At 42.4% G+C, this 72089-nt stretch overlaps 1 long non-coding RNA gene across 1 annotated transcript; it reads right to left on the bottom strand.

The window, feature by feature from the left end:
- Positions 1 to 41763: 41763 nt before the first annotated feature.
- LOC141567142 (uncharacterized) lies at positions 41764 to 54238 on the bottom strand. Its single transcript, XR_012489540.2, has 5 exons — positions 53995 to 54238; positions 53753 to 53822; positions 51645 to 51810; positions 48183 to 50521; positions 41764 to 45596 (listed from the first exon to the last, which is right to left on the bottom strand). It is a non-coding gene; the product is annotated as an uncharacterized LOC141567142 (long non-coding RNA).
- Positions 54239 to 72089: the final 17851 nt, after the last annotated feature.

Here is a 72089-nt window from a genome sequence, read left to right as displayed (position 1 = left end):
AATCTAGAGTTAATTCCAGGATCTCAATGGCTGGGCTAGAAAATTTCTATGTGATAAAATTCACACAGCCCACATATGATCGCACACTAAAGCGCCACATAGCTGAATTTCTTATGTGTGTACGTGCACATGTTCCTTTACTGATGACATAGATGGAATTTTGCAATAGAAGGGGGATTACTGACCCATTTAGTGGTTAAATAGAAATCACTTAAACAGGTGTTTGGGAAAGAAAAAATATGCCATGCCCCCAAAAAGCTGAAATAAGGGCCTTTCCCATAATGTTTGGTATTGGACTGAGTTTACAACACCCATCATGACCAGTTGTGTATCATGCCTGTCATGGCAACTGTAGAGATTGGTGAATAGCTCTGTTACCATAGGAACATGACCGTATTTATTACACAGCTTGGTAGATATCGTGTAAGCATTTTATATACATTATCTCATTTCTCATTTAATAACCTATGAGGTCCATATTTTATTCTCATCGCATAGATTGAGAAATTAAAGCTCAGAGAAGCCTCATAAACAGGGTTCAAATACGAGTGCTGCTTTTTATCTCCTACCCTGGGGCTCATATTTCAACTGACATGTATAATAAACCTCTAAAGTCAGAAATTTAGAATTTTGCCATGAGCATAATGTATTTATTTGTTGATTCCAAGATAGGCATTATGTTTTCCCAACATTGCGATAAAGGTCATCTGCAAAATCTTCTAACCAGCTCCAAACTGTGGTTTTCTGAGTTGTTCTCCTTTTATTTCTCCTACTTGGGCTTAATATGGGTGTTTTTCTGTTGCAGAGAAATAAGCAAATGTGTTTTATCTCAAAATAAAAGGACAGAAGCAACTAGCTTAGAGGTTCCACAAAAAAGGGTGATTAGTTACGGAGCTAACTGGAAATCTGCTCTAGTCATGAGCATGATGGAGTTGTGAAAGTAACTTATGGGCATAGAATAATATCTCAAAAGTCCAAGGTAACATGAAAAAAATCACAATACTATCAGTAAGAAATAGTTTTTATAATGTCTAAAATTTTGTAACTACTTATGTCTACTTTTTAGTTCCCTTATACCGGATTTGGCTATATTTGTTATGTCATAATCATACTTTTTGCAATAAATTTTTCAGAAAAAGACAGAACCATGCGAAGTATGCCCTGGAAAATAGGTACATGATACCGTGTTTCCCCAAAAATAAGACCAGGTCTTATATTAATTTTTGTGCCAAAAGACACATTAGGGCTTATGTTCAGGGGATGTCATCCTGAAAAATCATGCTAGGGCTTATTTTCCAGTTAGGTCTTGTTTTCAGGAAACGGGGTACGTTGTGAATGTTTTATTTTTACTAATTCATGAAATGTGGCAAAGCCACCAACGAGAGGCAAGGGGACTCAAAGGCATGGATTATCCATTTCATCCTCCAAGGGCACTGTTTTGTTTTTTTCTTTAAATTTTATTTTAGTATTTGTTTCAGGTGTACAAAACAAGATGATGATTAGACATTTACACCCCTCACAAAGTGATAACCCTACCAAGTCTACTACCCCTCTGACACTGTATGTGGCTATTACAATACCATTGACTCTATTCCCTATTCTGTAGTTTACATCCGTGAATATGTGTGTGTGTGTATGTATGTATGTATGTATGTATGTATGTATGTATGTATGTGTGTATGTGTATATATAGGCTTGGTGCAAAAGCAATTGTCCTTCTTTGTCTCTCATTATAGTCTTCATTTTAAAGTCTATTTTGTCTGATACAAGTATTGCTACCCCAGATTTTTTCTCATATCCATTTGTGTGAAATATCTTTTCCATCCCTTTACCATTAGTCTATGTGTGTCTTTCTATCCGAGGTGGGTCTCTTGTAGACAGTATATGCATGGGTGTTGTTTTGTTATCCACTCAGCTACTCTGTCTTTTGATTGGAGCATTTAATCCATTTACATTTAAAGTGATTATTGATAGATACATGGTTATTGCTATTTTATTATACATATTTTTTGTCTTCATTTGTTTGTTTGTTTGTTTGTTTTCTCCTTTCTTCTGCTTGAAGTCTTTTTAACATTTCTTGTAATACTGGCTTGGTGGTAATGAATTCCTTTAGCTTTTTCTTGTCTGGGAAGCTCTTTATCTCTCCTTCAATTTTAAATGATAGCCTCGCTAGGTAGACTAGTCTTGGTTGTAGATCAGGGGTGTCCAAATTTTTTCAACGTTTTTCACCAAGGGCCACATGCAGTAAAATACACAAACAGCTGCGCCACTCACTCGAGGTAAAGTACGTATTGCCTCACCTGGTTTAAGTAAACTAAATATATTTTTAAGTAAACTAAATACATTTTTGGAATTTGCTGCGGGCCAATTAAAAATGGATTGCGGGCTGTAGATGGCCCGCGGGCCGCAGTTTGGACACCCCTGTTGTAGACCCTTGTTTTTCATGACTTTGCGTATTTCCGGCCAAACCCTTCTGGTCTGAAAAGTTTCTGTTGAGGAATCAGTTAGTAGTCCTATGGAAGCTCCCTGTGACTAACTAGTTGTCTTTCTCTTGCTGCTTTTAGGATTCTCTTTGTCTTTAACCTTTGTATTATAATTATGATGTGTCTTGGTGTGGACCTATTTGGGTTCATCTTGTTTGGGACTCTCTGTGCTTCCTGGGCTTGTATGTCCGTTTCCTTCACCAGGTTAGGGAAGACTTCAGTCATTATTTCTTCAAATAGGTTGTTGATCCCTTCCCCCTCCCCTTCTCCCTCCAGTACTCCTATGATATGAATGTTGTCATGCTTGATATTGTCACACAGGTCCCTTAAACTATCTTCATTTTTTTCATTCTGTTTTCTTTTTGTGTTCTGATTGGGTGTTTTCTGCTGCCTTGTCTTGTAAATCATTGATTCAATCCTCTTCTTCACTTAATCTGCTGTCGATTCCTTCTAGTGTATTTTTCATTTCAGTTATTGTATTCTTTATTTCTGTCTGGTTGTTTGTTTGTTTGTTTGTTTTTTCATGGTTTCCATGTTCTTCTTGATGCTTGCTATCTCTTTGTTGAAATTCTCACTCAGTTCCTTAGGCATTCTTATAATTACTCTTTTCAACTCTGTCTCTGGTAGGTTAGTATCCTCCATTTCATTTAGTTCTATTCCTGGAGGTTTCTCCAGTTCCTTTATTTTTGACATGTTTCTATGTTTTCTCATTCTGGCTGCCACTCTGTGTTTGCTTCTGTGTGTTAAGTAGATCTCCTACGTCTCTCAGGCTTTGCTGGGTAGATTTATGTAATATGTGTCATGTGTCCAGTGGCACAGTCTTCCTATCTCCTCTGCGCATGTTCCAGGAGTGTCCCATGAGTGTGTTGTGTGCATTCTCCTGCTGTAGTTGCGCCTTGATTGCTTTTGGCACATCAGTGGGTGGTATTGACTCCCAGGCTGACTGTGAGGACTGGCTATGCCCACAGTATCTGAGCTGCTGTGGGGGGGACTGACCCCTCAGAGTAGGCTTTGCCCCCCATGAGCAGTTGTACCTGTTGCAATCCCCATTTGGGTGTGCTACTTGTGGGCTAACCAGGTAGTGCTCTGGTGTGGTCTGAAGCTGGCTTCTGAGTGTGTTGTTTCTGGTGTCTCTTGAGAGGAGCTCCCATGCAGGCCAATTTCAGCTTTGCCTGTGACTGGCTCGGGGCTACCTGGTAGGACCTACACAGCTATATGTAGTTGACTGCTGCCTGTGCTGGACCTGGAGGCATGGGCTTGCTGTGAATTAAAGCTGGCTGCCACAAGTAGTGGGCCTGAGACAGATGCCATGGGAAGACCTCTTCCTGGCACAGGACCCCTGGGCTGGGGAGCCTGGTGTGGGACTGGGACCCCCCCCCTCTTCAGGGGGGACCTCTGCCAGATTTCTCTCCTGGCATTCAATCATTATCTGTAGGTTGCGGGTCAGCCTGTTTCACATCTCTGCCCCTCCTCCAAGTCTCAATGTGGCCTCTTCTTTATATCTTTAGTTATAGGGGTTCTGTTCAGCTGGTCTTCCGATGCATCTTGAGGTTGATTGTTGTATAATTTATTTGTAATTTTGGTGTGATCCTGGGATGCAGTAGGCTTAGTGTTTACCTAATCTGCCATCTTTGGCCTCCCTTACAGGAAAGGTTTTTGTTCACATTGGTAAGTAAAACATGGGCTATGGGGAAGATGGCATACTTTCCCAGAGTATGGACATTCTGATGGCCTTTTCCTACCAGTTGTTTGCAATGCAAAGCCTGCCTTTTAGGAGTGAGACGGTAGGGAGTGCTGAAGTAAGACGGATATGAGTTGGAGTCCTGGTTCTGCTTTGGGTAACATTAAATCTCAGTTTCCTCATCTGTAAAATGGGAAAGGATTCTTTTGAGAAGAATATCATGAGCACCCAATAAATGCTGCTTCTACTGCCGTTACCGCCACTGTTCCCAGTCATGCCAGGGTCTTACTGTGGTGATTCCCAGGCACAGGGTTCTAATCACAGGCTCCTTCCTTCACTCCTACACTGACATGATCGTTTCTGCATGCTCTCATTGTCCCCCACTTCCACCTTCTCCAAGGTAGTGTATTCTGCAAACCACTGCCTGATTAGATGTAAATATTATATTTGTGAACTCTAAGCAAGTTATTTCATTTCTCTATTTTAAGTTATAAACAGAAACCCATGCTCTGAGTCAATGGTTCCCAACTCAGGGTGAATTTGACCACGGGAGATATTTGGTAATGTCTGGAAACATTTTTGGAGTGGGGGTGCTACCAGCATCTAGTGACAGGCCAGGAAAGCTTCTGAACACCCTATAATGTACCAGAGTCTTCCTACCCGACAGAGGATCATCTGGCCCAAACTATCAGCAGTGCTGAGGTTAGAGAGCCTCCTCTAAGTGGATACGGGTGCCGCTATATACACAGGAAACCACCAAATACTAACATGAGCGTGTGGACTTTACCCAGTGCCTCAGGAGTCATCTCATCTGCTCTTATCACCATGGAAAATTCTCTCCTTATTTTTTTTTAAAGTCTGGACATAAATTATCAGCTATTTAGTAGTCTATTTAAACTTCTGCATATAATGAGCAATTCGTATCAAACAAGTGTAAACACTCATTCATTAAGGTAGATGGCCAGGCCAGTTGATCTCTCAGCACCCTCTCAGGTCTGATACCGACAATTTCATATTCAAAATCGTCACATGTGCTCCACTGCCTACAAATGAAGTCCCCCTTTCTCAGCATGGCCTTCAAGGCCTTCCAGAGCCCGTGCCCTGCTTGGCCTGTCTCTTCTCCACCTCGCTGTTTACATACCGGTCATCTTTTACGTCTCTCCTCCCCCGTTTCCTTTAACAGCTGCACTTGCCCCACGTATCACATGGAAGTGGTTCCTGGGATCAGTCTGAGACCATTTGCTGTGACTCATCTCTGATATCACATCCCAGTCTATTCCTCATCAGTTTGAGTGACTCGCTGGAGTCCTGCAGTGCAGGGCCTCCTAACACCACTTCCGCATTCAATGGGAGAGAAGCCACGATTGATTAGTGATGTCTGTCAAGGGTGTTAGATCAGGAGGTGCCAGCCAGTGTGCCTGGGTCTGCCCTCCCTGGTGTCACTTCATTTCCAGGCTTCATGGTGGAGGTGGCCTCCACATGCGTCTAAAGTGTGGAATCTGGCCATGCTCATCTGTGTCCTGTAGACCAACTAGGCCACCACATAGTCCCCCAGATGACCTGATGGCAAAAGGCAACCAACTTGTCATCTTATCAGGAATACTTTAGCTACAGGGGAAAGAAGTCTATCACACAAGGAGGGTAAACATATCAGTGAATCGCAGATAGTCACGGCATCTGGGAAGAGAAATTTATCAGGAACACAGGAAATTACACTCTGTGTTTGATCTCACCTCTATTTTTCTCTGAGTGTCTTTTCTCTTCTAGATGGGCTTTCATTCCTCCATCTCCTTTCTGCTTGTCTGTACTGAAAAACTGTTACTTAGTTTATCATAACCAAGAACAAACATGACAGATACATGGTTCCTCAAATGAAACACCATTATTTTAAAAGCTAAGCCTGGACTCACAAACACCACTCAATCCCAAATTCAAATTGGCCCAAATTAATACAAATTAATCGGTGATTACCAGAGACAGACTGTGGAGAAATATGGTCTCTGAATGTCCATTCCTTTGGGTAAAAGTAGCTATGCAAATCTCAGTAATGGCAAGTAACCTGCATAGATGTCCCCAAAAGCATTTACTTCATATACATTGTCACATATGCGTATGAAGTATGCATACGATCCAGCAAATTAAGAATTGTCCCCACCCACTCCGTAAGGATGCTGGCACTGACTTGATGACGATGCCATTGTAAGAACAGACGCTGATTCCAGAGCCTCATCTTCGTCACAGCCCTCAGGGAACCCAGAAACCCGTTCTTACTACACAGAGAACAAGTCAAATGGTTTTGCATTAGAGATGGCCAGATTCAAAAATATAGTATTAAAACAAAACAAAAGAATGATAATAGCAGCCAACATTGTTGAAAGCTTGCTTGCTATGTGTGGGCGTGTACTAATTATTTGATGTATTTAATCCTCTTATCACCCGTAGGAGACAGGGACCATTACTGCCTCAGATGACAAGGACCATTACTGCCTCAGATGCAAACAGATGCAACAAGTCTGACCATTACTGCCTCAGATGCAAACAGATGCAACAAGTAAGTAACAAGTCACTTACTCAAAACAGCAGAACTGTTTCGTTGTTGATTTAAACTCAGGGTTTAAACCCAAGGGAAATGATTTCAGAGCCCTGTGCTTTTTCATAGCCAAAGGTTTGACTGTAGGTATGTCTAGGGAGAGAAAGAAAAAAAAGTGATGGAATTATTGTTAAATTGGATATGTCTACTTTACTAAAATACATGTACATAGGTGTGTTTATGTATATTATAGTCTGAAAATATTAAATGGAAGCTTCCAGAAACAAACAATTCCTAAGTTTGAAATCGCGTGCCATTCTGAGCAGCGTGATGAAAAATTGTGCCCCCATGATCTGTCCCCATCCAGGGACGTGACTCATCCCTCTGTCCAGCACCTCCACACCATATATACTCCCCACTAGGTAGTCACTTAGCAGCCGTCTTGCGTGTCAGACTGACTGTCGCAGTGCTTGTGCTCAAGTCGCCCTGATTTTGCTTTAAAACGGTACCAAAGCATAAAAGTAGTGATGCTGGCACTTCAGATATGCCACAGAGAAGCCATAAAGTGCTTCCCTTAAGTGGAAAGCTATGTGTGTATAGGAAAACACATGGCGTACATTTAGGGTTCAGTACTATTCGTGGTTTCAGGCATTCACCGGGGTTTGGGAACGTATCTCCTGCGAATAAGGGGGGACTGCTGCAAGAGAGAAAAAGTATATTTAATCTTCCAGAAGTTCAAAATGAAAAAGCATGCTAGTGGTGTGGGTTTTTTCCCTTTTCCTTTGCATGGAAAACAGCCTGCTGGTTCCTCTCCTCTTGTCAGAGACCGATAAGGCCTGCACAATCTTGTAGTCAAAACATCTCACTAGAAAGCTTCTTGGGCGGCAAAGCCGATCTTGGAGTGTGTTTAGTTTCCTGGCTGCCTTATTTGTTTACAACAATGCTCTTAAAATTGTCTCCACCATCTGTGTGAGGTCTAGTTCCTTGAATGAGAATGAGATATTAAAATGCCATCCAGATGTCTGGATGCATACCCGCTTTAACATGTTATGCAAATTGTCACAAGGCACTTTTTCCCCTTCTTAAACACACAAAAAAATATTTTTAGTGGGAGTGAAGGAAAGCAAATCCATGGAGGCAAAAGGAAATTTTTAAAAAGGGAAAGGAAACAAGATGCATCCGATGTGCGTTGTGCTTATCTTTTCAAAATCCTGGCTTATGAAATCATGACTTGAAAATGTTTTTGTCTATCATTTTGCAAAAAAAAGATGGATGCCAACAGAAAGAGTAAAATTCATCTTGAAAAGGAAAAATATGCATTCAGGATGTACTGCTTTTTATAACACAAGTCACATTAGAAACATGAGTGGAAAAGCGGAGTACATCCCTTGTTTCAACATCCCAATTGACAGCTGGACCTAAAAGTGTGTCTCGGTTCTCTAGTACATAAAGGACATGAAAAACTTTATTTAATGCTACATTTTTATTATCTTAAAACTCTAAGCAATAGCACATTAAAAATGGCCCTGTGCTTGAGTTTGCGCATTGACTTTGGGGTATGGATGTTGCAAGATTCTTTAAAATGTCACAAGAAGTTCCATTAAAAATATGGCACATTGATATGTAATAAATATCCACCTTAGATTTCAGAAATAGATACACATGGGAAAGGTAAAGTTATCTGCTTCGTTCTGTAATTCACCTGCACCAAGCCTGGTATTTCTCCTATTCACCGTGTTCCTTTGATAAATTCTGAATGTGTTTTCTTGGGCAGGGGTAAACTTTTCTGTTCTCATATGTAGAAGTTGAAATTTGAAGGTATTGTTTCTCCCCATAAAGAAACAAGAATAACAGCATCACTTTATAAAACACATTTTTGCCACCTCAAATGATGGTCCTGAATCAGCATTTAAATTGCAACAAGTTACTTATGATGAACTTCAGCATGGCCCAGAGGTAACTAGTTCATTGTCACCATGGAAAACTTTGACGTACACTAGGCTGTTTAAAACACAATTTGCAAAGCAAGACAAAACTCAACTGAAATCTTTTTTAGGGTCATATTATGTCTGAGCTTGCCTTCAACGCTAGAGGCTTTTCCTTCTTCTCAATGAGTATTGGTTCAAGAAACAGACCACCAATACCTACAAAAAGCCAGCTGAAGTGGTTAAATGCCTCCCAAATCGTCGCATCAAATGTTTGCAGTAGAGATATGGCATGGTCAAGCGAAAAAACTTAAAAGACACCCCTGGTGAGAGCGTGGACGATGGATTGGAAGTAGGCGAGCAAAGAGGAGAAGAGGGTGAGAGTCTGGAAACCCAAGTGGAATTGTTCACTAATGTGCATGAATCAGCTGAGCTTCCCGCCTTCTTCGCTCCCCTACAGTTAGGCTGTAACAAGGCGCGCAGAGGAAATGAAGGAACTACCCAGTAGATGCAGAGCGGCAAACACGAGCTGGAAGGATGAGGTGACCCACGCATCCTTTCCACCCACATGCTTTGGAATGAACTGTCCGTGTTCCACCCGCCACACGGCATTGCCTGGATCTGGGGCTGTCCCCATCCCTCCTGCCCTCCTCAGAAACAGATGGCCATAGCCAACTGCCATCAAATGTCCCAAAGTTCTCTCTGGTAGTCATAAACACGATGATGTGAGATGACAGAATTCAACACAAACTTATCCCCTTTCCTTGCAAACTGACTCAAACCCTAGTAAGTACCTCTGTGGTCAGAATTCTAAGGATGAACAGATGGAGCCCTCACCACCACTGAACCTACTAGAGAACAAGGAACTGTGTATACAATCCCTAACTGAATCACCCCAAAGTAATTGTGACTATTGACCTTCTACCGACGACAATCTTCAAGAAAGAGGCACAATATTTTACCTGACGGAAGCCTGTATTTTACATCAAATGCGTTTTGATGAATTTGGCAGAAGGCTGATACCACGCAGCCACTGTTACGTTCTATGTACAGTTTGGACTTCATGTTGTTAAGATCCAGTGATCTCAACGTCACCTAAAACTGTGGGAGCCCTATCACGTGCTCCAGTCCCAATGTCAAGTGACATCACCTTGCAGAAAACAAAGATTCTGCTTTGCAGCCATGAACCACTGGAAAAGCAAACTCATTCCCCAAGAACGCCAATTCACAAAGCCTAGTGCAACGCCTTGTTTTTCTGTGTATCGCTTCACATGGCTGTGCATTTGGCAAAGGTTCATTGCCACTCATTGTTGCACGGCTGTCATCACGCAGCACAGATCCGGGCGATACCACACATATGGTCAAACTCTCTCCTCAGTCACTCTGTCTGTAATCCATCCTCCAAAGCGCAATTGCAGATTCCAAAGCCAGAATTGTGCAATTCCACAGCTCAGAAGTGTTCACTGACGCCCATCATCTAGAGAAAAAGTCAAAACCTTATTCATAATATTTAAAAAGTTTTCATTATTGGGGCCAAACCTCAGTGAGCACTTTCCTCTTTGTACTTTTCCAACTTCTCTCAAAGCTGAAAGTTCATCCCCTCTGGTGGCTAATCCTGTCACAGCTCATTGCTGTACTTTTCCTCCTTTCGGGACCGTCTCTATCTGTGGGCGGGTCTCCAAATCCTCCCAATTCCTCAAGAACACGAAGGCAGTGGTGCCCGGTGGCTATCACCCAGGCCCTTGCAAAATATTTCTTCCACAAAGCTCTCAGCTTCTGCTGCTTAATGACACTGCTCATTCTTAACTCAACTGACGTACATCTAAACACAAAAATGCATGGACCATGCATGCACAGTTTATGACGTTTTGTAAATTGGACCCATAGCACATAGTTCACAGAAGCACGATGTCACCAGCACTTCAGAGGGTCCCTTCTGTCCCGTCCAGTCACTTCTCAGGGCTAAGTCTTTCCTGACTTCTAATGGGACAGATACATTATTCGTCTGTATTTTGCATAAATACAATCATGCACTATACCAGGGGTGCCAAAGAAATGTATACACATTCTAAGAGATCTTTTCTATGCACAAGCAGTAGTTCACCACCATCAGAAGTGTCTGGATGCTGATGGTAACCACTTTGAGCACCTCTTGTAATTGCAGAAGTCAAACATGACTTGTATTCATCTTTTGTTATCAGTATATACTGAGCATTACAATTAATACAGTTTTTTTAAAAAAGAAAGGAAAAAATGTGTATGCATTTTTTTTGGCACCCTCTGTATACGCTTTTGTGCCTGGCTTCTTCTATTCAACAGTATGTTGATGAGATTCAGTGTGTTGCTATGCATATCTGTAATTTATTACTTCTCGTGGCTGCATATACTCTACCATGCAACTATGAGATTGGTTTGTAACTCTTTCTGCTGGTGATGGACAGTTGGGTAGTTTCCAGGCTTTGACTCTCAGCTTAGTGCTGCTCTGAATATTTTAATTACTATGTGAACTTATGTATTTAGTTTATGTACGAGCATATATGTGCATTTCTTTTGGATCTGTAGCTTTTTTTCAAACTGCCTCATTGCCGCTATCAAGCTGTAAGCATCTTTTGAGCAATGCCTTTCCTTGGTTTCTTTCCCAGCATCTTGCCCAGTACTCATGCAATGAACATGCGTAATTATAAGATGAATTATAAGTAGAAAATCCATTGGAAAACGCCACGTTATATAAAATGAAAAATCAGGCAAGAATCCATTTCCTACCATTTTATTAGTTATTATTAGTATGACTACTGTAAGTAATCCAGGTCATCGTGGTGTGAATAGAGTCCAGAGGTTTCCCAGGTTGGCGCTGGTCCTCCATGCTGACCTTGGCGAAGGGCAGGCATCTTGTCTTAACTGCTGTCATCTTCAAATCCAGGCAGCAGGGTTAAGGCAATAAAAGCTGCAGAGAACAGACATATGTTAAGCAACAAGTATGTTCAAAGAGTCATAATTAAGGTAATATAGGGTTATCCTAAATACAAAAGTCTATGTAATTTTCTAAAATGAGCCAATCTCCCAGCCAATGACGCTGATTCTGGTTCCCGGGAGACGAATAAAGTCAGTGTATGCCTCTCTCTAAAACGGAGATTTGTGTATCCCCACATAACTCAAGAGACCCAGGAGAGATACTGTAAATTTTTCCACTCGCGAAGGGAAAACGGGCAATGAATTTTGCTAGTTTTAACACGATTCACACATGCTCTAAAAACATTCAAGGGCAGCCAGCCCTTATTTATTGGAAGGTCCTCTTCACACCAGACCCAAACCCCATCCCAAGTCCTAAATTTATGCCTAGACCTGTGACCATTCAGTATTTCTGCCGTGGCCAAAGGAGTTGAGAGGTGTGGGGGTGCAAGGTAAGTGCATCGCAGGCCATGCCCAGGTCTCAGTTGCTTCTGTGACACAGCAAGTCAACCCACAGATGTGCCTGGTGCCCTGACAGACACTGCAGCCACGTTTAATGGCCTCGAGCACTCTGGCCACCTCACTCTCCCTTACTTAATTCTTTCATAAAGTGACACGACAGACCTTAATTTTCCCTTACCTGCCGCTGCTGCTGGGGGCCAATCTCGTTACACTGGAATTTTCAGTAACTGAACCAGTGCTCTGGTTTCTCAGTCAAGACATTTGATTTAATAAACCAAAAAGGATCTGTCAAAATGTATATTGATGGTTTGGCTTTTGATAATTTTGTAAAGCATGTGTTTAACTCATACTGTACAGACATTCCAGAAAATGCATAAATAACTTACACACTTACAAACGAGTATAAAGACTTAGAACCACATAACCATTTTTGAGGGCAAAAAGGCTGATGACCTTTTGCATTTCTCCCAGCAATCCTGTCTACGTTTTCACAAAAAGTTCTGTGTTCGTTATGTTTACTTACCTTCCCAGACAATATATCTGGTTCCCCCATCTTCCATAAGACTTTCAAAAGGCCTTCACTTATCGTTAGATATCTCGCTGAACACTCTGCCTAGATGCTTCTACATATTTTATCCACATAATAAATAAAAATTTAAATATCATGCAGAAGCATTAAAGGCAAAAAAGACAAAAGGCAGCACATTTTCAATTATGGATTAAGAAAAAAAATTATGAATGATCTAAAGCTGAGCTTGCTACTTCATTACCCACAATGATGAAGAAAAGTTCGACATTCCCAGCGAAGCAATTGGGAATTAAGAAGGAAGTTTGTCCAAATGGCCGTGCTTGTGGGTGAAACGGATCTAAAGCTTTTCTGAGAAGTAGCTCAGTCTCATAGATACCGTTTCTTAGCTCAACTTTAAGTGTGTGTGCATGAGTGTGCTTGTGTGCATATGTGTGGGGGTGTGCATGTGTGTGGGTGTGTGTATATGTGTGGGTGCGTATGTGTGTGTATGGCTGTGTGTGCACGTATGCATGTGCTCGTGTGTGTGGCTATGTGTGCATGTGTGTACATATGCATGTGCTCATGTGTGCACATGTGTGCCTGTGGCAGTGTGTGCATGTATGCATTGCTCATGTGTATGCGTATGCACATGTATTATATGTGCGTGTGTGTGTGTGTGTGTGTGTGCGCGCGCGTGCGCTGAGGACATAAAGATACCCAGTTGGCGTCTTTGGGTCCACAGGAAGTTGTTACCTTTTCTGTCCCCTACAGAGTCTTACTCCCAGGTCTAGGGACAGTTTGGACATGGGTCAAGTTACAATGACTTTTTCCTTCTCCTGCGAAGAGATGGGATGACAAACTGTCAGTTTGGTGCCTGGAACATGGTGCAGTGCCAATCATAATAGTCTCAGGCACCACGTGTGCTTGTTCTGAGAGGGAAGGAGACACGATTTCCTATGAAGTCCTCATACACGTCTGCCCGGAAAAGCGTGTGTGTGCGCTGCTTCACCTGTACAGAGTGCGTGCTCCGCGCCAGACGGTGCTCTAGATGTGCTGCATGCTTCCCTCGTAGCGACAGCTCTCCTGTCATGTCTCTTCATCTTTTTCATGCCGGCTGCTTGGTGGCAGTCCCCAGGTATAATGTGACAATTCTCACTGGTGTGTCGCAGCAAACCTCCAAGTTTGTGCCCTGGGCTGGAGCTGGGCGAGAGCCTTGTGGCTTTGTTCTGACACAAGGAAACAGACCTAGCAGTTCGCAGTTGACATCCAGGGGCACGTGTTGGCCAGCAGAGGGACGGTCTTGCGTAAATCCTTCCCTCCTCCATCCTCGGCGGGTAACTCTGGGGGACACCACAGCGGCCCACAGACGCAGGGCTGACCCCAGGCGCATGTGGTGACATCTTGGAAACATGGCTTTGAATCAGCTTTACTTCTTCACTGCTTTACTTTCCCTGAACCCCCACTTCTGTGATCACTTCCCAGAACATACCTCCTGCACCCAATCCCTTATCTTTGGCTCAGTGTTTGAGGAAAACCCAGGCTATACAAATCCTAATAGACATCAAACAACCTAATATGGAAGGCACTGTGCTAACCCATTTTAAGAGGAAGATACTGACACACAGAGAGGTTAAGTAACCTGCCCAAGGTCACACAGTAAGTAGCAAAACCTGGACGTGAACCCCAGTTGGTTCAGCCCCGAGTCTTGAGTCCTTACCACTGCACTCTTTGGCCTTCCTCTTCAGCTCCATCAGCACCGCATGGAAAAATGAAAGATAATCAAAGGAGAGAGGGCCATGCTACGTGTAGGAAGCGCATAGGACAGGATGCTGAGAGAACCAAGCAAATAGGTGCCAGCACGCACAGAGTGGCCGCACTCACCTGCACAGCTTTCCTTCTCTAGGTGAAGCCCTTACACTCAATAGGCATTTCAATTTCCTTCTGCTTGTGTGCTGATGAGTTTATTAAAAGTCACAGCATCATTAGGTCTGATAAAATTATCAGCAAGGATTCTCTGCTTTACACCTGTCTCCATTCTCATGCCCCGGGATACGAGCCGGTCCCGCTGAGGGAGGAGGTGTTCCTGGAGGTGACATCCCGGAAACCCAGCCCCACTGCTTGGGGCCTACGGCACATTCTCACCCAGGGGCTTGGAGAACAGCACGGGATGTCTTACAAATAAATTACAAATTGAGTTTTTAAAAGCTTGACACGGAAAGCAGAATAGCTACCATTTATTGAACACTTACTGTATACATGTATCTGAGAACCTGGGAAGCATGAGATAAACTTATTTTTAATGAGATGTTAATTGCGTTTTCGAGTAAAATACGCTGCATGTTTTTCTGTATATCTTCTTCAGGACAGCATCTCTAACTTCAAAGCCACAAATCCAGTTACAAATAATCCCCAAAATGCCATCAGTGTTGTTCAGAAAGTCAGAGACCATAAGGAACATATGGCGCTTATTTTACAGCTGGTAGCTGTTGTGGGGGTTCAGTGTGTGATGACCCCAAATTCGGTGCTTTGCCGAGCTGCCTCCTAGTGACTGAGTGCAGCTTAACAGTGTCTGCAGTCTCAGTTCCACCTTACTGTATTGTCTGGGAGCGCCTAGCATAATGCCCTTGGGGACTAGAACTCTTTCAAGCAAATAACATGTTGAAAAGAAATTTTCTTTCTGCGGTCACCGGACTGTTTTTCTAAAGTAGTTAAAACCTATAAGCCTTTGTTACAAAGTTGGATGATACAAAACGATTAAATTTAGCAGTTTAAATCTAGACACCAATGCCCTCTGAAGTGTTTGAGGGTGTCACTAGCTTTTATCTTTGTGTTAAAAGGGTTAGTGAGACTTTTTGCTTTTCCCAGGGAGCTCTAACCATGGGCTGCCAGTCCGGGCTTCATGCCATCGTGCCCTGATGTACAGCCCTGAGCACAGTGGGGACTGTCCCTAGGTAGCCTCCTAATGAGGAGGGATGCAGGTCATCTCTCCAGGTGCCTTGGGGACCTGCACCCACGCACATGGTGCGAGACTCCTGGCTGGAAGCGCTGGTTTCCTGCAGGTCTGCAGTGTCAGGACCGCCCACCCCCAGCTCTCATTGCGTGGGGTGCTCCAGACTCGGTCTGATCCCTGAGAGCGGTAACCCGATCTCCCTTCTTTCCCAGGGACTCTCCCAGCAGATGAAGCTCAAGCTCCCAGAGGGCTGCCTGGGCCCCTGTCCCCACCCCCATGTCCCACATGGATGAACCTGTCTCACCTTCTTCCTTTCCAAAAGACTGTTCATAAAACTAAGCCTGTGCCAGGGTTGTTGCAAGGAATGAATGAGATATTTCATACATGGCGCTTCCAGTACTTTTTGGAAAATAGCAAGAATCTATACATTTTGGGTCTTTCATTAGATCATTTCTGGCTAGGATGCAGGATCTCTAGGTCAAAGTAACACTTTAGTTTATACACAGCTGATCTAGGTGTTTCTCTTTTTGGCTCCAACACTCAATTTTTGCCTCTCTTTAAATGCTCTGCTCAGGTCAGACCAGCTCCTGAAAAAACAAAACAAAATCTTTGTTCTCTGTGCTTTAGAGTGAATGGATTTTCCAGTTTATCTCCTTTACTTCCTTCATTCAGGTTTTCATTTTTACCTGCTGACCTGTCCATCTGTCTCACAATATTAATCTCTTCCTCCCACTTAAACTCTTAATTCATAATTCCCGGCTCCTGTCCCATTCATTTACTCATTCGTTCAGGGAATATCATCCAGTGTTGCCAGATGCAAGATCTGGAAATACCAGGATAAATAAGACAGAAACAGCCCCTCAGGTTCGAATTATCTGCAATACCATCTCCCTAAAGCTCATGTGGGGATCGATGCACATTCTTTCTGAAACCTCAGACGTCGCATGGACTTCAAGGCGGTTATCAAAGTTCCATGATGACCTGCACATTCACGGGTCACACATCTCCATTGATTTGTACAATGTGCTTTTCTTATTCTGCTCCCCAAACACAGTGACCTTTCTGGTAGGGAGATTAAGCACACAAAGGTGCCGACCAATCCTGTAAAGTCTCTAGTGTGGAGAGTAGGAAATGCCTACTTTCCCTTAAACACATATTCAGTAAAATAAAACAGAGTTACAAAAGTCAGGTTCTTGCTCCATTCAGGCGGCTATAACAGAACATGACAGACTGGGCGGACTATAAACAATAGAATTTATTTCTCACAGTTCTGGAGGCTGGAAGTCCAAGATCAAGGCGCCGACGGATTCAGCATCTGTGAGAGTCTTCTTCCTGGTTCACAGATGGCTGATTGCTCAATGGCCTCCCATGAGGAGGGCTGAGGGCGCTCCCTGGGGCCTCTTTCTCAGGGCACTGATCCCCTCCATGGGGGCTCCACCCTCATGACCTCATCACCTCCCAGAGGCCCCACCTCTTACCCTCATCACCTTGGGGGTCAGGATTTCAATGTATGAACTAGGGGGACGTAAACACCCAGTCTACCGTGGTCACTCGTTTGGTGTGTTTTTTGAGCACCTACTGCTTCTCCCTACTATTCTTCATACTATTCTGACAAAGTGGCTGGATCTCAATAGTTTTCATCCTAGTATAACTACTACTAAGAAAGAAATTATAAAGAAGAGAAGAAAAATGAAAACTCCATGATGTTTTATAGCCTCTTCCACACACATTTTCTCGCCCTAGCCTGACCTCAACCAAATTCATAATCAGCATTAAGGGTTTAAGACCAGGGACCAGGTGACCTTATAATACTGCCCCGCTCATTCTGGCCTGCAGTCACTGGCTTGTCTGGAGTCAATCTACATTCTGAGCACTGTTACCCCTGATTCTTTTTGCAAAGCTTTAGACTAGAGTTAATGCTGAGCAATTAGAGTGTTTCACAACGCACAAAATTACAGTTGTAAATGCATTCAGCATATTATTTAGTGATTGAAATACATCTTTGAAGATTAGGTAATAATTTTTCTTTGGAATGCATATAACGAAGACACATTTAAAACCAAGAGTCATGAATTCACGGATTTGCCTTAAATCATCTACTTTTTAAATATCGGAAGCACAGTAAAATACTGAGTTATCCAAGGAATTTGTAGGTTAGAAAAGAAATGAGTGTGCATTTTCATTCCGAGGAAAGCATTTACCATTACCTTAGATGCTACCTAGATTAACAAGCAATGAATCTACATCTTCTAGTCCTGCATTGATTCAACGTTTTCTAACGATGTGAACAGTACCTTCAAAATGTAATTGATCTTCCCTTTGAAGAAAATAAATTACAAAAAGGTAAAAACATGTTCAGTAATGCTAATGACTCTCTCAAGTGTTTAACAGAAAACAACAACTTTAGTCTGAGGTTTCAGGACAAGACCAGTTAACCATCAGAAAATCATCTACTAAATTCAAGTAAAAACAACAAAACAGTTCTTTGACCTAAAGAATTAAGCAATTGAGATTCAAGATTCGACATTGAAATTAAGCACTCAGCATTCAAGTAGAAATCAACTTTGTCATAAAAATATATTTAATGTTGTTTTTCTATAATCATCACAAAGAAAACAAAAACTCAGGTCTGCTAACTTAGGGAAATTCTACATGTGTTCATATTATTAAATTTATATATCATATTGCCTCAAATTTCCTGGACAAATTAGAATTCATAGTATAAATTTCAGGCAATATGAAATCAAAGTTATTCTTCCATCTTTACTGAGATATAATAGACTTGTAACGTTGTGCAAGTTTATGGTGGACTAAGTAGTGATTGGAGATAGCATATTTCGCTGGACAATTACCGTAATAAGGTTAGTTGGCATATCTGTCACCTCACGTAGTTACAATGTTTTTCTTCAGGAATGTGGGGACTTTCAAGTTCTCCTCTTCTAGCAACTTCCGACGGAACAATACAGTCTTGTAACTGCAGTCACAATGCTATGCGCTACCTCCTCAGAATGTATTCACCTTATAACGGGAAGTTTGTATCTTTGATCAACATCACCCCATCCCCCAACCCGACAACCACCAATCTGCTCTGTGTCTCTATAAGTTTGGTGTTTTTAGATTTAACATATAAAAGAGATCACACATTAATCGCCTTTCTCTGTCTGACTTTCTTAACTTAGCGTGATACCCTCAAGGACCACCTATGTTGTCACAGATGGAAGGACGCCATTCTTCTTCATGGCTGAATAATATTTCTGAGTGTGTGTGTGCTTGTATGGGTGTTTGTGTGGGTGTTAGTGTGTGTGTGAGAGAATGTGTGAGTGTGTGTTAGTGTGTGTGTGTGTTAGTATGTGTGGGGGGGTGTTTGTGTGTGAGAGATTGTGTGAGTGTGTGTTAGTGTGTGTGTTAGTATATGTGTGTGTGAGTGTGTTAGTATGTGTGAGTGTGTGTGAGTGTGTGTGTGTGTGTGTTACATTTTCCTCTGTCCATGAGCACATTGTTATTTCCGTGTCCTGGATACTGTCAACGATACTACAATGACCATGGGCTGTGGATTTTCTTCGAGATAGTGATTTTTCTCTCCTTCAGATAAACACTCAGAAGTGAGATTGCTGGGTCATAAGGTAACTCTATTTTTAATTGTTTGAGGCACCTCCATACTGTTTTCCATAGTGGCTGCACCAGTGTGCAATCCCGACAGTGCATGAGGGTTCCATTTTCTCCACATCTTCGCCAGCACTTGTTGTCTCTTGTCTAACACATGGGCAGAAGGAACAGCACACCAACGCCACACCTGTGTGGGAAGAGGGCTGGAATGTTTGCTCTGTGGCACCTCTGTCACCGCCTATGAAAAGCGTGGCCTACCTGTGACCAGCCACATCCCAGCCAACCCGCACACACATGAGGAACAATAAATGAGGACAGTAGTTTGAAGCCACTGGGATCTGGAAATTTGTTACACAGAAAGAAGGAGATGACACAATGGGAGACTAAAGAGAAAATGTATCTTTACTTCCCTGAAACTTGTTAGCCACTTTCCTACTCCCTGTGGTAGATAGATTTATGTTCCTGACCACTGATTTATTCAATTATGTCATTAAGCACCTAGGAAGTGCTAATCTCCAAATTCCATCTCATTTAATTGAGTAATAAAACAATTTAGCACATATGAAGAAATGCCTTTTCCCTCAGAAGGGCATCCACCTGTGTTATAACAACCTGTGGAAACCCTAGTTTTTTATATTAATTTTTGGTCCAAATTATATCTTCCCTGGACGTGTATTAGTCAATAATTTGATTCGGACTTCTAGCCTCATACATTCTTTGTGTTTTCCTTTGTTAATTGGTTATGACTCCTGATCTCATCTAAAAGAGCTAACTGGCTGCAATTAATCAACTTTACATTATTTATTTTCTAATAATTTTAAGAGTTGAATTACTAGACATGTTGAGTGTCAATGTCTAGAACACAGGTCCAGTAGAATTGTCCCTCAGTTGTTTCAAATGCCATCAACTTTCTCAAAGATACTGAACTAAAGTCCTTCCAGAAACTTGAATCTGGTCACCCTCCGCCATCAGCATTCTCTATTTCATCTGTTCTTCACCACCTGTTACTCCATCTGTGTCGATGGCTGTGGTTATAATTTATAAACATTTCCTACATTACATCTTACTCCCAGTCTGCTTCTTCCAGTGACAACTCCTTTGAAGTCTGTCCCTTACTAACGACTTTTCCCTCGTGTGTTGTCACCAAGATAGTCTCCATTTTAGGAAACCAAAGAATAAATTAGTTTCACAGCCATTTCTGTTTCTTTTTCAATAGTCCAGAAACCAGAATTCCTCATGAAATTAAAAAAAAAGAAATACTAGGAAAAAAACAATTGATACAGAAGCCACAAGTCTATGGTACCTTGTCATAAATAATGAAAAACTATTAATTAGATATATTTATTAGACAAAAAAAAATCCAAATCACATCACACAGTAAGCTATTTTAAAAAGCTAAATGCCTCACATCTATTCATTTCTGATGCTGCTTCTCAGAAACACATGCTTTTAATCATCTTAATTCTCATGTTCATCACTGATTTTCTGCATTATATATTTATACCATTTTTTCTTCATTTATCTAGTTGAGTCAGGACTGACTTTTTCTCTGTTGTGAAGATGATTAGTTAGTTCACTGATCCTAGCAAGTCCTCATGCCTCTCAGCTCCTGAGTGTGATGGTTCTGCCAGTGTGCTTGGGCTGCCATCTGAAGGACCACAGCCTGGGGCTTAAACCACAGACAAGTGCTCATAGCTCAGGAGGCTAGACGTCCAATGTCAAGGTGCCTTCAAAGTTGGTGTTCTCTGAGGCCGCCTCTGTCCTTGACGAGGCGGCCCCTTCTGCCTGTGGCTTCAGTCTTCTGACTGTCCACGTGTGTCCTAATCCCCTCTTCTTACAAGGACACCAGTCATGTTGGATGAGTCCCACCCTAGTGATGTCATCGCATACTAATTACCTCCTTAAAGGACCTGTCTCCAAATGCAGTCATATTCTGGGATCCTAGGGGTTATCTGCCCATGTCATTATCGTGTGAATATTATTTATCACAGAACCAAGTGGTGTCTAGGCTGGTGGAGAGCACAAAGTTATGTTATCAAGTTGGGCAGCTCACAGGAGAGGTTTGCAAGTGTGAAATCCCACTGTAACTTTATTTGTAATTTTCTAGCAATTGCATGAAATGATAAAATATTTTGGTGTCTCGCACTTGGACCATTACTTTCTGTCAGTAGATATTCCAAATTCGTAATCATAGCATAGGTTAAACAGAAACCACTTTCTTCTTGAAAACAGCTTCACAGAGACCCCAGACTTTCTATTTTAATTTGATCTGACTGCTTTCTAAATACGTTGTACAACTCTCATTCGAAGATCTCGTCTTGCTGAATGTCTATGTTAAGTACAATGTTCGTTGTCACATCTTCCTTTGCCTTCCACTGCTTTTTTGTTTCCCTGGAATACATCCTCAGGATTTTCTTCCTGATGAGTATTCAAAACTTTTATTATTGGAAATTTGGCAAGAATGTATCCAATTTTGAGACTTTTAAAACACTCGCCTTGTTCGGTCTTTAGTTGGCTTTTTCAATTTAAGGTCAACTTCTCCCCCAAGTTCTTATATTTTTTCTCAATTTTTTAAAATATTCTTCACTCTGTTGTCACAATTTTTCCTTTGAATTAAACTCTGTATCTCTTAACTTTGCACGTCTCTCTTTGTTTTTCTTGTTTGCTCTTGAGTTATATTATAGGGAATTCTGTTCATTTAATCTTTCAGTATTTCTACTGATCTTTTTAATTTGACAATTTATATTATACATTTCCCCAGTATGCCTTCTTTTTGTTGTTGTTGCTAATTTTTACATACGTCATGTATGTTTACAAAATTTTATTAAACTTCTTGTCTGTGTCATTAAATTCCACTCTCATATTCTCAGGTATAACGTTGACTGTCAGGTTTTAACTCCTCCTGTTGTCATTTGCTATAATTTGGAGACGGACTTAAATCATATGCTCAGTCAACTGTATTGAGCTTGAGCTCCAAGGGCTTTTAGGAAGACAGCCTTAACAACATCAGGCTCATAATAGGCTATTTCATGGAAGACCTACATGCAATTGATTGGAGCAGATTAACTGTCTATTTGGGAAAAGTAAAAATATTCATATTATGTAATTAACCATTTAAATTTAAACTAAGGGGGACTTTATACAAGTTTCACAATATTTTTATAGTGATTGTACGCATATTAGCTATTTATTGCTGAGTAACAAATTACTCATAACTTAGTGGCTTAAAGTCACAACAATCTTTTGTAAACTCTCACAAGGAAAATGAGCCAGGAGTGTGAGAGTGGTTTAGCTGGGCGTTTCTGGCTCAGACTATGGCAGGAAGTCCAGTCCCATATGTAAGAGCTGCAATCCCGCGACACCATAACTGGGGCGGAAGCAGCTGCTCTCAGGTGACTCGCTGACATGGCTGGTGGCAGGAGGCCTCAGTTTCTCCTCACACGGAGACCACACAGGGCTGCTCAAGTTACCTCAGAGCATGACAGCTGTCTTTTCCTAGTGCAAATGACCCAACAGAGAGCCGAGAGGAGCCACGCTTTCCATGCTCTGCCCTTGGAAGTTACATAGCGTCATTTTTACCTCATTCCATTCATTAGTGATAAGTGAGAAAGTCCAACATGCATTCAGGGGAAGGGGAATTAGTCTCCAACATTAGAAGGGAAGCATATCCACAGATTTATGGACATATTTTTTAAGTACCACAGAAGGACTATAAAGGATTCTTCCTCTCCTGCTAACTTCCATCCTACCCTTCCCTCCATGACTTCCCCACCCCCACATCAACACACACACACACACACACACACACACACAGACATATTTCCCATTTTTCTTTAGTATTCAGGAAGAAAGCTTAGGTTGCATATAAAAATATAATACAGTTTACTGGTTCCACAAAGCATTTAAATAATATTAAGCTTTTTGTCAAATTAAAGAAACAAAATGGATTCAAGCTCTCTAGAATTCATTATTGGGCAGTGGTAAAATATCATCAAAGGTCAGGGTTTGTTGTAAAAGTTACAGCATACTTTGACTCAAATCCAGTTTCTCTAAATGTAGCATCTACCAACAAGAGATAGATATATACCGGTGTTAACATATGGCAAGTATTGTCCTGACCCCTGATTCTAGAACTAAATGACGTGTGACTCTAACAAAAAGAGACCAATTTCCATAAGCTTTATGTGAGGAGCAGTTTCTTTAAAGTCTCACCATCTGCTGCTAGATAAAACTTTTGTGCCTGCAAAATGGTATTTTTACTCCCCACCCTGTACTCCTTCAAATGCTGTAATGAACAAGAAGAATTATTGAAAATGAGAAGAACTATTTTCATACATATTTCAAAGCGCTTGTTAATGGGAGTAGAGTACCAATTTCATTTTCGAAAGCATGCTTCAACTTTCAACATTCTGGATAATTTTTACTGATTATGAATTATTGCACCATATGAAAAATGCCTTTGATGCTTTATGATGGTGAAAAGAAGATCATGCTTCTATGTTTTAATGATTAGTTATGGGCTTGAAAAAAAATCTCTGCATGTTTTAGTATAATAATTTGGGCACAAATCTAGTTCGCTTCTATTAGTTAAGAGTGCACTGGTCCTCAATTCATTTTGATGACTAGAAAGTATATATGGAAACACATGCAAGAAGAGGAGCTTAGCCCAGTGCCTAGGGTTAGAGGAAACTCACCTGGGTTGGGACATGTCTAGTGTGTGGCAGCTGTGTAACCGTTACTGAATGTCTTTTGTATTTATTCGTATCATGTTCCAGTGATTTCATACTGTTCTCTCTGACAACCTTACATCGTCATTTTAATAGCCTTTACTGATTTATATTACACTCAAGTAATTAAGGAAGTCTCACTTATGATGATTTGCTCAGGCAACAGTTGGCCTCTGCCTTATACCATCTTCCCTATAAATTTTTGCATGAGCTGTGCATGCAAACCAACTCTTGCGGCTAATAAGCAGCCTGACCATGTCTGTGGCATTCAGCATTAAGCGTCATTTTTCTCTGGGGCCTGCAGTCCAGTGGGGTTACCTCTGCCCCCATGGAGTCAATGGGGGGCTTCCCCACCCCCTTGAGAGCCAACATTTTAAATCTTCAGTCCAGCAGCAGTTGGACAAACCCATTCGATTCTCTATTTATTTTTTAAGAGTTTATTTTATTTTTAATAAAAACTTTATATATTTAAGATACACGTGTGATGATTTGATGTACAACTACTACGGTCCAGCTACGTAACACGTGTCCCCACGTAGTCACCTTTATGGTGTTTGTGATGACAGCACCGGAAGTCTGCTCACCTAGCAAATTCCCAGGATCCAGTGCAGCGTCCTGTGAACTACAGTCACCAGGCCGGACACTGGACCCCTAAACTTACTCAGGCCAGATAACTACGGCTTTGGGCTCTTTGACCAGCTTCACCCTCCTTATTGGCAACCGCCGTTCTGCTCTCCAGTTGCTTTTTTAGATTGCACATACAAGTGAGATCATGCAGGGTTTTTGCCTGCGTCTGCCTATTTCACTTAGCATAATGTCCTCCATGTTTATCCATGTTGTAGCCAATGGCACGATCTCTCACTGTTAAATGTTGAATAATAGTCCATTATTTATGCATAATATAAATTTATATATATACTCATATATCAGTATATATAATGGATAGATGATAGATAGATAGATATCACAATTTACTTATCCATTCATGTGTCAATGGACATTTAGGTGTTTCTATCCTGAATAATGCTGCAGTGAATGTGGGAACACAGACATCTCTTCAAGGTACTAACCTAACTTCTTTTAGGTAGGTACTCAGAAGAGGGAGTGCTGTGTCATATGGTAGTTCTATTTTTAAATTCTTGAAGAACTTCCATACTATTTTTCATAATGGCTGTACCAATTTGCATTCCCACCAACAATGTACAAGGGTTCTCTTTTCTCCACATCCTTGCATCTGAGACCCCATTTTAAGGAGACTTTACAAACTTTCAGGAGAAGACTTTCCAAGAGAATGGCAGAAATAAACTTGTTGAAACCCCATTGCACAAGCATGTGTCAAGCCTTTGCTTGTATCACATGTCACACCTAACATCCCACTGGCCAAAGCATGCGACTTGCCAAACCCAAAGTTAAGAGGCAAAAAGTAGACTCACTCCATGGAGGCAGGTAGAGGGGAAATAAATAATTTTGAATACTAATCAAATCTACCACACTGTAATCTAAAATTGTTTTTAAAAAAACCTACACAATAGGCACTACAATAAACCATCTTCAATGGCGTAATTATAGTTTGGACAGCATTTCAAAACAATTCTGGCATAATACTGATTCTTGGGGCTTAGTGTTACTTATCTATGAACCACCTGAAAAAGTTTACATGGAAGGTATCACTGTGCTATCAGTAAGTTAGGACACTGAGTGTCCTATAAAATTGTTTCCTTCATGTAGTAGACAAATACAGACGAAGCCTACATCTTTTAGGCAAGTCAGTTTTCTTGGAGTTGTCATGAAAGCTAATTTTCATGCTAATCAATAGATTCCCCACAAAGAGAATGAACTGGCAGCCTAGCCAACCATGGAGTGCATGTCTGCGGACTCAATTACCCTGTTCTGAAAGCAGGCAGGTCTCAGAGTGAGTCCATTCAGCTGCACCACAGGCAACGAGCTCTGCATAAGAAATTAGAGGTTTTCTGCAGCCACAAGACTTGTGCTACCAGGCCGTGAATTAAACCAGGGAAGTGACTGTTTTCTAGATACTTCATTGGAAAATTGATCACTTTTGCAGGATCCAACAGAGGAAAATATATATATATATATATATATATATATATATATATATATATATATATATATATATATATATATAATGTTTCCCCGAAGTAAGGCCTAGCCGGACCATCAGCTCTAATGCGTCTTTTGGAGCAAAAATTAATATAAGACCCAATCTTATTTTAATATAATATAAGACCAGGTGTATAATATAATATAATATAATATAATATAATATAGGATAGGATAATATAATTATGATATGATATGATATGATATGATATGATATGATATGATATGATATGATATGATATGATATGATATGATATAATATAATATAATAATACCAGGTCTTATATTAATTTTTGCTCCAAAAGACACATTAGAGCTGATGGTCCAGCTAGTTCTTATTTCGGGGGAAACACGGTATATATATATATATAATGCACTCTTTTTATATGAACTCCTCTCGCAAAGAAAAAAGGATCAGATGGGAAGGGAGAAGAAACACATGGCAAGCATTTGGCGGGAAAGCGTCACATTTTTGACTGAGGAAGAAGAATCAAAGTTGACGTTACTTGCAGCTGGTGGGGCTGAGAGACCAGCAGTGTTTCTTGGTCCCTCCCAAGCAATCCTGGGCCATCGCCCTCCATGGTGCCTCATAGCTCCTGGGACACATCTCTATTAGTGTTTTTCTCTGTCATTAGTTCATCGCCTCTGGAAATAAGACACATTTCATTAAGCTCAGTATCCCTGGAACGTAAAAAATAATAATAATAAATTGCAATTTTCTTGGAGGACCCGGTTTCATTAACTGAACTATAGTATTATCTCATTTTGAGATATTTTTGAAAATGCGATTGTATGTAATGAAATAATTATGAAAATATTTTCAAAATTGCTCATGTTTTATAGCTTACATTGATTTTCATACCATTATCACAGTAGGGGAGAATTCTCTGGCACTAGAAAAAGCCAGATAATACAATAAATAGCAATTTCTTTCTAGTTTATGTTAGTTTCATTATTCATAATGATTGCTTTGTTACTATTCTCAATTATAATGGATGTTAAAATGAATTTAATAGCTATCACAGCACCAAATATACTCCCCAGCTATTTAACAAGTATCCAAATTTATAGTTTTTATTATAGTTTGTTTTCCTGTTTCTATACAAATATGTAGCTATGTGACTTTATGCTTCTCATGGAGAGTTTAATACTTCCTCAGGCATGAGGGAAAGTCAGTGCTAAGTGAAATAGGCTATTTTTCATATGTCCAGAAAAAGGGTGGACAGGAACATAGCAGATACAACCGAGAAGTTTCAGTCATCACTAGTGTTTTCTCTCACAGAGACTCATGCAACATGTTGATCAAATGGCAAGTCATTTGCATCAGTAAGAACAGTAGCTTTGGCTACCAGAAATGATACTGAAGACGTAAACAAGAAAAGTGTACAGCTGAATAAATACTTGGTAGTAATATTCAAACTACATTTTTTAAAAAGCTGAAATGAAAAAAATGGTTGGCTAGAATTAGAAACAAGGGAATCAGAAAGCCCTGAGAGAAGATATAACTTGGCAGACATTGAATTTTGAGTGGTGTTCGTCAGGAGCATGTTATAATTTGGAAATTATTTATTTAATTAGATTGAACATTACTTCACCAATTATTTTAAGAACTATATTGTTGCTCAAAATGAAATAAATAAGAGTTTCTTGTAACAGCTACACCATCTTTTGCTGTATGCCCAGCATTCGTCACTGGAACCACTGATGTGTAAACAAAAGCATATCCTGGGTGTTGGGAGTGGATCGGTGATAAACGTCCTAGAACTCCCACAGAGCTTCTGGGGTCCTGGCTGGGCATACACTACAACAATGTGCTGCTGACTCTTTACATCAGAATTGATCCCATAACCTTGAGCTTAGGTTTGCCCATCGTCAAAGATAACAACTAACTAATCTGCCAGCCTTAGAGATAATGGATGGCCCTCTAGCAACAGAAAGTTATTTTCATAGAAGTAACTTCCCAAGATGATTCTTTCAAATAATTTCATAGACCACTTTAGCCTCTTTCCTAAGGCTAATTTTCTGGTAGATATCCTGAAAGAATGTCTTCAAATCTCAAAGTTTCTGTTTAAGAAAATCAATAATAATAGCACTTGCCATTTTGTGTGCATTCCTCTATATCCTCATGAAACAAAACACTATTCAAGAAAATGTGGGTAAATGTTAATGTTGGCATAAAGAAAACCAAGATGAAAGGGAGGGTAATGTGTGTCAAAAGCATGTTTATAAATAGTTCCTGTACATGGATGGTCAGACCTTCCCACACACTGTTTGGATTGTTGTTGTTGTTGTTGAATGCTTATTGTCTTCACCAGGAGAACCACCAGGCTTGAGATGAAAATGTAAAGATGGTAGAAAAAAAATTATGATCATAAAGAGATGCCCACAAGATAGGATGGTCAATGCCAAGCCTCAGATTAATTGGTCCTTCACGTCTTAAAATGTGGCCATAAAAATGAAGGTTCTCAGCTGGCCTATTAAAAGGAAGGGTTCACGGAGCATGAACCCTCATGACAACTCACTGATGGAAATTCACCCAATGACTCACCTTTCATATATTCCCACCAGTCTTGTTGGACATTCAGAGCTCAAACTCTCAAGACAATTGGATGGCTTTGCCTTCTCATTTCTCATAAAACATTTTTTCACAAAAGTTACTTTCAAAATTCTCCTACTCCCCAAAAATATTTCATTGATTCTCTTTTTAAATATGTATTTATGCTGTCTTCAACCATGTTATACTCTCTGGTAATTGAACATACAGAGCACTAAAGACTTTATGAAAATGTGTCTTTGAACTAGGGTAGGAGCTTTCATTTTGTAAGAGTTATCAGAGGAAAGTACAAAATATGATCAAAAAGTATGGTGAATGTTTAAAGTTTAAAAATTTATTGCAATAAAAGACATACTGCCATTAATCCTCTCAAAATACCCCCGCTCACTTTGAACACACTTATCCCATCGTTCTTGCCACTTTCTGAAGCAGTTCTGGAAGTCGTCTTTCGTGAGTGTCTTTAGTTGTGCTGTCGTGGCTGCATTGATGTCCTGAATCATTTTGACTTTGGGGAAGAGCCAGAAGTCACATGGTGCCAGATCGGGTGAAGAAGATGGATGAGGACACACCATAATGTTTTTATTTGACAAAAATTTCTGTACCAGATGCGATGTGTGACATGGAACGTTATCAGGATGGAGGATGAAGTAAAGACACTCATGAAAGAGGACTTCCAGAACTGCTTCAGAAAGTGGCCAGAACGATGGGATAAGTGTGTTCGAAATGAGGGGGAGTATTTTGAGGGGGATTAATGGCAATGTGTCTTTTACTATAATAATGTTTTTTTATTTAAACATTCACTGTATTTTTCAATCACACTTCAGATATTTCCAAATGCACAGTAAAAAGCCTGGTGACTGAGAGGCGATGGACACTCTGAATTGTTGGTGCAGCACCGGCATTTCAGCTGAGCAGCAGACATGCCAGGCCCAAGGCCGTGTCTTATTCTGTGTGACACACCGATGCACTCCCACTCCCGCCTGCTGCTCACGTACAACATGTGCCTGAGTCCAGCATGGAATCCAGATGTGGGTCACAGAATTAAAACACGGCAGAAAAATTGTGTCATCAGCAAATAATTTTTGCATATCTTTTCCCTTTTTGCTTCCCTATCTGCTAGATACAATTAGGCAAGCAAATCATCACCCTAAAATACTAGCCGAAGATGTCTCGGGGTGGCCACAGTTCTCTGTAAATATTCCCTTTGTTCCCCAAAGTTTCATCTTGTTTACTTCTCACAACAGGAGCTGTGTTTCCCAAATATGTGCTGTCTGCATTTCTCAGGCCCTTCCAGGAGATGGGGGCATATAATGCAGTGGGGTGCTGTAACTGCATCATTCCAAATCACCCCTTCTTGTCGTATCAAAACTTACCCTGTTCCCTGAAAATAAGACCTAGCCAGAAAATCATCTCTTATGTGTCTTTTGGGGCAAAAAATAATATAAGACCCGGTATTATATTATATTATATTATATTATATTATATTATATTATATTATATTATATTATATTATATTATATTAATGACTGGGTCTTATATTATAGTAAAATAAGACTGGGTCTTATATTAATATTTGCTCCAAAAGACGCATTAGAGCTGATTTCCGGCTAGGTCTTATTTTGGGGGAAACACGGTATCAGAGCCCTCGGGGCCACTGCTGGTCATTCCTCGTGGACCCCGGTCCACACCTGGTACAGATCTGCCTGCTGGGCTCCTCTTGGTTCCATCACGGTCGGAAGCAGGCACTTAGAGTCTGCAGCACATGGACCTCAGGAAAGCTCAGGGTGTGAAGCATACCCCTTCTAAGCTGTGCTCACGGTACTTCAGCCTGCACCCTGACTAAGGCAGCCCCTTGTAGTGTGATGAGGTCTGTGCAGAGAGTTCCCCAGAGTGTGAAGGGAGAGGCAAGGCCAACCCTCTCTGCCGCCTGTGTCCCCTCAACCCAAGGGCACCTCCGCTGGCACCTTGGGCTCTGGACCTCCAAGCAAGATGTCTGGGAAGGGAAAGTGGGGTGCTTCTCTTGGCAGATTTTGTCTCTCCCCCTTTTAGTTCAGCTGTGAGGGCAGAGAAAAGTGGAAGCGGGAAATGGTACAATAGAAAGAGAGGATAAATTGGAAGCTGTGATATGATCTAATACAATTCAACATATTAATCTTACCTATTTTTGTTTGGGGAAAGTGTTACGCACTTTCACCTGCATTTAGCTTTTCTTTCATTCTTATTCTCCATGTCGTCTGGTCCTAATTTCTAAGAAACACTCATACAGCTTCCAGAATATGCAAATACATAGGGGCTCCTTAAAGGTTAGGACACAAAAAGCATTTGGGGGCAGGTTCTTCAAAATACTTCTTGTGCCTGCAACTCCTTCCTCCTTCCATCATTCAATACATCGAGGTTGTCTCCTGAGAATCTGCATTTTTAAAATTTCCTGATGATTCTGATACAACTTATGTTGGAATCACAAGTTGAGAACCACTATACCAAGCGTCCAGAAGAGTCAGACAAGGGAAAGGTTAAATACATGAAGACAGGTCTCCAGATATTTGTAACATCCCAGTGAAAGTCAGTCTTCACAATAGCTGTAGAGTATTCTCAGGTACGCAGAAACCCCTTGTAAAAGCAAACATTGTGGGTAAGGAACAGGCAGTCGTAACTACGTGAGGCAACCACTGAGCAGTCACGTGATAGTGTTGATTTGTGGAGCTGGAGAAAACCTAGGAGAATGTCTTCAACGAGTAATGCATCCAGAAACCAATGACACTTGGGAGGTTTCTCTTCAGGAAAAGATTTAAAAACATGAAGGAAAATTACTCAGACCACTCAGGGTCTTGGAAGTGACCTGTGCAAGTAAGAGTCCCTGCAGCTTAATCTTCAGCTGCTTACCTGTCAATCCCCTTGAGATTTCAGTCATGTTCTCTGAGGGGCAGTACAGAAGTCACAGCGCTGAGATGGGGCCACGCTCCCCGGCCCTGAGCTGCAGAGGGAGGGCCGAGAACACCCGCTGCACCTCCCCACTCTCTGTACCATGTCCTCACGTGTTAACATAGTCAATATTGACTTTTTATCCGTGGTTTCTTTTTCAACTTCCACGCAGGGAGTGATGTGGGTTCCTGCAGGGCTTCCTTTGAAGGGGATAGGAAACTCTTCATAGTAGCCATCTCTGACTGCTGAATAGAGAAAAGCAATTGGCTTTTACAAATCCATAGGTAAGAAACAGCTTTTGGCCTATTTTGAAGGGTTTGTTGTTGTTGCTATCTGCAGGGTCAAGCATCCATTTTATGCAACACCATCACGACTGGTTCTCTGCATTTTAATTCATAGCCCCTAAAATTTTATTTAAATTGTGTGAGTTTAAATGTGCTAATTTAAGAGTTTAGTGAAGATGGTTTAATGGTTTCTAGGATAGTTTAAGGTCCCTTATAATATATTGTTTCTAGGCATAGTAATATAGAAATGCTATAAAGCCTTCCATATTCATCTGAGTGTTTTGGAGGATCAAATATTCTAGATGATAAACACCGAGTCATGCTGAAAATTAGGTGCATTTTAGAATCAGCTTTTTAACATGCAATTATTTATTTTACTATTTATGGATAATACTGTTCAACAAACTAACATCGAAGTGGTGTGTGTCAAGAATTGATCCAATGCATTCATTACTCATGGACGGATGGAGGGAAAATAAGCATTATCAGAAAAAAAATATGCATTGCCTTTTTTATAAATCAACTCATTTACTTTTATAACACCTTTTAGGAATGAAAACTCTCCCAGAATAAAAGCCAAATCCATTATAAGAAATGTAATTTATGGAAAACTGTATCTTTAAAAGCCTTCTCAGGACTTCAATGTGCAGGGGTATAGATACGTTTGATTTGGGAAAGTCATTTTGAAATAATAACATAATCTTGATCAAATACAAATTACGGGTTTAAATGATCAAAATTAGAGAGACTAGGGGGCGGTCCCCAGAAAAGGTAATCCCCACCACTCACTTGTGTGGTTCAGCCTCAGTCACTCTACCCCCTCAGACCTGTCACCCTGAGTTCCAAGGGAACTATCAAATCTTCTACTTTAAAGGTTTCTAGAGACATGTCAGATGGAGGACTAGCTTTTTTAAGTTTAAGGACACTTCATTCAAATTAATGAGAAATGGGCAAATGATAGGAACAGATAATTCACAGAAAGGGAAACACAAATAGTCAATAAATACATGAAATCAATTTGAACCTCATGATTAAAGTAATGCAAATTTTAAAATGTTATAGCACTTTTTTCAATTTTTTTAATGTGGTAAAATACACATAACATAAAATTTACCATCTTGGCCGCTTTAAGTGTACAGCTCAGTGGCATTAAGTACGTTTATATTGTTGGGCAACCGTCACAACCACCATCTCCAGAGCTCCTTTCATGTTGCAAAAGAAATTCTGTCCCCGTTAAACACTGACTCCCTGTTCACCCTCCCCCACCCCTGGCGACCGTCTCTCTACTTTCTCTCTCTGAGTTAGACTACTCCAGTATCTCATAAGTTGTTTTTCTTTATGTAAGTGACATTTCACTGAGCATAATATCCCCATAGTCCATCCATGTTGCAGCAAGTGTCAGAATGTCCCTCTATTTATGGCTGAATAATATTCCATTTTATGTACGTACCCCACCTTGCTATCTATTCACCTGTACCTAGACTTGGTTTGCTTTCACATTTTAGCTGAGATGAACGTGGTGTACAAATATCCCTTCAAGACTCTGCTTTCAGTGGTTTTTTTTTGGTATATACCCAGAAGTGGGATTGCTGGGTCATGTGGTAGTTCTATTTTTAATGTTTTGAGGAAATGTCATACTGTTTCCCACAGTGGCTGTACCAATTTACATTCCTACCAACAGTGCAGAAGCATGTTTAATCATCTGTAATTAAAACATTCCAATTTTCCACTTCTCATATTCTGTGTGTGTGTGTGTGTGTTGTGCACACACGTTACCTAAAAGTGTGAGAAGCAGCTACACATCCTTCAAATGGAGGAGACCGACCTCATTATCAATAGCATATTCTAATTTTGGATTTGAACAGGAAACAAGAAAGCTTCACATATAAAGTTCAGAATTAAAGGTTATGATTTGTTTACACACCTGGACTGTGCTCCACTTTAAGAGCAATAGGAAATTGCAGACACAGGTATAGGTCAGAAGGGAGACAGGGATGCTTCAAGGCCGTTGGTCTTCCTCAAATCCATTGTCTGCGCCATGGGAGTCCCTCTGGTCTGAATCGGCATAATCACCAAGCTCCAGGACTTCATAGCTAGTTAGGAACCAAGCATTCAGGACAGACACTTCGGTCACCTGTTCGAAACAGAACTTTACATAAGCTTCTCGCAGTAACTGATTTGATCTTTGAGTCGCCCACTGCTCAGCGTGACGTGGCACACGCAGTCCCCTTCACACCATCAATGAGCTTTTATGCACTTGACCTTGGTGGGGAGCAATGTGGGAATTTACAATTCTCTTCTAAAACTTTACAAACTCTTACTAGAATGTTAGTGTCTAGAAGTCTCAATTATTTCAGGTCACAATAGACAATGTAAACCCCTCTAAGTTCAGAAGCTGTAGGACAACTGAACTGAACATTGAGTAGTGTGTTGATTTACTGAGTTGAAAGTGTGCTAAAATCATTGAGTCTTTGGCAGCCTGTAGTTAAGCTGGGGGTGTAGTGGAAAAGTTATTATTCGGACCAGCCACCTAAGGGACCACAAGCCAGACAATTCTTCCTGAGGAGCCTCAGAGTTTCTGTCATGACTTCACCTTCTCAGAAGGAATTCCTTATAAATTAGTAACTGGGCTTCAGCCCATGTGGCTTCACCAGCCTGGGCCACAGCTGATGGGACCAAAATGGGCACATGACCCCATGGCAGCTGTCCACAGACGGGTGGGCTATCAGCCAAGCAGGGACTGACTGGAAAACCCTCCCAAGAGGAATACCACATAGGCTGGCTGGTGACAATAGACTTGGTAAGATCTTCCCTCCAGAGCAGCTGGAGCTGAGGGGCAAGCAGAAAGATTCATGACACACGTGAATGTCATGAGTTACTGGAAGTCAACAGTGTAGCAGCTACTATGACATAGAAAGCAGGACAGAGACAATTCTCTGGCAGCACACAAAGATGCCCAGGGTAAAGCAGAGTGTCACAGGGCTTGCGTAGCTGTAATGGGGAGACCGGAGTGCCCAACTCGGGGGACAAATGTAAGGAGGTGATGAGTCCCCAGAGGTGCTGGCAGAGACCGCTCTGAACCACAAGAAAGCACTGTGTCCCATGAAAGCTGACTCCTTGGCCCTGGAGGCTCATTCCCAGATCCTCCACCTCATCGTGTGTTCTCACAGGACCCCTCCGTGTGGCAGGAGGAGAGCAAGAATTCTTCTTCACCCCCAACCATAAGAAGGCGCCTGAAGAATCGTTAACATTACTGTTTTGACGAATTTCAGCCAGTTCGTAGTAATCGTAGAAATCCAGGCACTTAGACTAATAAGGACAACAGGCCAAAGTTATGATCAGAATTTAACGAGTACTGTTCTCTGACTCCCCTCCCAGTTTCCACCTGTCCCTCATTTTGAAGGTGGGGGTTGCACGTAGAGGAGCCTGTGATGAAGAGAAGAGAGGGCTTGATGATGGGAAGGGTGGTAGGTAGGGAACGGGCCTGCAGCCCTTTTTCAACTATTCAATAATCATACATTATTTTTATGGATACAGTTGGAAATTGGCCTTTATTCATGCTAGTGTTTATATCCAGAAAGAAGAATGTGTATACTAATTTCTTCACTGCTACTCCATTCTAGGTGGAAATAGTTGGACCCCCAACCAGCCCAACTCACTAGCCATGGAGTCAGGTCTTCAAGATGTTTGGTTATAGATTTTCCTAACACAGAGCTTCTAACTCCTTAAATCAAAGACTATAAAGTGGTGACCTACTGGGTGGAACCAGTCCAAGAAATGTGTTTGGTTTTGTCTGCACAATGCTAGGAGTCATATTAAAATAAAATGAATTGGTTTCCAATTAAGAAAATTTTACCAAAAAATGGAATTCCATATTACCCTGAAAATTAAGATCATCCAGCAGTACTGGGCCCACATCTTACTATTTATAAGTGGCTAAGAATGGAGTATAGCTGTGCCTCAGGATAGGGCATGGCGTCCCGCGCCTGACAATTCACATGGCCCCTAACACCAGGCTGGACCTCCAGAGATTATTTGGCATTACACGTGTGCAACTTTTAATCTTAGAACTAAGAGGAAAATAAAACTTTTGTAGCTTTGACTCTGTCAAATGTGGGAAAATCAGACTGAGAAGGCTCTGAATTTACAAAAACAGAAGATAGTGTATCCTGGTGAAATAGAAGCTATTTGTTTGAGATTTACATGCCAACCAGCTTGCTCTTTATGGCACCAGAACACATTCCAGGCCACGTACCTGCTTGATCTTTAGGCATTTGGATTTTCAACTCCGGCCCTAGAGAAGAATGCTTCCCTGTTGAACAGAAGCTGCCTTTCCCAAAAGTCCTTTACTAAGTGGCCATTAGCTGGTCAAAGTGGTGCTGACGGTTTGGGAGGAAACAAAAGAGTTTACTCTGGCACTCATCCACAAAGAGCGAGTAACCCCTTTGGGAAGATCAAACAAAAACATAAAAACAAAATATGTTCTGAGGTTAGTATTGATGTGAATAGATCCCAATAGCTACCATTTATGAGCAAGCATTACACAGGAAGGTCATTTAGGTACATTGGACTCCATTCTGAATTCCATTCTTGCAAAGTTGGCATTGTTACCCTCATTGTAAAAATGAAGAACCTAGGGTCAGGAAGGTTAAATGAAGTGTGAAATTACAGAAATATTATTTAATATTGGGAGGTGGAATTTGAACAAGGCCCGTTTGGATTAAAATCCTGTCCTATATCCAACATGCCTTGTTTTCTATACTGAAAATGTGTTTTTCTGGCAAAAACTTATCCGCTGATATTTATATCTTTGGATACCAGAAGAATTTTTGGCCTCTCATCAAAACAGAATGTATTAGGAGACGAGATGAAATGCGAAATTGTTTTGAGACCTCCTAGTTCCCACTGCTAGGAAAATCATTTTGCACAATGCAAATATTTTAACTGGCTAACTCTCAAGTTTTTCCAGATTAAATGATTTGCTTTCCCTCCATAGCAGACTCATTATTTACCTTGGTATTGTTTGTGCATGGCAAGTCTCCTAATTTCCTTTGTGATGTATAGTATTTAAATAATTGGTCTTCTAAATGAAAGCACAATTATAACAAGAAAATTTTCCTTCCATAAAACACACACACACACGAAATGATTAAATTCTCTCTTAAGCTTCCATTACAGTAGTATTCAAGAAAATCTTCATGCCATTTTTAGGTTTGATATTATCTCACTGTTTGATTTCATAACCTCTCCTTTCCTTAAAAACGGTCTTAATTCAGTTACTTTGGAGATTCTATTTCAAATTTGCAGGACATCATTTGCAGCAACTAGACATACCCTGAACCAAACTAATAGATATTAATAGACATTCTTCACTATTAAGAGACGTAAGCCGAGTTTATTTTACCACAATCGGGGGTATTATTTAGTGAATGGTTATCAGAGGTGTATGTGACACATTCTATGTTGCAGATATTTTCCTCACTTGGCAGAAGAGGGACTTAATGATTTGAGTAATTTGGCCAAATGTTTTAACCAAGAAGCGATGTCCTCTGGATTCACACTCATGCATGACTTCCTAAGTCTAACCTACTTGAGGACGCTGCCTCCTCCCCCAACGACTAAGCAGTGAGAGTGGGACGCAAAGGAGTGAACCGTCCACCTCATCACTGGGTGCATAGCTGGAAGAGCACCCCAGTTATGTACCCGCTTGCCCCCCACGTCTAGGGATGATCAGGGGACGTGGGTAGGCTCAAGAGTCCACAAAATGACTCCAGCTGAAAATATGAATCAGAGCTAATACCATCTTAATACACACTTTTATGAAATTCCTCTTGATGCCAGAATCCATCACGTCCTGGTTAACGGGGACCCACACTCTTCTTGAATGAGGAGGTCAGGCCCTGATAGGGCAAATGTGGTTAGAAATCCAGCTTTTCCTCCATTGATTAAACCGTGAGCCAGAGCCAGTCTCATGGGGGCTGAGCCTGTGTAGCCGCCCAGGCCCAGACCTAGGAGGGTCCCACACTTCCTTCAATGCTGCATTGTCGTTGTCTTGAAATTATTAATAATTTTTAACCAAGGGTTCCAGGTTTTTATTTTGCACTGTGCCCCACAAATCATGTAGCCTCTCCTGCATGAGCCCTGGGGTGGCGTTGAATGTACCCAGAGGAGGTGCTGCCTTTTTCTTTTTTGTACAAAGGTGAAGGTGGACAAACAGGAATGTGGTTCTAGACGTAGAAGACAAAAAACAAGGAGCACCTGATAGGAGCAAAAAGCAAACAGTCAAAAGAGAGGATCCGCTTGTAAAAAGCAATCACTGACAGATGTGTTTTCCACGCGCAGGCCACTTACAGAATGCCTGGGCCCTGCCGAGGTCACTGAAACGCATGTGACTTTGGGTCCTTAAGTGAGCCACGCTAATTTGCACAGTCTTTCCCCACTCCCACTGCATCACTAAATGACTGCTCAAAATGTCCAGTTTCTTGACCTCAGAGGACCTAGGGCTAAGTGGGAAATGTAGCTTCTTACCAACTATAACTTGTCAATTGATTGTGGAGCAAAATGGACAGGGTCTTTAAACTGCAGTACTATACCTGTACAAGGATAAAGTGAGACATATTAAGATTTTAAGAGTTTATTTGAGCAAAATGCTATGTGAATTGGGCAGGATCTAATCTATCAGATAGAAAAGAGCTCTGAGGAGCTGCTCAAATAAAGTCTGGAAGCTCAGAACACAAACGCTGCAGAGCTGGGGTCCAAGAGGGACTTCCCACGCTTCCATAGGCAGCAGGGCAGCAAGCTCCAGGCGCCCCGCGGGCACCGACGCACAGCTGTTCATTGTTCCTAGGCCACCGGGGGCTTCTTAGGTTCTCTCTTCTAACAACAGAACTGGGAACAGATAAACTGAGACATATTCAATTTTTTCAGAGTTTGTGTGAGCAAATGTTGATTCAGAGTGGACAGCATACAGTCCAACAGACAGGATTAAGGAGAAGGCCCAGTGAGAGGCTGTAATGCCAGCGCCCCACAGAGCAGTTTCCAGCTCTCGGCCTCGTGTGGAAAGGTGCTGGCTCGGGTAGTAGATGGCCGTCAGCTGTGACTAGTTGGCCATCAGCTGTTACCAGTTAGCCATTGGCCACTAATATAACTGCCGTGGCTACGCTAGCAAGCACGGATTGCAGCTAGCAAGTGGGGTTAGCAAGTGTGGATGGTGGATTGCAGATCGTGTGAATCCTACTTCCTGCATCTCGCCCGGCCGGCCGCCAGTGAGACTGGGGTACAGGAAGACCCCTCGTTGGGATACTAGCAGATGTTTGCTTTTGTATCTCGACCAGCCGCCATCGAGAATACAGTAAGTGGTATGACTCCCCTATCTATGGCTCTGTTGGTGTTCCTTTTTGGCCTCACCATATCCTGCCTTCTGGTGTGGGGAGCGGGACCAGAGACCCTGGATAACGGAGACTTTCAGAGGCAGAGGGAGGGAGGACAGCGAGCGCACACGCATAACAGCAGGTTGGTTGTGGCCAGGCCCCCTTCCTGCGGGCGGCAGAGGCCTATCCCGCAGGCGACCTGACCAGTGCCGACCAGGTCATTCCCGACGGGCAGGTTTAAGCTCCATCTCTGGGACAGCTGGATCTATAATTAAGTTAAAACTCTGGTTGGGGACACGGAGCTCAGCCTAAGTGACTCCATGCTGGGCCTGTTGACTTTTTTTTAGCATACTTGACAATCAAATTTTCCATTCAAAACAGGAAACATTTCAAGATACTTAGAATTTTGTATATATATATTTTTTAACGTGAAGTTTAGGTTGCTGAGGTCTCCAAACTTTCCTCCAAAGAAATGTGGCACTTACAACAGTCCTGGCTTTTCATATCACCGAGGGAGATATGAAGCCTCGCAGAAAACTGTTTCCTGACAAAATTACAGTGAGCCTGTGTATTTCAGCAAAGTCAGCTAAACTTTCTGGAAGACAGCCCTCAATATATGATCGCGAAACCTGGATGGCGGGGAGATAACCAATCAGGCTGCTCGGTGACCCTTAGCTCACCCCTATCAATTGCATTAGCATTGAACTTGTCACTTTAAATTAGAAAGGTGACAAAAGTTTAAGAAGGTTACAACAGATTTAATCCTCCACACAAAAGAAAACTATCACTGAATTATATAAGACGTTATCTCCCTCGCCGTCCAGTTTTAGTGATCATATATCGAGGACTGTCTTGCAGAAAGTTTGCTTTCATGAGGATGAAAAGACGTAAGCTCCAAAAGCGGGTGGGAAGCGACCTGCGTTGCCATTACAGTGCATGCCCGTCGGAGTTAGTGCTTGTCTGTGAGGGTTTGCTGGTTCAAGGAAAAGCAAGTGCGTGATGTGTGTCAAAGCTGTCACTCATTGCTCCATTTGCAGGCTGAAGCGTCCCAAGTCACCTTCCCGGGACACTGCCCACGTGGTCAGTAGGCAGGAGAGAGAAGCAGGTCCCTGCTCGCATTGTGATGTCATCGCAGAGCATATCCATGTCTATATTTATAAGAAGGCAGAGGTTAAAGTTTTAGAATAAGACTTGAGTCACGTCCACGGATCAGACTCTGCGTCCCCTAGTGTCTGGGATAAGGCTTCTTCACCTGCCAATTGTTTGAAAAGTGCTCTCCCACGGACCAGCTGTGCTCGTACATCTGTCTCTCCAGATCTCTTTCCACTGAGTGGCATTTTGAGCAGTCTTGACCAATGGAAAAGTCACACACAGTCTCAGTTAAAATTTTTAAAAGCTGCTTTGTTGACATTTCCTCCCATTGAACCCATCGGTTATTTAGCCAAATGCGTACAAACCCCCTGGGTTGGTGGACGTGCAGTTACGTGGAGCTTAGGAAGCTGCTGGATAAGCACGTACCTGTCTGAACGCGGTGCTCAGCGGAGGTCAATAGTGCACCGTGGGGTGAAGTGTTTCGATGCAGGGGAAGAAAGTGTGATGGGACACCCTTGTGGGGACATGGGCCGTCGGAGAGACTGAGTGGCAGGTGGAGGCACAGGTGCTCAAAGGCGTCTGTCCGTGCACAGCCCTGTCTTTGGTGAGTCGGCACAGCCCAGCCATTCCCAGTCCTTGGGACAGCTCTGCGTTGTGGGGACGCTTCTGTAGGAGTCGCCTGCGCTTGGCTAAATGCGAGGCTTCTTCTCATCTCATGATGTGGGCTGGACGTTGTGCGGACCCGCGCCATTGTTTCACTGAGAAAATGAGTCTGGGCTTAGTACCGTTTTGATTTAAGACACCATTTCCAGTGGGGTAACTTACCCTGAGATCTAAATCGACGTCAGTTATGGCCATGCAAATTCCCAATCTATTTTTCAAATGTCAAAACTCTGAAAAACTAAGAGTGAAGAACCCAGCATTGAGATTTCCAATTCCATAAGACATTCAGATGTAAACATGAGTCTTCTTCACAAATATTCCCCTCCCTCCCTGTCCCTCCTTCTCCCCTCTTTCCTTTCCTTTCCCCTCCTCCCCTCTCTGACCCATTCATGCCGCTCTCCTTCCTCCCTCTCTCCTTTCCCTCCCTCTCTCCTCTGCCTCTTCTATGCCCTTCACCCTTCCTCCCCCAGGTAGGGAGCTAGTGAAAGAGCTGTGAACAGTCTTCACTTTTCCACAGGCTCTTCTGGTGACTGTCCTGCACACGAGTGTTTGAAAGCCACTGATGTAGAATGAAGTTGTCACACAGTCACTTATCCTCCTATTTTCCTAAGGGAAACAGGGCCAGGAGAAGCCTATGGCCCTGTGCCTAGCAGTTTGGGGACTTGCTTCTCTGTGATCGTGGACATTTACTGTTATATTAAATCTCCTAGTTTAATTGCAGATTTTAGCCGGACAATTGGAAGTGTCATCTATTTGATGAGGAAAGTATTTAGGCCAGATTTGAATTCTGAGTCTTAATGAAAGATCCCACTCACTGAGATTTATTTTCAAAGTGATTCAATGAATTACAAATGACTGTTTAATGGAAAAATCACATATGATATTTTTTACCCTAATCACATAATAGTTAGAAAATCAGTTACCCTCAGATGATATCTAAAATAAAAGTAAGAATAATAATTATTGCTCTTGTTATACTAGCAATATCTATTGACACTTTTAAATACATATTATGTGCCAGATACTTTTCATTACTAGAATCTCCACATTGAGACCATGATCGATATTATTTGTCTGTATTTTCAGATGAGAAATTGAGGTCTAGAGAATTTCAGGAAGTGGCCCAAGGCCCCAGATTTAGCAGGTAGCTTCACGGGAATTTGAGTCCTATCCTATCTCTTTAATAAGTTTTTCACTTTCATTGCGTGAAACTTTTCCTCAATGATTATAAATTATATACACTACAGTTTCCCACAAGGGCTGGTCTACATTACGTGCATCCATCTATGAAGAAAACTTCATATGTACAAAGAGATAAGGTTTTTATTTTATCGCACATGGTAACTTATTCATTTAGCAAATACTGGCAGAGGCCCTAATTTGTGCCAAAAATTGCCAAAAGGAAATACGTGTCAGCTTTGGGTTGGATGGTTTACAGCTAATTTGCAATGGGTCCGGGTGTGGGCAGCCTTGAGCACAATGGTGCCCATTCATAAAGAAACAAACTGGTGTTGATACTATGGCTCAAAATGAATAGTGTGGTCACGTGTGGTGGACGGGAAGTGCTCAACGAGCCTCCGTGGGTGGGGAGGGGAGGGAGCCCTGACGTGTAGCATTTGCTGGTCCCCACGGTGGAAACTTCCTATGTGACCTGTTTCCAGTCACAGAGCCACAGCCCTGACCAGGGAGTGGGTGGAGATAGGAGTGACGTGCATGCAGCCCCAGCAGCACAGCACGGGGTAGTTACTGGGATCATAGCACATGCTTATTAAATACAGCCTGACCACCTCCCTGGCCTTCAGGTTTGTCATATCTGTGATGGGACTTGAGGGATTCTGAGTCTTGCTAATTCCAAGTGCTATGCTTTAATCATTGCAGAGCTGCTGTGATCGTTCCAACAGCACTCAGAAGCTAAATCAATCTGTTATTTAGAAAGAATCTGCTTCAGAAAAGTGTCCATTATTCCACCAGGAAAAATGTCGGCACTTTTCTCTGGGCTGTCATGATCTTCAACACATAGCTCTGGGCCCAGATTTGTTTCCTTTCTTTTCTCTTCCTACAAAAGATATAGCTGGGCTTCATGATAGCAGGAAAAGGGGAGGGGAGGGGAGGTAAAAATGTGGAGTAGCCATCATTATAATTCATGCTAACACATTAACTCAAGCAGAGAGTGATTAATTTGGTTTAAACAAACTAGTTCCACCCAATTACAAATGTGTTAAAAGCAGGCAGTGGAGAGTGATGATTGAGTCTAAATATATAACAGATGAAACTGTGCAAAACTGTAGCGATGACTCATAAATATAAAACTTCAGAACAATTGTAACTTCTTCATTATGCCACAATAAAAAAAGAAAAGTTATTGGTAATTCTTGTATTATTTAACAACAACAAAAAGGGGTCACAGTGAGTCTTCCATGCAGAAACCAGAGAGCAGGGTCTAATTTCTTCCACATCGAGGAGACTCCTGTTCACCCTCCAGCATTAATGTTCTCTCAGCTGAAACTACCTCCAAAATGATGGTCCAGATTCCCCTTCTTTATGACTCTATGGAGAGTCCAAGTCTAACTCAATTAGATAAAAATAGCCATTGCTCTGCTCTAATAGGACCCCTGTGATTACAAAACAAAATATACATCAGTCACATTAAAGGTTCTGGAGGGTGGGAGGGGGGGGTAGATCGATGTTTTGCCTGCCTCCCCTTTTCTCCTTTGAAAGTTTAGTGGCAGAACAATGAAAGAACGTGAGTGTCTGGCACCACTGGCTACCATCAGCAGTCCTCTCCATCTTTGGTCTTCAGGGGTGTTATTATTTTTTCATGGAAAATCATCGAGTCAGAAAGTAACACTCCCAGTAGAGAAAGGTCCAGGATGAGGGGAGTGATGGAAACTGGCAGTGGTCACCTTCAGACACACAAGCATGCTCACACTTTCTTTTCATTTGCTCTCTGTTGGAGAAAATTAATTTTTGTTCTGTTATAGGACAGTAACTTTTACTAGCAGAGTGGTTTTGGCTATGCTAAATCTCACCCTCCTTTTCAAAGGAGGCAGGAAAAAAAGAGGGACTTTATGCACATTGAGAAACAGTAAGTTTCAATCTCGTCTCTCTCACCCTCTGGTGCTGGTTTTGTGCTACTCGGTCAAGGCTGGTGCCCCCAGAATTAGCTTTTCCCTGTGGTCTTTGCGGGACTCTTTATTTGGTTATTCAGCCATCAATAAACTCTGATGACTACACACACACACTCACACACTCACACAGACACACACACACACACACACACCCCAGACACTGGCTGTGATTTCTGGACTTGACCTTATTATCTCCGTGACCTTGAACCAGATATCCAAAACATTGCTGAGTTCCATTTCCTGATGTGCAAAATGAAATAACACATGTTACCCAATTCATAGGATTTTTAGTAAGTTCCAGGAGGTAATGAAACTGCAATGCTTAGTAAAGTTGCTGACATCAGCACCTAGGAGACTCACTGTTATTAGTAAACCCCATTTACAAACATAGCTAGTGACTGAGGTAGGTGGAAGCCAGCAGTTAGGTGGGATGATTAGGCTTGTTTAATGATGGTTACACACACACACACACACACACACACACATTCCGCTTGTGATCTGAGACTGTTTCTTTATAATTTGGTTTTGTTCCACACAGTGCTCAGAACTGTTATTCACACAGGGGATCAAGAAATATTTGTTGAAAGAACAAATTCAGTTTTTTTAAAAAAATAATAATAATAATAAAAACCTCACTAGTTCTTTTTCTTAAAAAAAAAAAAAGTGGTAAAATTTCTCCCTGAATTTAATTATTAGAAGAACTTTTACTTCATCAAAACCTACAGGGCTTGGCAGAATGATTTAACTTGGTAAGTGGAGGATGAATTGGGAAATCTGTGTAATCAAGAGTCTGGTTCGTATCATGCTAAGACTAATATTTCACCTAGGATTTTTTATAAACCTGTCCAATTTTAATACAGTATAGATAATTACATATATATTTTAAGTCATGGTTGATGAACATCATCGCCCCCTTAAAACTATAAACTTCCATGTCACACACTATGCGATTTTAATTCTGAAAGAAAATGTTCGTATGATGACTTCTAGATTTGAAATAGCAGCACACTCTGAGATATTCATGCACAACTGTTGATGCAGTTGGTGATTTTTCTGGGTTTAAGGCCAATTAGTATCAAGAGATAATATGATACAGTCAATAGAGTTCATCTTAAAATCTTCTGAACCAACTGGTGTGCCTGAGTCGTGCCAACAAACGTGAGCATCAATACATCTGGTCGCTCTGTAGATCTCTATAATCCATCTCATTTAGGAATCACGCTTTTCCCGCTAATAAATCCCGTAATATGAAACTCTGAAGGATAGCCCACAGTAGAGGATTATCTTTTTAAAAGTCTTGATCGTGTTTTTAAATATCACTTTCATCAATGTTTAGGTTTAGAGCCAATCTCATTACCAATTCCTGTGATTTAGTGCAGCAATTTAGTTACAAATATCTGTGGCAAGAAAGAAAAGATGCAGCGGAAGTGGAGAATGCTACACTGTAACTTTACAGTGTGTCCAGACAACATCAGGACATGCCATGGGGCCCAGTGTTTCCCGAACGTGAATGTGCACTGGGACACTTGGGGGTTTTATTAAGATGCAGATACCCATTTGATGGCAGGGCTGGGGCCTGAGGGTCTGTCCCACGAAGCTCCGAGGCTTTTCATGTCTGGATTACACCCAAAGTAGCAGAATCTAAGAGATTAGGATTAGAAAGTAGAGTTAGAACATAAAAGCATGAGAAAAGATTTCCCATGACATCAAAGTCAGAATGCATGGTGTCCAGTCCACGTCAACTTGATTTGCTTATTTAATCATTTCTTCCCAACATATTGGTGAGTATAAATAGTGGGCCTGGAATGTTAACTCCTAACCTCCTCCTCTGGTTGTTGTGATCCTTTAGGGAAATGGGAAGATTTCCTGAAAGGCCAGAGGTTCCTCTGGAAAGCAGACCCACAAGCTGACTATGACCTCAGGAGGGAGGCGGGAAAAGCACATCCTACTCTGAAGGTAACTTTTTATAAAGATGTTATACATTGGTACAAATTATCACTTTCATATCATTGCCAATATCCTCCAAAATCTGTCTCCTCGTATCACCATACCAAACCACATCCCATTATAAATAGAAACAAAACTAAGGCTTTTGCCTTATTACATACGTAGCTATATGTGGAGAAAAGTGTAAATTATAGGGAAAAAAAGGTAAGTCTGTTATCTAAGCAAAGGATGTCTGTTTTCCTTAGGATTCTTTTGGTTGCAAACAATGAAAAGTCACCTGTGTTCAATGTAAGAATGGAAGATTTAGAATAAGGATGTTGGGGTCATCAGGAGTGGACTGGAATAAGGGACTGGACGGCTGCAGAGAATCATGGAAATACTCTGTGTTTTTTATTGTTTCTTTCTGCGCATGTGACTTCTTTTGTCTCACTGACTGCCGCTTTCCCTGCTACCTACTCGGGAGTGGGAAGTAGCCAGTGGCTTCAGCTGCTATCTGACTTCTTCCAGAAAACGTCCAGGGGGAGACTAGCCTCTTTATCTTAATTCACAGTTTGCAGGGAAGGGACTTTGATGGCTTAAGCAGAGACAATGTCATCCAATTCTAAATCAATGAACTGCAGTTAAGGGATTTGATGCCATCTACCCTCAGCTGTCCAGTGACAGCATGTGGTGGGGACGGGTTGGATACACTCTGCAAGGAAGAGACGGACAAATAGCACGCACTGTCCAGCATAGGTGGGGACGCTTGAAGGCCGACTTGCTGGCGTTCTTTCAACCACGTCCCAGCCGGCAGCAGCCACGCCCTATAGGTGGCACTGACCTCAGCTCCCAGACGCTTCTGAGGTGCTTAAGCCAGTTACGGCAATTCTACATACAGCCCTTACCAATGACTGGCTCAAGAACGGAGGTTCTGAGAAAATTTGGGTCAATAAGATGAGAGGAGGTTTCCTGGGGATGCCTGCAAGAGCTTCTGCCTCACTCCTAAGACCAATCAGGGAAGCCAGCCTACAGGCCAAAGGGAAAACTGTAGGTACAATAAAAGGTCATTCCCTAAAAATGTCCTAGCCGATATTGAGCGCAAACCATCTGATCTTCTTTTACTCATTTGTTAGTTCAAAAATAACTCACCATGTTTCACATCTCTTCATATATTAATATGCCTCTTGATGACTCGGCAGTAACTGAAAGCAGCTGGTACATGGCACCTATAGTAGCTTGTTGGAAACAATTCTGAGGGCAGGTTTCTTAACCCATTTTTCAAAGGGTATCAATTTGTCTCAGAGTGTTGTTGACTCAGATTACACACGGAAATCAGTAGATACGTCTGGCCAAAGCAGACAAACAGAGGACGAGCTCCTTCACAGTTTCCATCATGTAACAACCAAACGAAAAAGTGAAACATCCTAGCCCACATATGCGTCATCTTAGAAAGGAATCAGTGGTTTGATCAAATGTTCCACTCTCCCTCCCTTCACGCTGACTGATGGTTTGGGCCCTGAGAGAGCAAATTCTGACTGTATTGTTGATAAATGGAAGGTAGTTACTATGTCTTATAAGGTAGTTTATATGTTGATAAATGTGTAGTAGCTTGTCTGTCCTTGTAAGGACAGACAAATACAGTCAACACATATAGGCTATACTAAAACATTAGATACAATGGATGGGGGCGGAAAAGATTCTAGACAGTCCATATTATTTCAACAGTTCATGAAACCCTAGGTTTTGTTTGTTTGTTTGTTTGTTTGTTTGTTTTTTACTCTAAGTTAGCTATTGAGAATCTAGAGAGTTTTCAATAGCATATAATATTTTCAAAAATTCACCTTTAAAATAAATGTATACTATGTTTTAAGATTTTTTGCTTCTTATTGCAATACCGGAGCCCCAATAATCAGCTGAGCGACAACACTCACCTGAATCCCTTTTTATTATGACAGGTGATAATGAAAATAGCCAACATGTCATGTGTCTACTGTATACTGAATTGTGAGCTTTTAACTTTACCTGTATTATCTCATTCTAACTCATCAAAGCACCATGCAATAGGAGCTGTTTAATCCCATGTTCCAGACGAGGCCAGTGAAGGTGACCCGCCCAAATCACACAGCTGATAAAAAGCACAGCTCAGATCCCAATTCGTGTCTGTCTGTGTGACACTAACATCCAAGCCCTTAACCACTAGTAGATACAGCTACCAATTATTTCATAGACTCTAAATACCCTTCAGAAATACTTGGGCTTCATTCCTAAAGAGGTCACAAAATTAATACGGCTGTTAGTCACCAAAGTTTACTGAAGGTCACAGGTAAAGGCTGTCACTCTCCTCTTTTGAAAAGCAAGTTGTTCCTTCAAAATCCAGGTGGACCTGGGAGGGAAAGAAGCAAAGAGGTTTCAGTCTACCTTAACTGATTGCCCGGCATCGACCCTGTAAATTTCACAACGCTCGTGCTCAGCCTACCTGAACGTGAACTCTCAATTTTTAGTCCTTATTTTCTACAAGTTTATAAGTTACACCAACAAGTATTTTATTGGCCATGGTAGTCACATAAATTTCAGGCAAGCTCAATTCTTTTCAGTGCACTTCTTCCAGGAATGCTAGGTTTATATACTAGAATGATTTTGTTTACATATGTGATGTGTGTGTGTGTGTGTGTGTGTGTGTGTGTGTGTGTGTGTGTTAGACAGGAAAGAGGCTGGGGGTGATGGGCAATGTCATGTATAGTCACTTCAGAAAAATTCATCCTTCAACTAACTTCTAATGCTCAAACGACTCAAAAATGACAGAAATGCAGAGGAATTATTGATATGACAATCCTCCACTCTTGATCCTTTGACCTTATCTCTGTTATTAGATTTCTTCTAATAGGTTTTTTTTAATCTTTATTTTCAGAGTGATAAAGACATAGAGAAACATAAATGTATTTCTTTCCAGTCCCTCAGTTTGGAAATACTAGTCCGATCTTTAAACAGCATTAAAAATGTAAATTGGTCTCAGAGTCAGAATATCCACGTGTGACTTTTCACTTCAAAGCATTACCTTTGTGACTTTAGGCAAGTTATTTAATAGTACAAACCCTAGTTTTCTGAGATCCTAATAATACTCCCTCATAAGTTGATAGGATTATTTGAGATAACAATGTAAAGGGCCTAGAATTTATGTGATGTGTATTTATTTATTTTTTAATATACTGTGCACTTGTTACTAAAAGATTCTGCTTGAATTGAAAGACCCAGTTTTCCAAGGTTCACAAGCGTTTCTTTTTTTCCTGGATAAGAAGAGGACTCTACCGCAGAACATCTCTCGTGAGTACCATTGTTGCAGGTTTAAAGTTGCAGGTTTAAAGTGTTTAGGCTACTAGATTGTAACGATGGCAGATCTCCACGCTGGTTTCCTCAAAGTTGACTCAGTGAGCATTTATTAAAACTGACTCCATGTATGGCGATCTACGCGTGGTCCTTAGCCACGGGCAACTGGAACCTGATGCCTGGAGATACTCGCTCATGTCCTGAGGCATTTTAGGGCATTGCAGTTTGGGAGACGGGGAGCTTCTAATGGACAGAGGTCATGGGCACAGCTACGATCTCCCCATGTGCAGTCGCGTTCCCGTAACAAATGATTGTCCTATCAGAAGTGTCAGTAGTGCAGGGCTTGAGAAATCCTACACTGCAGTAATCCCTGGTGGGGAGAGGGGACAGAAAGCAGAACTTGAGTTTGTTTCTGTTCGCAAGGAACCTGTAGTGTATTCTGGAAAGAAACATGCATGCTTGGTAGAGTTAGAGAGTACAAGACAAAAACGGGTAACGCTGGCTACTTTTGCTCTGGGATATTACCAGGCGGTGTATTGAATGCCCTTCATGTATTATTTTATTCAGTCAGTAGGGTAGAGTTCTATTATGATCCCTAGTTTATTGATGAAGAAACAGACATAGTAACGTTGCAGAGTTTGCCCAAAGTGAGGCAGCTGATAAGTTTTGGAGCTAGAATTAAAGCCTGTCTCTCTGATTTCAGAGCCAGAGTGAAATTCTTAAGCTATAAAGAATCACGTGTAACTTATGGTCAAGGTGACTTGCTGAGCTCAAGCTCTGATACATCTCTGTTGCTTTAAAAGCATATAGATGTTAAATAAGCAAAAAGAGAGAAAACCATAAACATGTGGAGTTAACCCTCATCATTCATGCATTTTGTTTGTGCGAGTTGGCCTGCTGCTGAAATGTATCTGACTCTAAAACCAATAGTCACAATGCTTTGTGCTCACTGCACAAAGCAGGGAAACAATGGAAGCCCCAAGCGATGCACTCGCTGAGGTCAAACAGGGTGACGCTCTCTTCTTCTTTCAGCTCTCCTACTGTAAACAAGTGTCCTTTTATGGCATATTTTTCAGTTTTGTGATATCTTCAGGTGATTTCATTGTTTAAAACAGCCCACGAGCACAGTACCAAAGTGCTCTGTAGGGTTCCTAAGGGCCAGAGGTCACGAAGTGCCCAAAGGAGGAAAAACACTTGGTCAGATGAGCTTTGTCCAGACAGGAGTCCTAGTTCCCTTGGCCTTGAGTCCATCATAGACACAGCCAATGGAAGAAAGAACGGTAAGCTGGACTTCATCAAAATGAAAAGCTTCTGCTCTGCAAATGACAAGGTCAACAGAATTAGAAGAAAAACCATAGAGTGGGAAAACAATATTTGCAAAAGTCACATAAAGAACTATCATTCCAAATATACAAAGAAGTCTTAAAACTCAACCATCAGAACACAAACAACCTAGTTAAAAAGTGGGCCAAAGAACTTTACAGACACCTCAACAAAAAGGGTATACCAGTGACAAATAAGCATACAAAAAGATGCTCACATCATATGTCATCAGGAAAATTAAAATAAATTAAAACGAGGCCATTACACACCTACTAAATCCAGAGCACTGACAACACCGAGTGCAGGTGGGGATGTGGAGCAGCAGGAACTCACACATAGTCATGGGAATGCAAATGGCGCAGTCACTCTGAAGACAGTTCGGTGGTTTCTTACCAAACTAAACGTAGTCTTACCACACGACTTAGGAACAGTGCTCCTTGTTATTTACCTAAATTAACTGAAAACTTACATCCACGCCAAACCTGCACATAGATGTTTATAGCAGCTGTATTCCTAATTGCCAAAACTTGGAAGCCACCAAGATGTGCCTCAGTGGGTGATGGATACATAAATAAACTGTGATCCATCCAGACAATGGGATATTATTCAGCGCTGAAAAGAAATGCACTGTGAAGCCATGAAAAAACATGGCAGAACCTTAAATGCATAGAATAAGCAGAAGAGCCCAGCTGCAAAGGCTATACACTGTACGATCCCAACCTTACGGCATTCTGGACAAGGAGAAACTGTGGGGACAAGAAGAAGCACAGTGATTGCTGAAGGAGTTGGGGAGGGGTGATCAGGCAGAGCACTGAGGATTTGGGGAGAGTGAAAACACTCTGTATCACCTTATAGTGATAGATACATGTCATTACACATTTGTCTAAACCCACAAAATGTACAACACCAAGAGTGAACCCCAATTTAAACTATGGACTTTGGATGATGATGACTTGTCAATGTAGTTTCATCCTTGGTAACAAATGCAGCATTTTGATGAGTGATGTTGATAATGGAGGAGGCCGTGTGTGTGGAGGGGGAGGGGGTGTATGGGCAGTCTCTGTCTAAAAAATAAATTATTAAAAAAAACAGAAGTTAAGTTATTGATGGTCTCACCATTTGGTCATGATGGCGCCGGCAGGTGGAAACGGTTTGCTGATATCAAGGCCCTAGATTTGTAACACTATGCTTCTCTTTGCTGAAAGTCAAAAGGCCCATACATTTGCACTCGTTCTATGAAGAACAGCCCTTGAGGAAACACGTTTTGCGTCCAACGGCAATACTAGAGAGGGAATGGCCAAGAAAAGACATTTACTGACTTAAATCAAGTATATTTTACCTCCAATCAAGTTTGACTAGTGATGTAGAAATGATGTGAGAACTGAATTGTACAGATCAAAAGGAAGTCAGACAGTACCTACTTTAAGTCCACTTAAGAATAGAACTCTTATTTTTATCACAGCAATTCCAATTCACGACTTTCCATAAAGAAAAGGCAGACAACAGTCGTGATGAACCTCAGCTATTTTTATACATTTTTTTCCACCAAAAGATCCAAATTGCCCATCCCCTTGTCAGATCTTTCAAAGCCTTCCAACAGGTTCCTCACTGGCAGAAATATCTTTCTGCAAAGCTTAATTTATCTACTTGATTTGCATATAGCTCATAGATGTCTTAAGTCATACATATTATTATTGCAAAATTTCTTAATGATAGAACACTTCTCTAAGACAATTGAAAATTCACTGAGTTGTCCACATGACCCCAAAATGTCATCCATCATACACAAGATATGACTTGTATATGCATAAGCAGATAGACCCAATGGACCACTCATTTGTTCATCTACAGCTAATACAGCTGCTGCTTGAGTTACATCCTGATAAACCCATCATAAGGTGAAAATATCACAAGTTGAAAGTGCATTTAATATACCTAAGCTACCGAGCATCATAGTTTAACCTACCCTACCTTAAATGTGTTGAAAACACAATATCCAAAAACCACCGGCAACCCAGTTCACTGTAGAGCATGGGTTGTTTACCCTCGTGATCACGTGGCCAGCTGGCACCTGCCCTGCCCAGCACCACGAGAGAGTTCTAGCCTGGGAGATCAAAGTTCAAAATTTAAAGTACGGTTTCTGCTGACTGCATATTGCCATTATCCCATCATAAACTCAAAAAATCATAGGTAGAACCATTGTAACTCGGGGATCATCTACACTTAATCAAAGTCCACAGTTTATAGAATTAAGAGCCTTGGGAAGGGATATTTTTATAACAACCATAAGCATCCAATAACAAAGCAAATAAACTCTAGAGCTAGAAAGTCAATAAAATTGCTTGCTTGAAGTTCACTGTGACTTATATTTAAGCAGTCGGAAACTATCTATCACATGAGTTACCATATGTGCCCCTTATTACAAGAGAATGTGACACAAATGAAAACTGTTTTTCACATGCAGTAGAAGAGAAGTTTACTATATGAAAACAATAACAGACCACGAACATGGTTTATATATTGAAAGGGTAAATATTGGTGTGTTGTTTTTTTAATGTTACTTAAGAACTGTGGTAAATGCACATTTATTACAAAAATTTCAATAAAAGTATTGGTTTGCTATGCACAGGCTTTCAGCATAAAATCTGTTTTTGAAACTCAACATTAAATGAAGGTTGAAAACACTTATAAATGCAATCATTCATAAGAAAAGTATAGTGCGAATGTGAAGGGAAAGGATGAGAATACTTGTAAGTGCCTAAATATCCACATAGGCGCCATAATGGAAATGTTGAAAGTGAACGGACACCTTAAGATGCTTAATCATAGAGCTGGGAGGACTATGGGTGGAGCTGGACCCCTTGTTAACGCTCCAGTCTAACTTCCTGTTGAAGTCTGTGGTAACTTCAGGGGGAGGGACGCAAATAAAGGGGGGGCCATGTCAGGGGCCCCTCCTTCTTCCCACACGGGTGGCCGGTGGGCAAGGCCTGTGGGCAAGACCAGGGAGTGTGCACTGCCCTCCTTGGTTCTGTTTCTTTTTCTTTTTGCAAATAAACCATTTTCCTTTGGTGGGTTATCTGGAGGATCATTTGGCCAGTTGACATAAGTCACACACAGTAAAGTGTGGCTCAGACCATTTCACCCCTGTCCTTCTAGACATGCTCAGTGCTCTCACCCCACATGTATCTGAAGTAATGCGTTCAATCCCTCCATCATTGACTCACCGAATACGTACGGAGTGTGTGACACAATCCAGGGACAGAGTAAAGTGCAGATCTGTACACGTGTCAGGACCTGCAGGGGATGAAACAAGGCAGCACCTGAAGAGCCGTCGGGCAGATCTCAGAGGCGGGCAGAGCTGTGTGGGCCAGGAGGTGGGGAGATGCCCCAGGCTGAGACCTGCAGGCGAACACAGCAGGGGAGGGCCAGGCCCAGGGAGTGTGGGGAGCGGGAGGTGGCTTCTCACCTGGAGACGCAGTGAGCTGGCGAGGGGAGCTGCTAATGCGACATCTGCCTTCTCTCGACTGCAGGCTGAAATGCCACCCTTCCACGAGCGATGGCTTCCTGGGAGTCCCTCGTTCTCCAAGAAAAGTACCTTGGAAAATCGGATCCTCCATATGAAACCGAGGTCTCAGCACAGAGCAATATGCAGTCGTCAGATCTTCCAAAGGAGACCGTTTGGACCCGGCTTCTGTGACTCACAGAGCAACTTGTTCTCCCACACACGGAACAACAGAGAAAGTTTGGATATTTGGCTTTTCTGGAGTTATCTTATATTCACTCCAATTTTCCATGGGAACCAACAGTAACCCACACCAAATACACACACACACACACACACACACACACAGAAAACACCTCCACAAATTGTCTGCTCTGCATCTCAGATTTCCTGCAGCCAACACCAACATCTGGCTTGGGCAGACCCGAACCACCTATCTCTTTACAAGGACAGGGAGTGGGGTCGGCTTCCCGCTGCACTGGGCCCCAGGCTCTGAGTTACCCACACTTGAGTTAATGGTCTACTGTCATCATCTTTATATTCCTCATGCGTTTTGAACAAGGAGCCCTGGGTCTTCATTTTGCACTAGGACTTCCAAATTATATGATCGATCATGGGAGAGACAATGGGGACAGGAATAAATCTAGACTGTATCAGGGACCAAGAAAAGGCTATAGGGGGAAAGATAAGGAACCAGGGTTTTCGAATATCATCTCTCACATACTCTCTTGACTGTTTTCTCTATATCTGTGTGCTCCATAAACATTTTGAATGACTATAAACTCACTATTGTTTTCTAAACTTACTTAAATACTGATTTGACCATATCTGAAGTAATAATATCTGTGAAATCATGAGTTTCAGGACCCAACCATGTACATTTCTGAAATATTTCAAAAATAAATGAATATCCTTAAAAATGAGTGTGTCTGGCATACCGGCTAAGCTCACCCAAGTGCTCCCAGGAGAAGGCTCACCACACTCTGGGAAACGCTGAGACGTGTAATGAGAGACTGCGCATTTGACACCTCCTTGGTGAAGGTAGCTATCCATCTGTAAGGCGAACAGAGAAAGGGGCAAGTTATTGTTTCCTTGAAGTATGCTCTCTGTTGTTTGATCATCCAACCCCTGTAATTCTCTGTACTGTCCCCAGTTAACTGCACTCTAAGCCACGCCCACTCCTCCAGGCTCTCAGTAAGGTGACAGTGGCTATCTTAGTGACAGACCTCGATTCCTGCGCTGTCAGTCACACCAGTCTTAGCTGAGGAGTCCAGGACATGCAGACTCTGCTTACCGGGCGGCACACAGCCCAGTATGAGGTCTGTGATTGCAAATATTTTCACCACAATCATGAGTCACATATTTGGTCAGCAGTGAACTGCATATAGAGCGGTGGTCCCATAGATTACAGTGGAGCTGAAACATTCCCACCACCTGGTGACATCAGAGCCATCCTAAGGTCATAGCACGATGCATCGGTCACGTGTTTGTGGGGACGCTGGTGTGCACAAACCCCCTGAGCTGCCAGTCGTCTGACAGAACAGCACAGACAGTTCCGTCCAGGACGAAATACGTGGTGATGACAACTACCTGTGTTACTGGCTTATGCACTTGCTACACCAGCTTTTATTGTTACTATACAGCGTGCACCTTCCACCTACTAAAAACGTTTGCTGTAAGACAGTAGCCGTGTTACACCAGCACCAGCCTCCTGCATCTGTTTACCACATCTCTCAATGGCCTCATTGTCTCTTGTGCTTGATTTCTTCTCAGCCCATTTTGTCCCTCATGGCCCCTAAGGCACAAAATCCTGCTGTGCTCCCAGTAAGAGGCCAGATCGAGTGACTGACCAGGAAACAAATTTAAAAGGGATTCAGAACTTGAAGGTGGAAAGGCAGTGAAGTCGTCGCTCAGCAGTCAGGCCTGCCCTGTCCCACCATGGCTGTGGTCCTGAAGAACAAGAACAAAGTGACGGAAGCTGTGAAAGGATCTGCTTCACTGAGGTCAGAAGATGGACTGACCTCAGGAGGTGGACAACTCAGGAATGGCCTGGAGAAACTGTGATGACCTGGGAGGGAGACCAGATGCAGATTTTCCTCCTCAGCACCATGACGATCGTGGCCAAAGCCGAAAGTGTGTGATGTTGAAAGAAAAGGTCGGGCCTGACTCTGCTGTTGAATTTACTCCTAGCTCTGGGTTACTTAAGGGATTTAAGCATCGTTATTCATTATGACTCATAAGTGAGTGGTGAGTCTGCCAGAGTTGATGTGAAGGCAGCTGAAGAATTTTCAGAAACTTCAGATCAGCTGACTGGGGCGGAAAATTACTCGCCAGAGCAAATAGTCAATCTAGATGAAAACTCCCTCTTCTGTAAACGGACCCTGAAAGGACTTTTCATCCAGAAGGAGGGCAAGTCAGTGCCAGGTTTCGGGGCTTTTACGGACCGGGTGACAGTCTTGCTTCGGGGCAGTGTTGCAGGCTGCAAACTGAGACCCTTTGTGATCTGAGAACCCCAGGGCCTTCAAGCATGTTAGACAGTACCCAGTGCCAGTCAGGAGACACGGACGGCACAGCTCCGCTTCCAAGCAGCCCTCCAGAATTGCTGCTACACCAGCAAAATGGAGAAGTGCTGTGAGGACAATAATGTGCATTTCAAAAATTTGCTTCTTGTTGGTAATGTTCCCGGACACCTGCCTCTTATGGGTGACCTTGCTCCCAATGTCACAGTTGTGTTTCTCCTTCCAAACACCACCTCTGACCAACCAGGGGGTCAGGGAGTTATGGTTAGGGAGCTATATAGCAGCTTTTAAGGCCACTGTGCTTCCAGGCTGTTGCTGCACTTGAAAAGGACACTGAGAGGACATGAATTCACTTCTGGAAGGATCACAACATCTCTGCATCGAGAGCCTTGCTTGGGCTCTTGGGGCCATGTCACCAAGGACTGTAGGAGTGGCTTCTGGAAGAAGACACTCAAGAGGCTCATCCATGTTTTCAAAGGGTTTGCCAAGGAGGAGGGAGCTGCAAACGTCACCAGGGCTGTGGCAGAGATGACAAACGACATGACCTGGTGTGGATGAGGGTGGCATCAGGGAGCTCCTAGAGGGGTCCCTGAGGAGATGTCTAACCAGGGTTGGTGGGGCGGGAGCAGGGACGCACACCTGCAGGAGGCAAGAGAAGAGGAAACTGCAGGAGAAGAGAAAGAAGACGAACCCCTAAGACACTCACAGTGAGGGTTTAGCAGACGCTTTGTAGACCTCAACAAGCTCCTTAAAAACTCCAAAAATGTGGCCCAACACTGACAGGTTTTCATTAATGGAGAGGACCACTCATGGTGTGTTATCTGTTTACAAACAAAACTATGATGAAAAAGAGACAAACCAAGCGAACCACGTGGTCATCTTTATATCACCATGGACTTATTTCTGAGAAGAGAGACACCCCCTCAAGAAGAGCTCCAGGCAGGTCCTTCAAGAGGTGGTCCAGGAGAAGGCACTGTCATCACAGGAGATGGCACCCCCGTGCGTGCTACTGCCCCTGAGGATCTTCCAGTGGGACAAGATGTGGATGTGGACACAGTGATACTGACCACGCTGACCGTGTGTGGGGCTAGGCCAGTGTGTGTCCGTTTCTAACAAAAGAGTTTAAAAAGTAATATATATATATATATATATATATATATATATACACAAAACAGTTTCTAGAATAATAATATAAGACAATATTTTTGCTGTACAATGTGTTTGTGTTTTAAGCTAAGTGTTATTAAAAGAGTCAAAAAGTTTGTAAAGTAAAAACTTATAGTAAGCCAGCTTTGTTTATTATTGAAGAAAGAAAAATACCTCTTTATAAATTTAGCGTAGCCTAAGTGACCAGTGTGTATAAAGTCCCCAGTAGAGGACAGTTATGTCCTTCACACTCACTCACACTCGCACTCACTCCCTGACTCACTCAGAGCAGCTTCCAGTCCTGCAGGCTCCATTCACCGTGAGCGTCCTGCACAGGTGGACCACTGTTTATCTTTCCCACCATATTTTTACTCTCCCTTTTCTGTATTTAGATGTTTAGATACACGGATATGTACCCGGTGGTACAGCTGCCCACACACTCAGGACCAGCACAGGCTGCAGGCTCGGAGCCTCCACAGCCCCCCCAGACTGCTCCTTCTCGCCACACTGGGGACTCCAATTAGTTCAAAATTCTCCTTTAGTCCTTCTGTGCTTTTCACAATTTAAAAATATTTCCCTACGACCTCACTACCTTTGTGTTTAATTACAACCCTTCTGATAGTTTAGATTCCCACATTCTTCCTTGTCTTAAAAAAGGAAAACATATGTATAAACATATATATCAATATTCATATATATCTAGAGATATTGGTAGATATATCAATATCTTGCATTTTCTCTATCTCAGCTTTGCTAGTAAGATTTTATTTAGGTATTTAAACACAAACCACAGACACATTTTGGATTTAAAAAAAATAATACCCAATTATTATTTTTATCATAATCATTACCATCATTAATATAAATCGTATTTAATCCATCATTGTAAATTTCTTGGGTAACCAATCACTAGTTCTAAACTCGTCAAAAAATAAATACAAAATAATTAAAATATCCATCACATTGTCATTTAAATAAAATGTTTGTGATAAAGTATTATAAATGCTCTTGGGTCTTCAAAAATACTTTAGAAAAATCCTCAGAATTTTAAATAAAGCAGCAGTGTATTTAAATTCAAAAGGAAAAAAATTTAAATCAGTTGCTATATTTAAAAATCTTTCTTTCTCAAAGCCATAGTTTCTTTTAGCAAAGAAGTTGTGAAGGGCTCTATAAGCAATTGCGATTTGTATTTGACAGTAAAATTACTATTTGTGCTTCTTCATTGAACAGCTATTTTCAGACCTAGACTAATGTTATGAGGTTGGTGCAAAAGTAATTGCAGTTTAAAAGGTTAAAAACAATTGCAAAAAACGCAATTACTTTTGCACCAACCTAATAATATATGAACTCATTTCAAAACAATTATTGAGTGTATCTGACTGTTACTTATACCCACTTTCAGATGATTAGTTGGATCAATGCCCCAGCACACCTTAACCCACTCTAACCTACTCCTACGCCAAGACACTCTGGAGCCTGACACATATAATTCCTAATTATAAAGCTCTAATTAATTCGAACACACTGTTGCAATCAAAATTGGAAAACACTTTGGAGTATTCTCAAATTTTAGAAAATGATATAACACTGTGTGCTGTAGTTCTCCCTCTATTGTATCTAAAAAAAAAAGAGGCTAAACATGAACCTTTTGGTTTCACAATTTCTATTTTGTTTCGTTCTGGTTCTCTCTTAGAATCAGGAAGTGACATTCACCTCCATGATCAACTGATGCTCTTTCTTCTTCTTGTATCTTCTCAACAAGTGAAAAAAGCCAACTGTTCCCAAGTCAGAGCCCTAACTAAACTGCAGAACTTCCTAAGGACCTAAAAGAAACAGTTCTTCCATTTGGCTCCCTCAAAGGTTTTATTTCGTTTTCACTTGTTTGTGGTTTTTGTTTTATTTTTTTATTTAGGTACTTATTTTCTCTGGAAACCTATTATTGAAGTTTCACATTATCATGAACATACTAAGCTCAGGTAGAAATGAAAAATCGGGCCGTGTAGATCCTGAGCTCTGGTCAAGACGGCGTAGTGGGCGGGCTCCGCACTCACCTCCTCTCACTGCCAATCAGGGCTGCAGCTGAACTACAGGGCAGCCGTCACTGAGAGTCAACTGAAGTCTAGCTGAACTGAAGGCCCACAACCAAGGACGTATGGAGGGGGCCCCCTTGAGATTGGTAGTAGGTGCTGGGACGCCAGACGGGCTGGTCCCACACTCACGTGTGACCACTGAACGTTGGGAGAGATGTTTCTACTGCGAAGATTCCCCCCGGGGCAGAGCGAGGGGAGGGGGTCCCAGCACCGCACCTCGCGCCCCAGCCCAGGGTACCAGTGCTGGGCAGGGAAGTCCCCAGGACTCCTGGTTGTGAAAACCAGCGGAGATTGTGGCTGAGTGCGTCGGAGTGGCTGGAGTTGCAGATGCTCCTCTCACGGGGACCACACACAGACTTACCTGCTGATGGCCTCACTTGCTCTGAGGTCCAGCGCAGGGGCAGCGGCTGGAGGGGCCCTGGGGACATGCAGGGAGGAACGGAGTTGTCTGGCCTCAGGGCGAAGGCTGGAGCGGCAGCTTTCTCCCAGACAGAGGAGCTGGCGGAGGCCATTGTTTCTGTGATGAGCCCTCCCCCTCCCTGCGTGCAGACACAGGTGGGCGCTATACCTGAGTCTCCATCAAGCTGGCTAACACCTTTCATTGGCCCTGATTCTGAGACTCTGCCCCACCAAACATCTGAGCACACTCAAGCCACTTCCGGTGGCTTTTTCGTAAAAACCGCCCGTCTTGGCTCATGCTGCAGACTTTCCTAGGACCTCTCAAAGGTTCATGGAATCCAGACAAGCAACATGTGGGTTGAGTGTGTCCTGTGCCTCTGACTGAACAGCCCTAAGCCTGGCACTAGCAGCAGCCAGCCTTGGTTTGTGGGTTGGCCTCTTGGGGCACTTTCAAGCAAGGCACAGGTGGCAGCCATCTGTGGATTTCTTTATGGCTTCTGCTGGGTGGCCCCTGATGGGGCATGGGTGGTGGCTGAACTTGGCCTGTAGTGGGTCCCCTCCCAGGTGGCCAGCTTCAAAATGAGCTGGAGAATCACCCAGCTGCCTCCAGGGACCACATACCTGAGGGGAAGATTGGGCAGGCAGCAGAGCCCTGCTGAGGTGTGTGCTCTGTGGGCTCAGCCTCTGCACCACAGCCAGTGAGCCCGAGGGCCAGTCCCTCCCATTGATGTGCCAACAGCAAGCAAGGCTCACCTACAAAAGGAGGGCACACACAACACACACAGGGGCACACCTGGAATGCACGGCTCGGGCAGCTGGACCTAGAGGGTATTGGGCTGAGTGTCGTAAGTCAGACAGCGAAAGACACGTGTTACGTGATTTCACTTATAAATGGAATCTAAAGAACAAACTAAACAGACAAATAGGGCAGAGGCAGACTCATAGATACAGAGAACACTTTGATGGTTGCTGATGGGGGGGTTGGGGGGGTAAAAAGGGGAAGGGATTAAGAAGTACAAATTGCTGGTTACAGGGCAGTCCTAATGATGTAAAGTAAAGCGTAGGGAATGTGATCAATAACATGTAATAACTATGGACAGTGCCAGGGGGGTGCTGTTGAAAACTATACTGTACACCTGCAACTAACATAAAATTGTTTGCTAGCTTTATTTTAATAAAAGTGTTTTTTAAAATGGGTCCGTGTAAAAGCCAAACTTTGTGATAAAGTCTAGTTGTGAGATTAGTCAGCACATCTGAAAGCAAATGAAATGTTGGAAGACAGTTTTCTTTCTTTTTTAATTTCAGATGACACACACACATATTTAAGAACAGATTTTGAAATATCGGTATTACAGATCATTTTAGAATACATTATCACCCCCTATAAAAGAACAGTTGTGAAAGCATCTATAAATAGGGGTATGCTAAATACTAATAAGACATTTCTAGCCCACACACAAAACCCTCACTCCAGATGTTTCTTGTGAAAACTTAGTCTTTTGAAACACCTAACCGTAGTTTTTGCAGTCTGTGTTGCTTCAAGGACGTAGGTGTGGGTGTTACAAGCAGTCACCATGTTACACCATTCTACAATTGCACGTGAGTGTCTCCTACAAAAACCCCGGGTGGGAATCTCTGGACTGCGTGGATTTGGCCCTTGATTTTCACGGGAGTTGTCTGTGTCGCAGTATGTTTTCTTCACCAGGGTTCATGAGGCTCTCAAACCTTCTGACTCTAACTATGTCATCTTTACCTCCACGCAAATGAAAAATGTATTTTTTCAAGGCCTGAAATGAATTTCCCCACAACCAAACTGTCAGTGCCCTGGAGTGAGTTTTTGACAGCTAACCTTGTTTTACCCACTAATTCGTCATCAGAGCTTCCCGGACCTGATGGCAAATCGCACCATCCGGATGAAGTGTTCCATCTGTAGATCGTGAGAGCCATGTCACGTGGGTGACATGGCCACTGCACTGTGTCCAGGCCAGAGTGATTTAAAGGAACCTTATCGATTTAGCAAAGCCTGTCCCTCTAAAGGAGAGTATCTGTTTCCACCGTACCTGGAGAGAGAGTTATTGAGGGTCTTTCTGAGCTTAAAAGAAACCTGAGTGAGAAAACAGAAGCAAATCAAAAGGAACACTTCTGCTTCTCTACTTAAAAATGGGAACCCTGCTGTTCTTTTTCAATCCCTTTCTAAAACAGCTGTGAGACAAAATGACAACTCTCCTCCAGACCTAGGGCTGCAGGGGTGGACGAGCCATTTGTGTTTGCTCACTCTTTCTCCTTGCAAATCTTCTCATCATTGCATGTCCCAGCCCCTCGTGGCTCTGCTGGGCCAACCTCCAGGGCCAGGCTGCCCACACCCTAAGTGTCCAGAATAGAAGACCCTGGAACATGGTTGTGCCATTCGCCAGCTCTGCCCTCTTGGGGAGCTCTATGTCAGCACTTGCACAATGGGAGCAGGGTTACTTACTAGCTGGGATCTTCACCAGATTTGAATGACATTAGGCACAAAGTCTGCAAACAGTACAGAGGGAGCAAGTAATTAAGAATACTCTGAGCATTTTTACCCTCATTTCTCTTACCTGCTTTCTAATGATTACCTCCCTGCATTTTATGTAGCTCTCTGCCGTGGGGCCCGCCTCATCTTTAATATTGCTTCCTTAGGGGGTCCTTTCCTAATTACCTCTCTGTTTCATATCTTCCCAGCACCAGACACTATTTCTTAGTGGTATTTATTGCAACTGTATTTAGTTCATCGTTAAGTACATCTCACCCTGTGGTAAGTTAAAAAGGGTACAGATTCTTTGTTCCTCCTCCTCCCATTGAGAGTTGGGGGACAATTCCCCACTCAGTATTCTAGAACAGTCCCAGGGGTTGGACCGGCCATAGAATTTAATGGAAGTGACATTCTGTGAATTCAGAAGAAACACTGCAGAGACCTTGTTTTCCTGGAATGCCAGGCCCCTCGTCAAAAGTTCAGCCACCCTGAGACTCCCCTGCAGTGAGGAAGCCCGAGCAGCCCCTACGAGGCCACAGAGAGAGCCAGGGGCCTCAGCAGCAGCCCCAGCTCAGCTCCCGGGTGACAGCACCAAACTGCAGCCAGCCCCTTGAAACCGGACCTCCCAGACACAGTCCATTGCCCAAGCTGAGGCCACACGGAGCAGAGACAAATCGCCTCACTGCTTTTACTGAAAGTGCAAATTTGTGGGCAAAATAAATGATGGTTGGGTTTTAAACCAGTATGTTTTGGAATGGCTCATGACCCAGCAACAAACAACCCCCAAAACGCTCCTACACTTTGAGTCCCAGCAGGACGGGAACCATGTCTATTCAATCAGGTTTTTTTGCAAGCTTCCCTTGTGCACAGGGTTGTTAGTGGAACATTGGGATAAAAAGTCAGATCAGTCTGAAGGAGCTGGCCGGGGACAGAGGAGGGGCTCGGCCGGACGAGGGCACCCAAATGGAAGGTGTGTCCAGCAGGTGCCAGAGGCAGGTCAAGACCCAGTGTTCTGGGATGTTTCTGTGAAGTTTGCTTGATGAGAGGGGATAAAAGCTGGGAGGCCTTTAGGAGAAGCTGTGATATTTGAACTGGGCCTGGAAGGATTTCAACAGGAGTGGAAAGGGCATTCTAGATAGAAGGAACAGTATGAGCAGATCAGAGAGGTGGCAAGAACAGGACATTTGGAGAACTTTTTCACATAATCACAGGGCACATGCAAAAGAATAAGACCATTTCTGGGTATGACAGAATCAGCCCATGGATGGACTTTAGCCTTAGGCCAAGAAATAGGAAGTTTGCTGTATGATGAGCTTGTAAACATTGCTTTGAAAATTATGAAAGGATATCATGTTAAGGAACCATGTTAGTAAGAATGGAGCATCCCACCCTGGGCTGCCTGAGACTTCTTGACAGGGAGTAGTGGCCTCAATCTTCAACCTACATACAGAATTTCAAATTAGGGGGTTTTGAATACATTCCACATCTATCTTTACTTTGCAGCTAAGGTAAATGCCTTCTTCTCAACCTCAGGTTTGAGGTTCAGCCCTTTGCAAATAACCCTTCCTTGCTTTGAGCCAATCAAACACTGCATCCTCTAAATATTACTGAAACCCCACCCTTCCCCACATCCCTACTGGAACTGTGTTTCTTCCTCTGTTTGACTCCCCCACCCCCACCCAAGGTCCCTCCGGTACGCAGACCTTCTGATGCAGCAAGCCAGCAAGCAGAACTTGACTGGACACCAGGTATGTCCTTGGTGGTCTTCCCCAGTCGCCTTGCTCACTCTTGGTTGGCATCGTCCAATACAACTAGAATGCAAGCCACATACGTAGATTTAAAATTCCTAGTAGGCCCATTGTAAGTAAAAAGAAACAGGTGAAATTAATATATATTTCAACAGTATATATAAATTATTATCATCTCAACATGTTGAAATGCACACAGAGTTATTAAAGAGACTGTGTGCAGTATGCTTTTCGAATGACGTCTTCCACACCTGGTATGTATTTTATCCTCACAGTACATCTCAATTGGGACCAGCCCCATTTCCAGTGTGCAGTGTCTGTGGGTAACTAGCTGGTGGCTATCCTACTGGGTGGTCCAGCTGTAGATCCGAGCGATGGAATAGCACCTTTGGAGTTGATCGGGATATGAGTAGAGTTGCATTACTTAACACAGTAGTCGCTAGCCCTCTGACAGCACTGAACACCTGACACGTGGCTATCGTGACTGAGAATGGAATTTTTAAATTTTATTTAATTTTAATGAATTTAAAGTAAATAACCACATATGGCTAGTGGCTGTAGTTTTGAAAGACACAGTTCTAGACAGAGAAGCTATTGAAGTGTTTTGAGAAAGGATGTGTCCTTGGAAGAACCGAAGTTTAGGACCGTTAGTAGAATGGGGACCATTTTAGCTGGAGGCATCCCCACTTTCGAGTGGCATTCTCCTATGCTCAAGGGTGATTGAGGTGATGTTTTCTGACCCCTCCCTATCTGATCTATCATGACATTGACAACAGCGATGCTATTTACCTCAGTCACCTAGTCAAATCTCACACTGTATCAAGCAATAACTCAGAAATAGCGTGTGTCGCCCTTGTGTAATTTTAACGTCTTCCCATTCCTACAGTGGATCCATGTCCCATGATGTCTGATGACCTTTAAATATTTCACCCACAGGTAACCCATCAAGGCTAAAACTGATGATGCTTTAAAAACACAGCAGCTTCATTACAGAGTGTTTCAAGCATGTTGTTCTCTGTGTCAGTACAATACACAAGTAGTACTCAAGTTAATGGTCAAACTTTTCCCCTCTCTTATAATGAACCGTAAAATTACAGTTGGCCATCAAGAGAACCACAGCAGATAAGTAAGGCAATTTTCCTCATCATTTTTTCTTTTGTTGTCAATCTCACTGCAAAGCCCATTGGCTTTTCAATGAACCATAATATGAATATTCATGATTGCTCAATGCTGGTGCATATACACTTAGGTCAAGCCAGGCTGGGTTTGAGCTCATTGTTTTAAATAGGTTATGCCAAGTAAAATGCATGTTGGGAAAGTTTTTATTATGATATACTTCTATACCTTGGACATATTTTAACAGGAGAGATCCTTTCTCTTTTCTAGTATTTTTAAAGAGACTCTAGAATTTGACGTTGCATATACATGTTAGAATATTCATTTTTCAGGTAATTAAAATATTATGAATTGTAATGCTGTAGATTATACATTAACTATGCCTTCTTGGGATGATTTACACATAGAGATTTTAAAAATGAATAAAGAGCTTACTTTTGCTCTGAAGCTGAAATATAGAGAAGAGGCAAACTTCTCTGGGCTTTGTTCCATAATGTCTCCGGTAAAGACACCTGCGTCCCTAAAGGGCCTGTAGGGACTCTTTGTACAGGCAATTGATTAGGGCCAATTTGGTAATCGTTCTGAAATGGGGACCCTGCCTCATTGGTAAAACAGCGTAATGATTCTACATCATGGACCTGACAATAGAATCAAACGATATAATAGTTACACAGTGAGTGTATATAGTAAATCAGTATATGTCGATGATAGTGCCTGGGATGAATAACATACTAGTTACATTTTGGCTAACTATTTTACAAACAAATCCTGGAATTTCAGTGGCATTAAACAACAGAAGTTTGCTTCTTGCTGATCGTCCGATGGCCGATGGCTGCCCTGCAGGGAGTTTATCCAGGATGCAGTCTCCTGTCTTGTGACACCGTCGTCATCAATGAGTAGCCTCCCAGTGTGCCCTGGGTGTCGGATCCATTCTAGCCAGTTGAAAGGAAAAAGAATATGTAAAAACACTTGAAGGTTTTAAGTGTCATTTCAGCCCACATTCCACATTGCACATGACGTTTCCTAACTGCAAAGGGGGCTGGGAAATGCAGTTCAGCTAAGTGCCCAGGAAGAAGAGGGTACAGATTTGTGAAGGCGGAGCCATCTTAGCTGCAAATGTAGTTGACTTCCCAAGGCGGATGTGCCAGGTGACACATGAGCTATTGGATCCTTGTTTGAAGCAATGGACCGTCTTCAACAAGAGGAAGTTGAACAGAAGCTGGAATGGCTTTCTGTGATGGGAACAGGAGGCCCTTGAGAGGGAGGCTGCGTGCTGGAGGTTCCTGTTTCCTCCAGGAGGCTCTCTGGTCAGGGGGGAGGCACCAGGTAGAAGCAGAAGCCCCTGAGGTGTGTCTACTGCGGAGCACACTGCAGAAGCATGCCAATCCCAGTGGGGTTAGACTATTGTTGTTTTCAAATAAAAAATAGTCCTGTTTGGTTTCTGCAAGACAATGCTGCCTCTGGGAACCAAATTCTCTAGTTTTTGGCAATCTTTCTTTGTATTCTCTGCAGGGCCACTGACTGAGTCTAAAAAAGGAAAACAATGCGCGTGTGTTGTCGTTTGTGTTAGAATGTAACTCCTCAGAGGTGAGAAGGAAGGTCATCATTGTTCACGCTGGGTCCTGCAGCTTGCTCAGCTCTCCCGGTCAAACAACACTTGTCCTTCAACCTGAAGCTTCCATTGCCTCCATGTCACTCCTCTCCTCACCATCCCTTTAAGATGTGCCTCCATCACCCTCTTGGACAGCTCACCGTCCACTCCTCCACAACCTGCAACCACCTGGCACCCCCTGTGTGGCCCGTATTCTTCACATGTTCACCAACGTCTTCCACACTTTCCTCCCTTTATTCCTCAGCAGCATGAGACCCAGTCTGCCAACCCCAGCACACAGCCCCGCCGTCTTCTGTCTGGTTTTCTCAAATCAGAAATCCAAAAGCTCTGCCGTGGCAACTGCTCCTATCCCCCGTCTGTAACTAACCCAACACACTGTCCTGCTTGCTGTCTGTGTGGGCTTCCTCAGCTTGCCTGCGGACGCCTCTCCTCTCCAGCCCGACTTCTCGGTACCATTACCTTTGCATGAATTATGACAACTGAGTGGTCCCATCTGATATATTCTTTATGCTGCAGTCGGAGTGGTTTCTTTAAAATACACATCTCAGTAGGTTTCTCATGAACAGGACTGCGACAGAGTCCTGACTCTCCAAGTTGCCCTCACCTGGTCTCTCTCTTCCTTTTCACCTTTGCTGGGTCACTTTGCCACCTGACTTTGCACTCTCTTGGATCCAAATGCCCCAAACTTCTTTCAGTCACTTCACAATGATTTGAGTTCCTCCACAGAACTTGAGAGAGCAACTTCATACAAAATGAGGGAGACCTAAATACCATTGAACAGATACAACATTTTATGTTAGTAGGATTGATGAATAGTAATTTGAAAATTATTCTTTTCATTGTTCTTATTCTCGACTGCTCACACTAAATGTAACCGGTGAAATCTTACTGGTGTGTTTTACGAGAAGGATATTGTCTGGATGTTGTTTTGCTGGCTAAAGACAGAGGAAATACAAGCAGTATTTTTGTGATAGGCTTACTTGTTATTTGTTTCTATTTTTGCTGGAATCAAAATGGCTTCTCTCAAGATGTTATAGTTTCGATGCAGTAAATAAAGCCCTTACTTTATGACCATTCTTGCCTGATTTTTGAGAAAGTGCAATACATGTCAGTTAGGATGCAGGCATCTCCAAGTAACCAGCACAACAACAAAATGAAGAGTGGCTTTAATCATAGCGTTTTTATTGTTTACTTAAGAAATATGTAGGGAGACCGTACAGGGGTCATTGAGAGGCTTGATTATATGCGGATTCTGTTAGGTGAGAGCGTATTTCAATTTTATTGGTCTATTTCTCATGGTTGCAAATATGAGGGTGCCATCAATGCCTCAGACAGAAGGGGAGTGAAAGGCGTGTGGCCATGGGATCTGCTCCTAAGTGAGTCTCTTCTCGGAAAACACCCTCCCAAGAAGCCCCAGGTAGACGTCCATTTATATGCCGCTGACTGTAATTCTATTTATGGCCAATGTCAGCCACACGTACTGGGTAAACATGCATCTAGAAAGAGAGAGGATAGACACATGGGCTAAAGCCCGTTATGAAGTCCCGTGGGGCTGGTCACAGGGCCGCTCCAGACAAAATCAAACTCCTGTGAGGAAGGGAGCAGCTGGAGGGTGACACTTGGGAGACAAAGCACTCATCACAGGACATGCCCTTATTCTACCTGGTGACAATTATCAAGGATTTGCAAGTCCGCCGTTCCATACATGGGTAATATCCTCACATAAGAACACTTTTCTGTGTAATGGAAAGCACAAATCAGCCCTCCATAATAAACATCATGATTTTTTCTTAATTTAAAAAATACATGTTTTTAATTTCTAAAAAGACCAACAGGTACAGGAAAAGATGCTTAAAATCACTAATCATCAGGGACACGTAGCTCAAAACCGTGAGCTATCACCTCACACCTGTTAGAATGGCTGCCATCAAGATCAGAGATCCGTGTTGGCGAGGGTGTGGAGAAAAGGAAACCCTCGTGTTTATTGGTAGGAATGTAAATTGATTCAGCCACTCTGGAAAACAGCATGGCGTTTTCTCAAGAAAATTAAAAATAGAAGTACCGTGTGATCCAGCAATTCCACTCTTGGGTATCCAGTCATGTGTGTCTTAACGAAAGGGGCACATTCTGAGAAATACATCCTTCTGTGAGTATCATGTGCAAACGTAATAGAATGACTTACACAAACCCGGATGGCACAGCCTATGACACAGCAGGGCTGGATGGTAGAGCCTGTTGCTCCTGGGCCAGAAGCCTGCGCAGCACGTCACTGTGCGAAACAACATGAGATTGAGTCCAGCACGAGAGATGTGCTGAACACGGGATGTACGAGGCTGCCGCTGGTGCAACCGGGCACAGTTTTACGGCAAACTGTGTGCTACAAGTACAAAGAGTACACTCTAAAATGACAATAAAAACAGTGTAGTGAACCCATAACCAGCAGTAACACAGTCGTTTGCTACCATCATCAAGTATCCCGTCCTGGACGGAACTGTCTGTGCTGTTCTGTCAGACGACTGGCACTTCCGAGGCTTGTTCACACCAGCGTCCCCACAAACACGTGACCAATTCATCGAGCCATGATGGTAGGATGGCTCCGACGTCACCGGTGACGGGAAGTCTTCAGCTCCACTGTAATTTGATGGGCCCACCAGTCACCACCATGCAGCACATGACTGCATGGCCACAGGGAATGGAAACAGGACACCGAAAAGACACCTGCACCCCCAAGTTTATCACAGCATGCTCATAATAGCCAAGATATGGAAGCAATCTAAGTATCTGTCTCTGGAAGAACGGATAAAGAGGTGATACACGTACGTCATATAGATCCCCAATAAAATGTTCTCAGCCATGAGAAAGAAGGAGATCCTGCCATTTGTAACAACATGGATGGACCTTGAGGACATTGTGCTGAGTGAGATAAGTCAGACAGAGAAAGACAAATACGTATGACTTCACTTATACACATAGAATCTATAAAACAAACAAAACAAACAGAGAAATAACTGGTGGTCCCAGAAAGGGGAGGGGCTGGGTGGGGAAAGAGGGGAAGGGGATTAAGAGGGGCAAACCTGCAGTGTACAAAAGTGTCGTGAGGGTGTAACGTACAGCACAGGGGATGCAGTCAGCAGTGTTGCAATGACTTGGATGGTGGCGATGTTCCCAACACCAGAGGGGAAGATGAGAGCTCCTGCTTTGGAACCAGGCAGGACCGGCGTTGAATTCCAGTTCTGCACCCAGTAGCTGTGTGTAATAAGGACCCAATAACAGCGTTGCTGTGTAGATTTCTGGGAAGATGAAAGTAAGCCTCATGAGGTATCTGGTGTACGTTAAGCCCACCCCAATGTCAACTGTTGCTAGGAATGACACCTAGTAACCACTGAGCACCCACCATGCGGGCTGCACCATGCTCACAAGATTTCTTATATTAGTTCAATTAATGAGTAGTAGCATAAAATGGGAATTCAACTGAGTTCTGCCAAGAAAACGGGCTTATTAAATATACAAATCAACTCTACAGGACTTGTCATTGCTTACTCTTTGCCCAGCAATTTTTGAGTCACTATGACACCGTAGTAAAGAAGACCAAATCCGCCCATCCTGGACTTGTCTGCTCGTAGGAGGCGGAAGGCACAGCGTGTTTCCTGCAGTGAGCAGTGCTGGGAAGGAAACGGGCAGGGTACTAGGTGAGCAGTTGGAAGATGTGATGGTTTGCAGAAAATCTTTGCCAATTCTGACATTCCTCCTCCAAAAGGTAGAATTGAATTCCCCTCTCCTTGAATGTGTGCCACCCTGAGTGACTTACTTCCAGCAAATAGAATCAGCAGACATGAACCAAGCAGAAGTGACACTTCTGAAGCTAGGTCCCAAATGGCCATCTGGTTTACACCTGGCTCCCCCCTGCTGTTGGAGGCTGGCTAACCTGCGGCAACTGTGACAAAGGGCCCATGTGGTGATGCCACAAGAGGCAGAGACAGATGCCGGAGCCCAGCTGCTGAGCCTTCTGGGCCCAGGTGTCAGATAGTGCGTGAATGAGCCTTTGGATGATTCCAGATTCAGCCTTCTGGCCCCTCAGCCGAAGTCGAGTGGAACAGAAGCATTCTGTTCCCACCGAGCCCTGCGCACACTACAGATGAGAGAACAAAGTCAGCATATTTTTTTAAACCAGGAAGTCTTTTGGTGATTAGGTATGCATCCATACTAAGTGGAACAGAAGGGATTTTACACAGGGTATGGGGGAGATTCATTTGAAGAACAGATACTGAAATGGAGACCTGAGTAATGTGATGTAATGAGTCATTCAAATATAAAGACAAAATTACCAGGACAAGGGAACAGCAAGTGCAAAGGTCCTGAGGCATTCTGAAGGAACAACAACACAGCCAATATGGCTAGAATGGAGTAACAGGCAGGGAAAAATAGAAGATAATGTGGAATAGGAAATGAGGCCAGATAACGGAGGGTCTTACAGTTGGAAAATAATTTAAATTTTGTCATTAATGGGTTGGGAAATGATTGTAAGATAACTAGAAATGTTTGATATAATTTAATTTGTGTTTGAAAAAAATCTCTGTCATTTGTGTGGGGAATATACTGGAGCAAAGGCAAGAATCAAAGAGAGATGTCATTTGCAGAATTATTTATGACAGCCAAGACCCAGAAGCAACCTGTATTCACCAATGGATGATGGATAAATAAAATGTAATACATATACATACATATAAAAAATGGAATGATGGAATATTATTCACTCATAAAAAGAAAATCTTGTCATTGTGATAACATGGGTGAACTTGAGGGCAATATGATAAGTGAAATAAGTCAGAGAAAGACAAATACCATATGATCAAACGTATATGTGGAAACTAAAAGAAAACAAAACCCAAACTCATAGATACAGAGAATAGACTGGTGGATGCCAGAAGC

The sequence above is a fragment of the Rhinolophus sinicus genome, chromosome 5 (assembly GCF_057876585.1).
Source record: "Rhinolophus sinicus isolate RSI-liver-muscle chromosome 5, RSI-T2T, whole genome shotgun sequence".
Taxonomy (NCBI): Eukaryota; Metazoa; Chordata; class Mammalia; order Chiroptera; family Rhinolophidae; genus Rhinolophus; species Rhinolophus sinicus.
This window is presented reverse-complemented; position numbering and strand designations above follow the sequence as displayed.